The sequence below is a fragment of the Oreochromis aureus genome, linkage group 1 (assembly GCF_013358895.1).
Source record: "Oreochromis aureus strain Israel breed Guangdong linkage group 1, ZZ_aureus, whole genome shotgun sequence".
NCBI lineage: Eukaryota > Metazoa > Chordata > Actinopteri > Cichliformes > Cichlidae > Oreochromis > Oreochromis aureus.
The window spans coordinates 17,907,073-17,967,980 of record NC_052942.1 but is presented as its reverse complement, the minus strand read 5'-3'; the positions used below and the strand labels follow the sequence as shown (position 1 = coordinate 17,967,980).

The following is a 60,908-nucleotide window of genomic DNA, read 5'->3' as shown; positions in this document are numbered from 1 at the left end:
GGCTGTGCGTTAATGCCAAAAATCCAGGACACTCTCTGTAACACTGAGCACTCAAAGTTTTGTTAGCTTGACAATGTGCAGTTAACATTCTCTGCATATATTTGGGGCATTATATTTCTAGTTCATGATCTTTTATAGCATGGGATGCATACTTTGGTAGCCAGTAATGTTTGGCATAAATTACAACACTTATAAAATATCTTCATTTAAGTAACCGGCTATGCTTTAACCCTACCTCTCCAAGATAGTCAGTCTGAGCTGTCCCTCAATGCTGATGTTGTCCATTCTTGTCACTCCCAGTGAAAATAAGATTTTCAGCTCTGCCACGGTTTCCAGCGTCAGAACTAATAGTAAGCAAGTGCCCTGACGGTGGTTTCGCCATCATAACTATTAATGAGTAATTAATGAGTGAGCAAGTGCCTTTCTGAACGCCACAGGGTTAAAGGGGGAGAATGAACATTGTGTGTTTTTGAATACAGGAAGAAACAGAGCTCCTGAAGCTGGAGGAAACCCATAAAAGCAGGGAGAATATTTTCAAATTCCACAGACACGGGAACAAAGGACTCCTGCTGTGAGGGATCAATGCTAACCACTGAGCTGAGAAGCCACAAGTTGAAGATTTCATGTTCCTCACTTCAAAGTGTTGCTCATCATTTTAAGAAGACAGTAAATATTGGAGCAACCGACACACACCATGTGGTTTAATCTGTACACTCAAATCTATATTTTCATGTAAATGTTTAACCTTTACATCTTATTTCCCCCTATTAGACAGAAATGAGTTAAACAGCTAACTGAAAATGAGCCACAGCATAACCAAAATGCCAGTGGCAGGGCACCCCGCCAGCTCATGAACCATCACAACTTTGGTGAAGAGCCATTAAGTGTTTGCAAGTTTCACTAACATTTGACCAATACAAACCCTTATAAACTGTGATGAGCACAAAAAATAGACAAAAACACCACTTTAAGAACATGATATATTTGCTAACATAATTGGAAAAACACACAAAACCCCAAAAAGATAACAGAAGATTCTGAGATAAAACTCAAAGATGGAGCATTTCAGAATTCTAGAATCTTCTTCACATTACAACACTATTAAATTTCAGTCCCTCGGGTGTGTCACACCCTCTGTGGAAAGTGAAATTTGCCCGTGAAGCGTCCGTGGTTGTGCAGGTCGAAGGGGCTGAGCACCCTCCTGATGCCCAGCATGTTGCCCTGTGCGATCTTCTTAAAGGTCCAGGGATTCTGGTTGTTCTGCTCCATGTCAGCTTGTTTCTTTTGCAGGGTTGCTAGACTCTCTTTGCTCATTACCTGGAATAAAGACATGAGAATACTGTTAACACAGAGAACCAGTGGGTAAAAACTGTGGTCACTTCTAATCAAATCACATCATCTGAAAACAATTCAGACTTTATCTCCCACCAGTGCATGCCTTATCTGTGATCTCACCTTCGCAGGAAAAGGAAGCTTCTTTGCCACTTCAGTCAAGATGTGCTCGACCTCGCCCAGCTCCACCTTTCCTCCCACCTCCACGATCAAACGTCCGTAACGAACCGGTGTCACGTAGTGGTCGATGGCTCCCTTGCCCCCACCCATGCGCTGACCCAGACCTTTCCGTGTGATGGGCTTGTAAGGGGCGTTGATCCGCCACATTGCAAACGTGGTCCGGGCATCCATCTTTCGATTGATGGTAAGACGCATCATCTCTATATGACCCCAGTGGAGGTACCCGCCTCCCATGGCCTGTATATCAGATCAGAGAGAGACAGAGAAAACAGGTCACCTAGTGTTATTCTCTATTTTTTAATCATTAAAAAAAAATATGGCAGCACACAGCTAAAACCAGGCAGCAACCCGTGAGTCTGTTTAATGCCAAAAACTGCAGTCCCTTAAATCAATCCACATAACTTTGGCACAAAACATTCTGGCACAAAAAGCGGCTTTGTTTTCCATCACTCACTTTCACCATCTACCCGGGCCAAACATAAAAATATCTCACTTCATTTAAACTGTGTAAAAGTCTTAAAGTTACCATGTTGTGGCCACTGTGTGACAGACAGGTGCCGTTTCATCTCATTTAACCTGCAGATGTACTGTTAAGTTTTTCCAGCAAGTACGTTTTAAAAAAAATATCTTGAGTAAAATAAAAAAAGAACCAGGTTGAGTCACCTTTTATTTTATAACTATAAATCTTGGTCAGCACTGAACAAACGAAATGTCAGGGCACTTAGTCATATCCTGTAAAATATGCACCACTACAGCGGTTTATCTGAACAATGAACAGGTCCATAGACACCTGTCAGCGATATCTAAAGTAAAATAAATGCGCCCACCACAATAGCGTACTGTCCCGTGGTGAAGGTATTTGCAGACTTAGCTGGTCCCTGGATATCCCACAGCTTCTTTGCCTCTTTCTTGGCCTTTTTTAAGTTCGGCACCTTGTTCAAAAACTTCAGTTTGGGCTTGTCCGGCAGCACCACATCTGTAGAGGATAAAAACGGGCACGAAGGAACACGTCACATATTATCTGCTACTGAACACCAGAACCGAGGGTGCTGGATGCAAATACAAAGGTTGCTATGTGGAGAAGGGTTGGGATTGGAGCTCTAACTGCTATACTAATAGTCCACGCAACACTCATGGTGAAAACTGCACCTCAGGCACAATTTTCTCCATGAGTGTTGTGGATCAGAGGTGACCTTTTCACAACAGAAGTGAGTGAATTGACGCATGGAAAGTGTGAATTGTGTTGCCATGACACATCTAGAAGAAATCCAAACGCTAAAGATTTGTACATCCCTGCTACAGGCACATTTACGTCAGCAATATACGCCCGACTGTAGGAAAACTATATATGTCTTCCCACTGTTCATGTTTACATTGCAGTGCAGTCTGATTGGTGACCTTTCCAAATCTACAGTGAGATGAACGTGTTTTTGGTTTCACCTTTTCAATTTTGAACTTGTGCATAGCTGAGGAAAATGCACAGGACATTATTAGAGATAACAGGGCTGAGCACTGGGCAAAATGGTCTGTGTGGCACCTCTGTGCTAACCAAGAGGGAGCATCCTTACAGGTCAGCACAATCAGACCTCTTCTACAAACAGTAATTTCCTTTTTTTTTTTTTTTAAATCCAGGTCAGTTTCATTTTCACATGAATCATAACTACTGACTCACGCACATCTGCTGGTATATCCCTCTGCATTAGTCTCCATTAGAGAACACTGAACTCTTATAGTCTGAGTTGACTGTGCGTTTGCAGATGTTTTACAGCGTACCGGGAGAGTTTCTGTGAGCTCTTGTATTCGATTTGCACCAAATGCATCATGGGAAAAGTGCTGAGAACAGAGCCGCTGGGCCTTCTGTCAGCCGTTTTAATCCACAAGCATGTCACCTCCACTTTCCCCTTTTCTCATGAACAGGAAAACTGTGACTGCTAAAACCACATCCCTTGTTTTCTTTCTCAAATGCAAAAGCAGCACATAGTGGATTTCTTTTTGAAACTTTGCAGGAATAGCACCTTTGAATGGCAGCGCTGGAGCGCACTGGAACAGCGGCCTTCATACAGATCACAATCTGTATTAAACAACTGGGATTTTTGAAACAATAAATATATTTCATGTTTTCTTAATAGGAGGAGAAGTCAGCATTTAAAGGCCCGCAGGTTGAGAGTTGGGGTTACTTTTGAAAGCTTCATGCTGTGATTTAAGTCATGGTTGGGGTTGTTTAATGAGAATGAAGCATAACTCAGGACCAGCAGTGTAAAGCCATAAAAATTAGGCAGCCTGATGCAAATTAGTGAAAAGAAGATGATTAATTACCACTGTAATCTGGAGGGATTTCATATGTCTTCAGCCCTGCAGAGAGGACTTTCAAGTAGCCGTGCAAAGGACCTGTGGAGTAAACGACACGTGAGACAACTGTGCAAGGGAAATTTTGTGGCTTTCAGAAACAAAACAAGTCTTACTTGTGTGGGCTGTTATATTTACGAAAAAAATTCTTTAAGCAAGTCTGTGGTGGACTTGTCCTCATCTGAAACTGATGTTGTCATGTCCTGTGTTGAAATCTATTCATTGGGTGTCCAGCTTTGACAGGAAGTCAGCTGCTCTTTGAACATGTGCGGCTTATTTTTAACTGCAGGTTTCTCGTTTGGCATAATGTAATTATCATATCCTGTTGAATAAAATGAATATGGCATTTCTGTCATAGAATTGCTTTGCATAGCCAAATGTCTAATCACTTCAGTCAGCCTCGGCGTTTAGAACGGGACCTTTGGGGGTCCAGGTCCTGTCCAAAAAGCTCACTGTACCCCTTCAGCTGAATTCTACTGATACACTTCCACAATCACATGTGAATTTAAGTCAGTCAAACAGTTCGGTCATGTAAAACTTTAACCCCACAAGCTTAAGTTAAATAATCGGTTAACAGTAGTTTTAGTGCTCCTGCAGCAAACCAAGCTCACTGAGGAGGACTGTGACTTTGGAGCAGACCTGTGCAGGTTAGACTTGGGAAGTACCACTCATGACTCATGTGGTCAATTGTCAGCTTGAACAAAAGTATATATATTTGATTTCAGGTATTTTTGAGTCACCTAAAGAGCTCACTGACTTCGAGGATAGTATTGTAATAAGATGCCACCAGTGCAACAGTTCTGGTAATAAAATTGTAGTAACTGTGTTTGTCACGAAGTGGTTGACCAAAGCGGTGCTGCAAAATGCCATGGCGCATGCCGAGTGAAAAATTGCCAAAGCTCTGCTGATTCAATAACCTCAGAGCCCCAAACCTCATCTCCTTACCATCAGCTCAAAAACTTAGTGCAAGAGGCTTTAAGGTAGGAGTTTCCACAGCTGACCAAATTATGTAGTATGTATGTATGAGTGGCTCAATACTTTTGCCCAGTTTTAAGGCAAGACCTCACTCAAAAACTGCAAAAATAGTGGAAATGTGTTGGAAGACATTGTGCACTTACAGTCACTGTACTAGTGTGTGGTGAGCTCACTAATCCACATCGGCACCAGAGAAAACATCTCTCCTGATTTCTCTCTGTAGTGTTGTGACTTCTTCTCTATGAGCCTACTGTGTACGGTGTGGTTTAAAGTAACTTGTGTATGCTTGAATTTGTTGTATAGCTGGTAAAGGTGGCTCAGTGACCAGGTTTACTAAACCTTACAATACTGACTCTTGCGATCCTCTTTTAAATATAAATGTAACGAGTTTTTAGCATATAACAGCGGTGCATTACTGCACTGTGATATACGAATGAACTCACTCTTTATTTTTAATTGTCGTTTTTATTGGATTTAATTTCATAATGGCACAGCTTGGTGACTTGAGCCAAATACCCCCCTGGCAAAGCTGGTTGCCCGTCTACTTCATAACCCTGACCAGGACCCTGTCTTCACACACCGCCTTTCTTTATAGGCTAAACTGTGTAACGTTAGCATGGGAAAGGAGTTTAGCTGCAGTCTCGTGTCCGTAACCTAATCAATCTGCCCTGTTTCCACCTTTACCTGGAGGTTAACGTTATGATGAGGTTAACATTAGCTAGCTTGTATTACCTTGTAGGTGACTGCTGGTTTGACAGATTCCGGTCAGCCCGCCGGCAGCAGCTTTAATGAGGGAGAGCATGATGTTAGCGTTGAAATGGACCCTACAAACAGACAGTCATTCCGTGTGGTACATGTATGAGCATTTTAGGTGTCTGAATAATATAAAATTCTACAAACACCACGTTGGACACAAGGTCGCTGCCATAGCGGAGTTACTGTAACACTTCCGGCAGAAAAAGAAACACTTCCTGTGTTCCTGTCTTTCACAATAAAAGTATTACACACAACCCTCTTACTCGCTTTTATTATTTATTATTATCATTAATGTGATATATTTAATGTGATATAAACATATCACATTAAAGTACAAAATCTATTGTGGTATTTGATTTATATACACATTTAGCACATGAGTTCAGGAGCTGACATCGTAAAAATCTACGTTAACACTAAAAAGGTCAATAGATCTTAAACCTACTTCTATTATCCACCTATAGGGGATTTTAGACGTATGTGCACTGCTCTATGGAAGTTCTTTTTGTGTCACTGAACAAACAAAACTTAAAAAAGTAAATAATATATTTTTGCCACCCATAAGTTTAAACATTCTGAATAATCATCTCAAAATTTCAACTTACTAACTCATCTTGTTGAGAAACTCGAACTCAAAATTGAAAATAAATAAATAAATAAAGTAAAATTTCGAATTAAGTTGAAAATTTGAGATAAAATTTCAACTTAGCTCTGTCAATCAAAACATGTTTGTTTCAGTGGCAGAAACAAGCTTCTATACCACAGTCCACTGGTGTCATCAGAAGGTCAAATCTAATTGCCTCACCTAACACCAGTGACCCTAAGAAACATGTTCTAAACCGGTAGAAAATGCAAACTCCACACAGACACCTGTCCAATAGGAGGGCTGAACCTTTGTGCTGTCAAGTAGCAGCGCTAACAGCTGTAGAGCAGACAGAACCCAGAGAAAAACTGCGGGGAAAGAAAACTGATGGTTGAAATTTTATTATAACAGCAGAGCATGTACACTGGATAAATGTGGCATACACTGGTTTACCACAGGAAACGCTAACACAGTTCAAGACATTTTTACGAGAAAAGTGATAAAAATCAGAAAAAACTGTTGCAAAACACACACCTATCAAACATGTGAGGATAGCATGAAAAAAAACAACAACACTTAAATGATATTTTTCACTGATAAAAAAAAAAAAATTCTGGTGTTAACATATTAAACTATGAAACATTTGACAAATCCCACTACAAGTGTGCACCTGCCATTATTTAACACAGGTAAAATTTGAAATTGTTTCAGTTTTTCCAGCCTCCCACATAGTACTGTTAAACACTGGCAAAGACTACCCTGCAGTCAACATCTTTACATCCCTAATGTTTGCATTTCCTATATCATCAAATATTTGCAAAACACTTCCGTTGACATCCATTTTTACTAACCTGCAATCTTCCTTACTGTCACACTCCCTGTCTAAGTGAATTAGTGCTCCATAGCATTAGCAAAAATGGTCAAAAGCACAACGAAGAACCTTTAAAGTGTCAGGAATAGAAACAGTAAAGGCAAAAACACTGTTGGTAATCTGATCTCTGCAACAACAACAACAACAGAAAAGAATAAATATGCAACAGTCTTTAAATCTAAGGCACTTTAGTATTCCTCAAACAGTTACTTTGTGGTTCAAAGTCTGAATGTCTCTTGTTACTCATTCAGCAGCCGTCAGTGCTACTCTGCAGAGCATCTTGCCCATCACACAATGAATAAAGTCACAGATTCTAAATCCCGTGGTAGAGGAGATCATATTTGGGAATATTTTGAGGATCTATGGGACTCTGGACGATCATTTTCCCCCGCATGGCTCCTCTGTAGATCACTTCAATCAGGTCCATGAAATCTTGCTTGGTCTTGAAGCTGCCAACGAACTTGGTGTGATCTGGAGAGCTGAAAGACAAACAATTATTAACAACTGTTGGAATTATTCTAAGTTTGCGCATCAGCAGTAGCTTATACTTTTGGTATGTGTTGATATGTATCCATAAAATTGACATTGATTATTCTTAAGTTGAAAGTCATGCCATCAAAACTGAATTTGAAAAAAGTCTGAAATCCCTTGTTTCTTTAAACTTAGGAAAGGAAATACAATGCTTTAATGAAACGTGTCAGAATAAATCGAAATAGAGCATCAGAGTTTGTAAAATTCGATGAGTTTGAAAGTCAATATTTGGTATGACCACCTTTATTCTGCAACACAACCTGAACTCTCTTAGGCAAGCTTTTACATAACTTCTATAAACAGCCTTCAGGAATGAATGTTCTGTTGTCGGTCAAGATCAACACAATGGGCAGAGCCATGAGTACTCAGACTGTGCTTATTGAACGCAATATGGATAAGAGCTTGGAGAAGCTCACAGCTCTGCAAAGAGAACTGGATAGACCCGGGGACCAGTGATGGATATTAGATCACCTGCGAAATCAAATGCAGCCTGGTCGCTCTAACCTTAAACCAAACAATCATCTCATTCAGCTACCCAGTCTTCGGCTTAGAAGGCTTCAAGGCTGAAAGCTGGCTCGAACAACAACTCGCCCTGATAACAGGACTGTGATTTGACTCTCTGGCCACATCCTTCAAGGCCAACTGCGTCAGCTGGAGAACTGTTGACTTTTGCTTAGAACTGGGTGAAAGGACGCTCTCTCTTCAGTTGATACAGGATACACACACGCACGCGCACTGACACACATAATCAGACACAGATATACAATCACCCTCCTCCCTCCTTCAACCTCCTCCGATGCACGTCCTTTGTGTTATATGGTGGTGTAAAGATTCATGTGCTCTCTGTGCTGAGGTGTTTTTTTTCTGTTCTCAAACTGTCCTCCTGTAGGAGCTCAGTCTGGATGGAGTTCTTTTTCCTCCTCATCTTCCCTCATTTATTGCATATTCACTGTTTCCATCCTACCTCTCTCCACCTGTCTTCCCAATGTGAAGTATGTGAAATGTATGTACGGTCGGAAGGGGTCCAATCTCACTGCATATGCACGTGACAAATAAAGGGCTATCTATCTATATATCTAAGATGACCCCACAGTGCGTAAATAATGCTATGGTCTGGGCGGTGGGGCGGCCAATTCATCACTGATAGTTTTCTATGGTGTGGTTTTTTTTCCCTATCCAGGTATACTCTTACTGCACTTGCAGTGTGCTTGGGTTTAGGGGTGAGTTTAAAAAAAAAAAAAACGGATTTCCCGATTCAAATCGATTTTTATTTGAATCATGCGATACTGATTCATTAAATACTGAAATCAATTTTTAAATATAAATGTATTTAATCAGAAATGCCAGAATCTCAGCTTAAATCTTGCGAAGCTATTTCAACAAACAATAAACAACTAAAACAAAATTCACTGAACCAGCAGCAAAGAAGACAAAAGAAGATAAAAACTACACTTCATGTTTGATAAACATTGTCATGCAGTCCCTCTTACTTTGGCAGTTTTGCTTCCACAATGATAAAAATCACACTTCCTGCACAGCTCTCTTTCTGTACTTCAAGACCAGTTTACCATCAAAAAATCTCTAGTTTCTGCCTTATTTGGTGGCTTATTACGCACCATTCTGTGTAACTTGACTTCCTACAGTTTTTTCATATGTATTTTAAGGGAACACTGCACACCATAATCACATATGCTAGGTTTTCAGCTAGTGCTATTTGTGAATAACCTTGTAGGTGAAAAGTGTTAATTAATGTCTGTTATCTTTTGCACGTATCATAGATTCAACTAAATAAGCGGGGACACATAAGGTGTTTTTGCTGCCTAAAGACCCGTGTTCATGTGTGTGTGTGTGTGTGTGTGTGTGTGTGTGTGTGTGTGTTGGGGGGGGTTAGATTGCTTCTTTGGTAAGTTGTCTTTTAAGCGTTTGTTTAACAAAACAAAACAAAAACAAAAACAAGAAAGTCTGGCAAGCAAAATGTAAAGAAATGAGGGGTAGCTCAGTGACCCTCGATAATCACTCGGGTCACTTCCCTGGTTCAAGCTATTCAACTGCTTCAAACTAATGTTTTCCTATAGTGATTTTAGGTTAATGTCATTCTGACCCCTAGCTCCACTCACCCATAATCGACCTTCATGTGCTGTCCATTGAAGAAGAAGACAGTGGAGGGGATGTAGCTTATGTCGAAGTATCTCGTGTAAATAGGAGCTTTATCAACATCGACGATATAAATGGACGCCATGTTACTCAAGTCGTGGGAAGTTTTAGAGAGCTACAACAGAAAGAGAGGAGACACATGGGCTAAAGCAGAAAGTGAGCAGTCATGATTTACATTCATGTCACCGTTTCAGCTTACAATCTCGTCGAGCTGCAGACACACCGAGTCATCGTCCCTGCCGAACCGTAAAACCACGACTTTTTCTGCCACCCCTTTAATGACTTCATCGATATCTTTTTTGCACGTTAATTTGGGCAAAAACAAACTCATTTTGAGGCTAACGAACTAGTTTACCCCTATATGTTTGTTTTACTTCCGGGAGGGAAGTGCGTCATCATTGCGTCGTGTGCGACACCATCAAATATCCGCCTTAACTTTAATTAGGGACACTGTGGAAATAATTTAAATAGGCTGTGGTTTATAATTTATTATATCATATTACAATTTTTATACATTATATAGATTTAGATGACTGAAAACTGCTCATGTTCTCTTCTCAACAAAGACAATCGATGCTGTGCCACCTTGTTGTTTCCTCTACGACATATTATAGTGTGACACCGTGACCTTCTTCCCTAATGTTTGAGAAGCCTGGCCGTCAACACATGTGAGCATACCTCTGAGAGCGTTCTGGACTCTGAGTGAGATGTTGCCGTTACTTGTAACACTTGAATAACACCGGGAGTCTGGGAGAAGCGCTTCTGTAAAAACAGTCTGGCTCTCCTGGTTTTCTAAGCAGTTCTTGTTTCGTTTCATTTGTGGCGATGTTGCTGCGGCTCTTCACTCCCAGAGGCTGTGCTGTTTTCTGGAAATGCGCTCATTCTGTGCCATTCTGCACTTCCGGGAGGCAAGTGTGCAGTTTTAATACCAGCAACAGCAGAGCCAGCAGGCACAGAGCGTCCATCGCGGTGTCCATCCGCCTCCTCAGTGCTATCAGCCCAGCGGGGGAAGATGCTGCACAGACTAAAGCAGGTAAACCCCAAGAAACAGAGGCTCTAGATCTGGACAGGTGGAAGTCTGTGATGAGATCCCAGGCTGCATTTGATGAGAAGCAGGTTCAAGATGAAGCAGAGGAAAGTGATGATGATGAGAACCTGAAAGAGCCAGGAGATGATTCAAAGGACGGGTCTTCTCTGGAGGCAATGCGGGATTTGGTTGCGATGTGGCAGCAAGCTGGAAAGCTTGTACCTGAAGAGATGACTGATGAGGAGGTGGAGACACTGGCGAAGCTCACCACCAAGTCATCCAGGAAGAAGTACCTGAAGTACCTGGCTATCAGGGAGCGCCACAAAAAGGCCCGTAAGGAGAAGCAGCAGCAGAAGGCGGCCAAGAGAGAAGCATCTTTGATGGAGAAAAGAGAACTGGAGAGCGGTGGAGAGGAAGGGGAGGGGGAGGGCGAGGGGGGACCCAGGTTGAAAAATACACTCTTCCTCCAATTCTGGGACCGTTCTCTGGACAAGCTGCTGGCGTGGAAGTCCGCTCAGTCCATGGTGTTCGGTCAGCCGCTGGTGTTTGACATGAGCTATGAGTCGCACATGTCCAGGCGGGAGATCGAGAACACGGTGTCCCAGCTGATGGAGGTGGAAGGGCTAAACCGGCGTGCCACTGAGCCCTACCATCTCCACTTCTGCAACCTGCAGCCAGATGGACTCTACAAGAAGGAGCTGCTCCAACGGTACGGTTCAGAGACGTGGGAGCGCCTACTCATCACCACCTCTGAGCGGCAGCACATAGACCTGTTCCCCCGCGAACAGCTCGTGTACCTCACTGCAGACTCGCCTAACGTCCTCCGCACCTTTGACCACTCAAAGGTTTATATCATCGGAGCTCTAGTGGACCGCTCGATCCAGACAGGCTTATCACTGGCCAATGCAAAGCGTCTGAAGCTGGCCACAGCTCGTTTACCCCTTGATGAGTTCCTCCACTGGGAGATGGGAGCCAAAAATCTCACTCTGGATCAGATGATCCGCATTATGCTCTCTTTCAAGGATACAGGTAGATGGGATGAGGCGTTACAATTTGTGCCTAAAAGGAAGCACGACGGCTTCCACCAACAACAGACACAGACTGCCAGACACAGAGCCAGAGATGATGGCGACAGGCCACCGAGGTCGGGAGAGAAAAGAAGTATAAACACATTTAAAAACAAAGAGCACAGAGAGTCCGGGTTCACTGGAAGAGACAGAGACAACACACCAGCTGGAACCAAAGTACGGACATCGTTAAAGAGTGACATAGAAGCCAGAAAAAGTGCAGGCAAGAACAGGATGTGGTGGCATGAGGAGTGAGAAAAATAACTTTTGCTATTTTGTAAATGGAAATTGAAAGTGAATAAATGCTGCTTTAATGACAACAATGCATTTTAGAAAAGTAGAAACTACTTTGGTCTTTATTTTAGAAAAACAAAGGATGTTGTGCATTCACTGCAGATGAAACCATCACTATTACTGCAAAGAGCAGCCGTTTCCAAAAGAGATGAAAGAAACAGCTCAGTTTTAATTACATATTTTCAATCGATTACCAGTTGTTTTATCGTAATGTGTTTTGAAGCAAAAATACAGCCCTTATACATTTCTTTTTAAATATTAATAGACACAAAACAAAAACGACATGATTAAATGAAGAGAGAAAAAAGAGTCAAAGTCATTTTTGCTCTGTAGTACCATCTGTCCACTTCCAAAACACTAAATGTATATTAATGCATTTACATCATGAAATACACAAAATATATCAACAAAATATATTAATACAGTGTTTTCCTCAATATGGTAGCACCATTATACAAAGGAAGTGTGGCTCCTGCAGTATAGGAGGGACCCTGACTCACTTTATATATAATCACAGTGGAAGCAGCTCACTGGAGGGTATTTACACAACATACTGTCAAGTCTCAGGATCAAGCTTACAGCTGGAATATGTAAAATAAAACTCAGCACACCCTCAAACACACTAAAGACTGGAGGCTGCGAAGGAGTAATAGTGCCACATTAAGAAAAAAAAGGTTTTTGATCATTTTGGGAGTGAAGTCAAAATGTGGCAATTAAAACCTTCTAAAAATGCCTTGTGTAGATGAGTTACTTCAGAATTGCATTCAGTAATAAGGCAATGATTTCTGTTACTACATAAACGCAGTGTGGTGATAAATATGAGGATGGTGCAGAACATTGCATCTGATCAGAAGGAAGAAAAGCACAAACTTGGAAGAGTTGGCTGAATTTCTGCAAACCAAAGTGGCTGGCAATGGCCAGATGCAAGCATATCCAATGGTTATAACCAGGTGCAATAATGTAGTTAAGTGTTGTGTCACAACATACATTAAGACAGCGACAGCTGATCAAGTTGTTTCACTAACTCATCTACACAAGGACTTCTGTAGAAGGTATCGCAGCCGTGCCAGCTGTTTGGCTTGAAACAACTATAATCTCCACATTTCTACTTTCTTTTTTTTAATGAATATATTCTCTGCTCCAGTTGCCTAGGTAACCTCCAAATGCCTGTACTTTCAAATAATAAGTCAATCACTCTTACTGGTAGTCACTTTAGTCGCTGGCCTGGAAGTCGGGGAAAAACTGATCTTAGGTTCTGCCCATGTCCATTGCCAGTGACTATAGTCACCGATCATCACGCTGCTGTGAATTGCTTCCAGCGTGCATGTGTGCATCTCTGTTCAACACATAACACTGACTCACCTTGATGTCACATCCCAGTGACAGTCCAATCATTGCGTTACGATTCCTGAATTCAGTTAAAGAGCAAATAAAAGTAACAAAATAAACAGTAGAGCCATATATATTCCGACCATCATCTGAAATGTAAAAATAACAGTCAGGGTAAAACCACAACCAGGAGAGCAGCAACTGTCTGCTGCTGTTCCAACTAAACACAAAGCTCCAGTAACCCTCAAACTACACTCAGTCCTTTGAAATAAGCTGCATCGATGTTTGTGGTAGTCTCTGTGACCTCTACAGCACCAGGATGTCTCCTGTACAGCGCTCACAACAGTTAAAAGTAATGTTCTCGTAGCGGGTGTAAGGGTGAAACCTGCCGATGCTCTTCTTACTATTGAGGAAGTTTGAGGGGGCGGAGTCACTGAGAGGAGACTCAGCCTTGTTTTTGGAGCAGGAAATGGGATCTAAACTCTTCAGCACCTGAGACAGAAAGCAAGTGACATCTGTGAGTGTCTGGATTTTCTTACAAATGTGAGAAATTAAATATGATATTTATCATAAACAAACACGTAAAACCTTCACCTTCTCGGCCATCTTCTCAGCCGGTGTGCTGCAGAGCTGCTCAGCTGCTGCGCTGCTGCTTTTTGCGGCATTGGTGCTGTTGCCGCCGCTGTTACCCAGCAGGTGGGCGTTGATGGCGTCTGCTAGCTTGTGATTGGACACCGCCAGCTCTCCTGTGCTTAGGGGTTGTGAGCTGGGATAGTACGTCTGTTGTCTGCCCCACTGCAGAGACACCAGGAGCTGCTCCAGAGATCTGAAAACACAAAAACAAGCAACGTCAAAACATACTGCCATCATTTACGCCAGCATCAGTGGCTCTGAGTTCCAGTATCCTTTAAGTTTAGAGTTCTTATAATAGACACTCCAGTTCATTTAATCACTACACGTGAGTCACAATCTTACCTGTGGGTGAGCATCATATCCCTGGAGAACTCCTCTCTCTCCAACAGCAGGTCCTGAATTGCTCCTTGTGCCTCTCTGGTCTGTCTCTGCAGAGCTGCTCTGGCATTTGTCAGTTCCTCTGCCATGACTCTGAGGAGACAACACAAATTCAAGCGTTTATTCAGCAAAATACCGATAATACACACATACATATACATTTTTTAATTTATATTCCACTGAATTATAGTGTCCATTACCTGCTGGCCAGGAACTTGCTCCTCCAAACGTCACACTGGATACTCATTCGCTCTAGTTGCTCTGCAGTGTGTGCCAGACTCCTCCCCAGAGCCTCGTTCTCCAAAATCAGCTGGTTTTTCTCCCGTGACAGGCGCTCAAAGTGGTACTGAAGGTCGTCGCCCACTGACGCCACCAGCAGCTTCTTTAGCTCACGGTTCACCTAGTGCACAGATTTGATAAAAGCTCCTTTTACAACTGAAAACACGAATGAGAAATTGAACTGTGTTCTCACTTTGTACTGTAAAGAACTTCGTCATTAAAAAGAAAAAAAAGCTTTAAGAATTACAAACCATATTAGTTACATTTTTGTTGTGCTCACAATAATTTAAAAAAAAAAAAAAAAGGTCCTCGGTGTGTGATATTTAGATAATGCGTGTCAGTTTCATTGCAGCCTCACCTCTGTTTGCACACGGAGCTGATTGGACAGGCCTTCTTTGTCCTGCAGCAGCCTGCGCTCAGAGTTCTGCAGCTTCACCAGCTGTCCTCTCCAGTCCTCCACCAAAGGCAGCGAAGGAGACCCCTGCTCCTCAGCCTGTTGCCCGGTCTCCCCTTTTGCTTCAGTGGCTCCTGTGCGGCTGCTCCGGCTAATAGCGGCACGTGGGACCATGATCCTCACAGCCTCCACCTCTGTGCAGGCCTCTCGACTTACTTTCCCAAGGTGGAGCACGCCGAGCGGCTGGGGGGCGGCAGGAGGTGCTGGATGGGTAGATTTGGGGCTGTGCTTTGGGCTAGCTACTTTCAAGAGGGGAACTTCAGATGGACCTGGTGGAAGTGTATCTGTGTTAACCTCCAGGATGGCTGGCGGTTTTTCAGTTTCCATGCCATCGCCAGGACCTCGGACAGGCACACTAGCAGAATCTGGAAGATAAAAAGGAACAAGAATTGTGATCACACTTTGCACTGAGTCCGATTCCTCTAACATGCGGACAGTGCAGTGGAATACATATGCCTAACAATGTTGTAAAGCTTTAATCCTTATGTGTGTCAGCTTTGTTTATGTTTCACAAAAACAGAAGCTCCGCAAACACCAAACAGCACAAGAAACGCATGAAGACAATAAAAAGAGAGACTTCCATCAACTCTTGCTCAAGTTTACTTCCGCTGACTTTACAAATAGCAAATGTAAAAACCCGTGTGTAAAATGTGAACACTAGAGCACAAAGAAACCACACGTACCTCTAACAGCAGCAGTCATGGTGGAGGCGGTGCTGGTGAGAAGGAAGTCTGTTTGGGTGAAACCGACGTCTTGATAACGTCTCAGGTGGCCCTTCGCCCTGTAATAACAACAATGGGGAAAGTGAATTATTTTTAACACCTGTAGTGTTCAATGATTAAAGAAGACCGCCAGTCAAAGGTCAGGGTTAACAGCTGAGGCTGTGATAACGGTAACTTGGTAGGAAGCTAACTGTGCTAACGTTAGCCGATTGCAGAGCAGCGTCAATGATAAACAACTTGCGTTATATTAACATTAGCTGTGTCATAATGAGTATACAAGACGCTTTCCTGTGTATTTTGTATCGTTTCTAGTGGATCACAGATATAATTAGATAACATACCGGGTATGATCCTCCTCGCTTAACTAGCCTTAAGCCCCAGGCTGTTTGTTTTGCCACCGGACACAGTTGGCCTCTCGCGAGTTTCATGCGAGGTTTTTACCCTGATTTGTACCTCTCAGGCAAAACTTCCTGTTAAACCAGCAATACACCTTTCCAACCCCCCTCGCTAGATGGAAATAACTGCGTATATATTAAGCCACAATTTTTTTTTCTAATCCTAAACTTGAATAGCTGTTACATTATCTACAAAATAATCGTTTTATCGAAAAAGTAGCGCAGGTCGTACGCAGCCTGTCAGACGTAATCCAGGAACTATTCCACCTATTGCTCCCCTCAACGTCACAACACACTGATCTCAGATCGGTTTATCTATCATTCTACTAACATTTCTATACCAACAACTTAAGCCTCAGCTGATTTAAGGTCCGAAATAGATGCTGCGATAAACCGCTGGTGTAACAGAGTATTCAGACCCAACCCGCCCCAAGCCCGGAACCTTCATGCGAAGGGAATAATTGCTTTCCGGATGAAAATACGGTTGCAACAAATGTTAAAAAGGGATCCCCTTTTTCTGCTCCAGGGGTTTCAGGACAAATACTCAGTGCTTATAACGCACTGTGGCATTGTGGCGGTATGTTTCAGTTTTTAACACATTAATTGGACTGCTAACCATGGGAGTGCACGGACTGTGGAGGCTGCTGGAGAGCACAGGGAAACCCATCAATCCCGAGACACTGGAGGGAAAGATCCTTGCTGTTGGTATCCTCAGTTAGAAATGCTGTATTTATCTTTGATCTGTCCACCACTGTTTGCTTCTTCAGTCTCAGTAGTGTGTAGGTTTTACTAACTTCAGTCATAGCAGAAACCTTAACCAGAGCCCCCCTCAGACATCAGTATATGGCTGAACCAGGCGGTGAAAGGGGTGAGGGACCGTGAAGGCAACAGCGTCCACAACGCCCACCTGCTCACTCTCTTCCACCGCATCTGTAAGCTGCTCTTCTTCCGCATCAGGCCAGTCTTTGTGTTTGATGGGGATGCACCGCTGCTGAAGAAGCAGACCCTTGTAAGTCTGTGTGCCCGCGTGCGTGCGTCTGTGTGTTTAGGAGGCATGCGATTCGTTTTAACCTTGTTTTCTCCTGGGGCTCTCCTGCAGGCTCTGAGGAGGCAGAGGAAGGAGGAGCTGACTCGCGAGTCCAGAAACACCAACGAGAAACTGCTCAAAACATTCCTGAAGAGACAGGCTATCAAAGCTGCACTTGGAGACCACAGGTGAGGGACAGGAGGAGCATCCCTAAACCAGCAGTAAAGGCTTCCTCCCATGTTTACCCACCTATTCTTCAATGACATCAACAAAATAAAAATACCTCTGCTCTCCTTCTGGAGTCATTATAGTGTCAGGGCTTTGGCCTGAACGTAACACACATTTCTTTCCTGCTTCCCAGTAAGGAGCCTCTCCCCAGCCTCTCCAGCGTGAGGAGAAATGAGGTGGATGACATGTATGTTCTTCCGGCACTGCCACCCGCAGAGGAGAAAGCCAAAAGCAGGTTACTGTTCACTTGCTTGCATACATAAGTTAGAATCAATCCATGGTCTTTTCTGGGTAAACAGAATGCTGGAAAGCTCTTTTCCTCCACATGTGTGGACATGCCAGGTGGGTCAGGAGCAAATGGCTTCATATCCAAGACTAGAAACTTTTTGTTTTCATGGCCTCTTCTCTCAGATAACCAAACAGTTCATATGAACCAAGGAGCAATTAGTAAAATGCATGGTTGTCTTTATTTAATGCCATATCTAACATATTGTGCAATAACAAACGTCTGAATGTTTTCCTGTTGCATTTACAGCTCAGAGGAGGAGGAAGAAAGAGAGGAGGAGGAGGAGGAAATGGTTGATAGTTATTACATGTATCAGGTAAAATGGTGTCATTGCACACTGAAGTGCACCAAATTGGTATCATCTCCCCACAATGTTAACATATTTTTGCAATTTTTCCTTTACAAACTCTTCTTTATATTGTATCCAGTAATATTCATCGCCTTGTGCCTCTGTTCACATATGGGTAGCTGTCTTTACCTTTATTATATAACTGTCCTCACTGACTAAAGTGAGTTTGTTCTTCATGTCTCAGGGAGAAGTGTGTGAAGACCCCAACTCAATGGACATCAACTCAGAGGAGTTTGCCAGCCTGCCTCCTGAAATGAAACATGAGATCCTCAAAGACATGAAAGAGTTTTCCAAAAGACGGCGCACCATGTTTCACAAACCTCCAGAGGTACACCTCACTCTCAGGCTACAGTCATTGCTAATGTGTTTTTATTTTTAAATGTTTTAAAATGAGAATGGTTTGGTCTGGATAACTCCTCACTCATGCTTCAGTGTCTCCTGATGCTTATTCACTCTCTCAGCGGTCCGGAGACTTTTCACAGTACCAGCTGGCTGGCCTGCTGCAGAGGAACCGGCTGAACCAGCGTCTGGAGGGTGTGGAGAAGGAGATGAACCACCGGAGTGTGGGCAGTGCTCCAGATGTCTGCCAGCAGGACGGAGCTCAGCATAGCGTGGAGGCACAGCGGCTGGTTTCAGAAGACCATTCTCACTATATCCTTATCAAAGGTGAGGCAGTCAGTGGATTGTTGCAGCACTGTCTGCAAAATAAATAACCAGTGCTACAGATTTCTTTTCAGAATCACATTTAAATCTCTGAACATTCATTTAGAAAATGGAAAAGGTTGATTGGAATACAAGTAATGGATCTATAAGTTCATATTTTAAACAGGTTTTTGTACAAAAACATCATGATTTAGTTCTTTTTATCAGACATTTCACAAGGCTGAAATGAAAAAGTACAAGCTTGATTCTGTGTTACTTTATAAAACTGCACTCCACTTTATCTTCATAGGTTCCAAAAAGAGTGAGACAGCCCCTGAGAGCCAACCTGCAGCTGCACCCTGGGCTGGGAGCTCCCTGTCAGGCTGTCAAAGACGGGCCAAAGACAAACCCGAGCCTCTTTGGCGTCCCGTCTGTGAGGAAGAAGATAAAGCGCAAGCTACCTCCTCAGGCGACTCCAAACCCTCAGCATCAAAACCGTCTGATGGAGACGCCTCACCGCCCTCGCCTCGGACACTCAGAGCTATCCAGGCTGTGATTAACGACAGCTCTGACGAGGAGAAGTCCGACCGGGTTAAGACGGATGGCGGCAGCATGTCTCCACGCACACTGCTGGCAATCCAACAGGTTCTGGCTGAGGATGAAGGTGGAGCTGCTGGATTTAAGAGTAGCTCGCCCACCAATCAAACAAATATTCATCACCGTGCCCCACGAGCCGTCACCAGCAGCTCAGAGGAAGAGGCCGAACCTTCACTCAAAGAAAAAGACCTTAATACGAAGCTCACGGGGCAAAATTTACATGACAAAGACAGGTTGTTAGACAGCAGCTCTGAAGACGAGATGGAAGAATTGATTGGACAGAGAAATAAAGCACTTCGATTAGCAGCAAAGGAGATCAGCTCAGAAGATAGGATGAGGAAAGCAGAACTGTCTGAGGATATAAAGACAAGCTGTCCGACACAAGTAGAGAAACAAGAACAGGTTAATAGACGAGAACCAGAGCGCACACCACAGGATGCTGCTGCTGCTGCAAACAGTCAAAACCCAGTATCCACAAACCTCTCTCCTCAGCTCTCTGGAAGACCCGCCGCACTCTTAGAGCAGTTCACCGAAGCTCCAGAGAAAAATGGATCTGAAGTGAAGTCAGAAAGCAGCGAGGAAAACGAGTCAGAAGGTACAGAAATGGTGTCTTTCACATCGCAGTCATTCAAAATGAGTTAAATCTGTAGTGTGTTGGTGACATGTGCTTCCACATGTCAGATTTACAGGTTTAAATAAGCAGATTTTAAAGTATAATTATGCCAGTTACCCCATGATCGGTCTAAAAGCGTTAGTGTTAGTTCAGGTCCTGCAGTCCTGATACATCAGCAAAAGCCAGATAGTGGCTCAGCTGATCTAGTTGGTAAATCTGCCATAAGGCACATTATTAAACCGCTTTTGCTTGCCGACACTTTATTAAGTGTCTGCTGCAAGCCGCTTTGCGACCCAGCCTGATCCTCTATTGTTGTTGATGCTTTCCACATATACGCTTTCCCTGTTTTCTCAGAGAGCTTCATTGAGGTCTCAGAAGACGACTCAAAAGAGGAGACTGCAGATGATTCCCTCGTGATAACTGGAGAGAAAGCACATCCAGAGGAAGTCCATAAAGATGACGCAAAGGCGGAAGGAAACTCGGAGGAAAGTTTAACAGAAATTTCCTCAACTGTTGCTCTGAACTCAGAGGAAGAAGCAAAGGCGCAGAATGAGATGAAAGAGGAGACGGAGACGGAATCCAGATCAGCTCCAGCCATCAATGAATGGGAACACTTTGATGTTGTAAGTTTCTGTAATTCTGCAGTTTACTGATCTCTGATAGACAGAAAATTAGTCATCTTGATGATCCATTGGTCGTCAAGCGGTACTACAAATATAGTCACACATGGCCTACTTTCTTCTAAGATGTAAAAAAATTATTCTTTTTTCTTCTTATGTGAAACTAACTCATTTTTGGGCTCTTCAGTGCTGAGATTTGCAGAAGACTGGCATTTTCTGATATTTTAACAGAGAACAACTCAGATCATTCTGATCACTTCAGATCGAACTGTCAGATCATTAAAAAAAAAGGGAATTATTATGATGGGCATATTCCCAAACCCAGTCCATTAACTTGAGCTGGTCGTGTAAGTAAGTTTTACTGAACTGGTGTTGGTTTGTCTCCTGAGGAAAGACCAGATGTTCGGAGGATACTCAAATAACACCCTTTCATATTAATATTATTAAGCAAACACTCATTCGATGAGTCATGACCAAGGTTTTGCAACTGAAAAATAACACGTACGTCATGTCTGTACTTTGGTTTCTTATCAGTTATATGTCTGTGAAGCTTCTCAGTCATCCAGATCATCGTAGTCTAAGGAGCTTGGAAAGAAAAGTGTCTGGACTTCTTTAAGTTGCTTGAAGACGTTTCACCTCTCATCCGAGAAGCTTCCTCAGTTCTAAGGTCAAAAGGTGCAGAGTCCCAGATTTAAGTCCTATGGGAGTGTCCCCCAAGGGGGTCAGGAACCCCCTGTCGATCCTCTACCTAATCACACGAGCCAAGGTATGAAAACGGGTGTAGGTCACAATCAGCCAGGGTTTCGGGTGAACCTGCTGTGAAGCCTAGCTCCACCCTATCATGTGATTTCCTGAGGTCAGATGGCCCAGGATGTGAGTGGGCGTCTGGGAAGGGATCTCAAAACTGGATTATAGATGGCAGACAGTTGGTGTTGTAAGCCACCACCTCTGTTCAAAGATGGTCGCTCACAGTGGACATAGATGGCTTCTTTCACTCCTCTTTCAAACCATCTGTCTTCTCTGTCCAAAATGTGAACATAAGCATCCTCAAAAGAGTGACCTTTGTCCTTTAGATGCAGATGGACCGCCGAGTCTTGTCCTGTCGAGGTGGCTCTTCTATGTTGTGCCATGCGTTTATGAAGTGGCTGTTTGATCTCTCCAATGTAGAGGTCTGAGCATTCCCCGCTACACTGTACACTATATAATACGTTGTTAAGTTTGTGTTTAGGAGTTTTGTCTTTGCGATGAACCAGATTTTTCTAAGATGTAAAAAAAATTCTTCTTTTTTTCGTCTTATGTGAAACTAACTCATTTTTGGGCTCTTCAGTGCTGAGATTTGCAGAAGACTGGCATTTTGTGATATTTTAACAGAGAACAACTCAGATCATTCTGATCACTTCAGATCGAACTGTCAGATCATTAAAAGAAGGAATTATTATGATGGGCTTATTCCCAAACCCAGTCCATTAACTTGAGCTGGTCGTGTAAGTAAGTTTTACCGAACTGGTGTTGGTTTGTCTCCTGAGGAAAGACCAGATGTTGGGAGGATACTCAACTAACACCCTTTTGTATTAATATTATTAAGCAAACACTCATTCGATGAGTCATGACCAAGGTTTTGCAACTGAAAAATAACACACATGTCATTTCTCTGTCTGCACTTTAATTTCTTATCAGCTATATCCATTAATGCTTGTGAAGAAATGACAGTTTCTCACTTTCTGGTTTATCTCTAATAATTTGTCGAGCATTATTCAGCATAAACAGAAACAAGACTAAAATGAGCAGGTTGACATGCAAAAGTGTGTGTTTGTGCTGCAGGATGAGTTGCAGGCCCTGGAGAGCTCCCTGCAGGTGGAGCAGAGCAATCTGAGGGAGCAAAAACAGCAGCAGGAGAGAATGGCCAACACAGTCACCGGGCAGATGTACCTGGAGAGCCAGGTGAGAGAGAAATCACATCAGCACATACAGCCACACGCAAACCATAAACAAGTATATATACAGGGGTGCACATAAGTGGTCCGCAGGTGCGCATTCGCTGTCAAAATAAAAGATGCGCACCAGATAAGAAGTTGCAACGCGTGTTTGCGTACATATGATTTTCTGGAGGAGGACAGGCATTTGTTTAGAACTCTTCAAGATGTCGAAGAAGCAAGCTCCTTTAAGCAATTACTTTGGTGTTCCTCCACCTCCAAAGAAATGTCTGAAGGAGTCTGAACCGCAAAAGAAGCGCGTATTCTCGGAAAAGTGGTTGCAGGAGGTGAGCTGGCTTCAAACAAATGATGAAGGCACAGAGATGTGGTGCAGAATATGCCGTGAAAATTCAATGTTCACTCTAGTGGACAAAAACAGTGCCTTTTATATGTACGCAAACGCGCGTTGCAACTTCTTATCTGGTGCGCGTCTTTTATTTTGACAGCGAATGCGCACCTGCGGACCACTTATGTGCACCCCTGTATATATATTTTTTAAAAAGTTGATGTGTACACTTTAATTAGAAAAAATAAAAACCAGCATGTAAATAGATTAACTCGCTGACAGCGGATCTGACAGATCAGAGCAGGTGTTAACTCCCAGCAGGGATACATTTCCCAGCGTCGCCTCTGCCAGACATTCCCAGAGTCATTGCTACCTCACAGTCTTTGCTGTGCGTCTGCTGGCTCGCTCACACCCCTGAAAGCCACATGCTGTCAGCATTTTCTCCATCATAAAATTCACACTAAGGTAAAAGCTCAATGTGTGCGATGTGTTTTTAATCCTGTCAGCTGCTCCTGTAATCAGCTGCTAAGAGCAGAAGTATCTCTCAGATGACCAAAGAAACATCCACAGCCTGTTGAGCTGAAAGGGTTGTAATTTTAAGATCAGAGTCTTTTAACAAATCTCAGGACATAATGAGACCTAAACCCCTAAACACCAGCTCTGATACTGAGAACGCTCTACGTCGTCTTGTTGTGCTTTGTGAGTAATGACCGCTTGAAACCAGGAGCTGCTGCGGCTGTTCGGCGTCCCATATCTGGTGGCTCCAATGGAGGCCGAGGCTCAGTGTGCGGCGCTCGATTGGGCCGACCACACGCACGGGACCATCACTGACGACTCGGACGTGTGGCTGTTCGGAGGACGTCACGTTTACAAGAACTTCTTCAGCCAGGACAAATATGTTGAACATTACCAGTACAGCGACCTGCAGAGCCAGCTCGGTCAGTGAAGCTGCTGTCATGCGTGTGTGTGTGTTTGCAGTTATACTAAAAAAATATATATATATCAAAGGATGGAATTCAAGCCTGCTTCCAATCAAATGTATTAAATCTACATACATGACTGTTGTGGAAACACAGCAGTCCTGTTCTTTCATGGGCACATTATAGTTATTTTCTCTTAAACCAGCACACTGACCCACATGGCTCCATGCATGATTGATTTAGTTTTATTGGTGGTTGCAGCTGCAGTGGTGTCATATTTTATGGGAGTGTTGCAATAGTGCTAAGATGGCACATCACAACAGGAATTTCATAAGCTAATATTGTACATATGAGGGAGAGGCGTTTGTGTAACGGGCTGTCAGCACCGTCTTATCGCTTAGTGTTATCCTTTTCTTTATTTTTCCTGTTTACTTAACAACCTGTAATCTCGCCTCCGTCAGGTCTGGACAGGACTAAAATGATAAATCTGGCTTACCTGCTTGGAAGTGACTACACGGAGGGTGTGCCAGGGGTCGGCTACGTGACTGGCATGGAGATACTGAATGAGTTTCCAGGACCAGGGCTGGAGCCACTGATACAGTTCAGGTGGGTGAGATTGCTTCTGTGCGCAAGAGACAAAGATAAAAATCAGTACTGGATGTCTGTGATCTTTTGGCCCTGTGGCAGCACGGCATTAAAGACAAGCGTGGATTGATGCAGTGGAAATCACTGCACTTCCAGATGTTTACAGACAGAAAAGGAACAGTGGCAAACATCAGAGTCAGAATCAGAGAGACTTTATTAATCCCAGAGGGAAATTGAGTTGTCATAGAAGCAAATGTACAACAAACATCAGCCACCCATATTAAATGAGTGTACAAAAACTGAGATTTTGATAGATATATATTAGGATAAATGGATAAATACAGAGATACAGGTATAAATATAAATATATAAGCACAAGTATGTGTGCAAATACATGTCACGGTGTAAAAAAGTGAAAGGGTGCATTGAGGTGTGATTAATTCTGTTCCACATGTGTGGATCTGACCCAAGTGGATGAATTAAAGAGCCTGATAGCAGCGGGAAGGAATGACCTCCTGTAACGTTCCCCTTAGACTGCGAGGTTGAAGGAACCTGTTTCTGAAACTGCTCTTCAGATTGTCCAGTGTGTTATGGAAGGGTGGGAGTCATTGGAGTCAAACATGTCCCTGTCCCAAATTTATTTGAAGCATGCTGCCACCATCAAATTCAAATTGAGCCAATAGTTTTCTCATTTTTTTTTAAATGTTCTACTGTGAATAATGCTGTTATATAAGATTTGCAAATCATTGCATTTTTTTATTTATTTATTTTTCCTTTTTTCTAAATTTAACTGTAGTAACTGGTGGTCAGAGGCTCAGGAGAAAAAGCGCCTGGTATCTGATCCTCGGGACACAAAAGTTAAGAAGAAGCTGAGGGATGTGAAACTGCAGCCTGGTTTCCCCAACCCTGTGGTGGCTCAGGCTTACCTGCACCCCACTGTTGACCAGTCAGAGAGCTCCTTCAGCTGGGGACGCCCACAGCTGGACATGATCAAAGAATATCCTTTCTCTGTTTGTGGGAATGTGTTTGCCTGCGTTTTCCTGAATGTATGAATATTTCTTAACGAGCGCTTTACATTCTGCCTGAGTCGCTTTGGCTGGAGCAGTCGGAAAACAGAGGAGACTCTTCAGCCTGTGATCAAGCAGCTCAACACCCAGCAGGTAACCAGGCGACATGTGTGAGCATGTCAAAGCAACAATAATCTGGCACGTAGGCTGATTTTAAAAAAGGAGAGAGAGGCGCACACATTTGAAAATGCAAGACAAAATCTTTGTGTTCTAACCCTTATCAGTGGTGATCCCCAGGGCTCTGTCTTAGGGCCCTTTCTATTTATTATTTATGTTTTACCATTAGGTCACACGTACATTTTCATTCTTATGCTGATGACGCTCAGGTTTATCTGTCCACTGAGCCTAGTTCGGCCTAGTTGTGATAGCTCCTTATATTTTAAAATGCATATCAACAATTTTATCCATACTGTGATTTGTTATTTAATTGATTTTAAGGTGTCCTTGAGTGTTTTGAAACACAAATTAAATGTATTATTATTGTTAAACATAGCATAAAACGGCTAAAATGTTTAGCTAAATGTTAAGCTAAAACCTAAAGATACAATAAACAGTGCAGATAGTTGGTTATAATTTAGCATGTTATCAAAAAAGTTAGGTTAACTAAAATAAGGGGGTTAAATGTCTCCAGTTAGATTGTGTAACTTTTGAAAAATCAATAATAAAGATAATAAATTAAACTGGCTTGTAGCCTTCTATCGTTCATGTCCTGTCTGCTTTGGTTTAGACTCAGCTGCGGATAGACTCGTTCTTCCGCATGGAGCAACGTGAGAAGCAGGCGATCCGCAGTCAGCGACTCCGCCGAGCGGTCACCTGCTTGAAGCGAAAAGAGAGGGAAGGAGGAGCCGAGGAGGAAGAGGACGACAGTGAGGACGATACACATTCCCCGTCTAAGTCTAAGAAAGGGAGTCAGGATAAAGGAGGAGAGGAGAAAGATGTGAGGAGATCTGTGGCAGGAGGAGGCTTTTTAGGTTCAGAGATGACTGATGAATCTCCTCTTACAGCTCTCAGAGATAGCAGTAGCACCAGTCATGACTCCCTCTCAGTAAAGACTGTTCCTCAGTCTAATAAAACTCCACCTAAGAGAACCAGGATGAGCAGCAGCAGCTCTGGTGAGGACAGCGACGGTGGTCCTGGAGTTGCTATGGTTACAGCCCGATCTGTGTTCGAGGGGAGCCGGAGAGGACGCGGAGCGAAAAGCACGAGAGGGAGAGGAAGCATGAGAGGAAAAGGCAGGGGGAAGAAGACATGAGGACTTTGATACGTACTCCCAAATGTCTGACATCTCCATCTCTGATAAACTCAGGGTTTCCCTTTTATGAAACACGAATTTTGTTAAAAACTGCTATGAACTATGAATAGAAAATTATTTTCCTGCTTGTAGATGTTTGTGTGACAGCATTGAGATTATTGTGCATTAAATCTATGAGATGTGATACATGTTCACCTGTCATTTGTCGCCCTCGTGTGTCAACAATGAAACTGAGACAGATGCAGGTTTTCAAACTCCTTCTTTCAGGTCTTATTTCAGCCTCTTTTTATCCGTGCTATCACTTCTACCTACTCTGACTTGAATAAACAAACATGTTTAAACTTTTGCACAGATGAGAAGCTTTACTGTCTTGCAAGTTAAATTGTTGGAATAAGATCAAAGATTTTTATTCCACTTCCCTCTCCGGCTCCGGTTCAGCAGCCGGCGGTGCAGCTGTTGCTGTCAGTCACTGTTACTGCTTCATGCACTGGGAGTTTAAGCATGCCCAGAAAGAGCTTGAGATATGGGGTGCAGTGAGCCTCGGTGTAGGAGTCCTGGACAAGAAATTGGGAAACACTTTGTCTATGTGTAACTTAAAACCACAGAAGGTGATCGTTAAGAGTCCTCCTAGGGATCAGGATCCACAGTGACCCAAATTCAAAAGACTTCAGCCTTGATTGTAAACCAAGGACTGCTTTGGCTGCTATCAGATCTCCTGCTTAGGGCGTTCCTGTCCTGTTTCTTCCCTTAGTCATGGAGACACAGCAACCCAAGACCATGGAGGATCCCAAAAACAGACAAACAGGTAAGTCATTAAAAAAACGTATAGAGAATACATGATAAATGCTGGCATTGTGGCACCGAGTATGAATCTGATGTCAGACCGTGCAAGACGTGTGGCTCTACTGATACATCTGCTTACTATTTACACACACAGAGCTCTAAATTGAGCTCCTGAGCTCTCCCTGTCCTCACTCAACCTTTGCATTGTGGCTCAGTGGGCTCCCCTGACCTTTTCTCTAAAGCAGCATTGCATAACTGAAGTTGTGGGTCAGACGCTCTGAGTAGATGTGGCTCACCGGCTGGAGTTACAAACAAACAAATGCAGCAGGATCAGAGAGGCATTATGAGCTGAGACGCTAAAAGTAAAAACAACTCCAGTACTTCAGCAGTTCTGCTTATTGTTGTATTATTGTCTGTGACATGAAAGTAGGATTTCTGCCTCCACTCTGCCACAGTGGTGCACACACAGAACAGCCACCCTGTGCTGGAGCTTCTACGGTTCTGTAGCAAATAAAAGATGGAGCAGTTGGCTTATGTTTTGTGTGTGTCATTGGACAAAAGAAAAGTTTAAATATATTGTGATTCAAGTGATTTTGTTCCGTTCTGTCCCTTGGCTTTCATTTCATGGGTTAGAAAATGTGTAAGGTGTAACATGGGATTTCAGGTCACGGTGTTAAAGCGGATACATCTAAGAGTAATTTGTATCAAAGATCAAGTCACAACAAAAAACCAACGCACAGAAAATTACAAAAGATAGACCTCACAGCAGCCTTATTTCAACAGAAGAGGATATTGCAACACATGGTCAGATGAACCGGTGACCTTTAACAAAACTAGCATTTCCTGGAGGGTACTGTCCAGCACAGTGCTGCCTTAGCAGTCTTGATCCCTGCGCACAGAGATTTCTCCAGATTTTCTGACTTTTTGATAATATTATGCTGCAGGTGATGAGATATGAGATAAGTCCTCACAATTTTATGTTAGGAACATTAGTCTGAAATTTGCAGACACTTTTTTGCCAATCAGTGATCTGACCGTCTTTTCTTCTTTTCTAAGAAAGTTTCTAACATGTTGCAAATTCACCTAATTAGTCACAAAATGTCCCACCATCTATTTCTTATTAGTACCACTTGCTTTTCCAGCCTTTCGTTGCCTCCATTCACACTTTTATGAGACGTGATGCTGCTTTCAAATTCAAAATTAACTAATATTTTTCATGGAATAGTTAAATGTTACTTAAAAAAACATTTAATATTTTTTCTATGTTCTACTGTGAATACAATATGAGTTTGTGGGATTTTTACAAAGCATTCCAAGTTTTTTGGAATTGGGGTTGTAGTCATAGTGAAGAAAGACACATGAGATCAGAGAATTTACCTGCCTCACCTAAAATTTGTCCATCATGTCTGATGATCCTGCTTTTCCTTACTGTGAAGTATCTCTATATAAACACAGTTGATATAATATCTGCCTCTTCTGTAGATGCCTGCAAAGCAGGTCCTGCTGTGGATGCAGAACTAGCCAGCGCCATAATGGCGCGGCAGTTTCACCCACCTGTTATTGGTCCCGAGGTCTGGGAGGGATACGTCTTTTCTGGTCTGGAGATCCTCATCAAAGAGTCCACAGACCTCTACGGAGCTGTGCTCTGGCCCTCAGTGAGCCCAAAAATTGTCCTTGAGTTTAGATGTGATGTATGCTCATAATTTTGATCCCTGTCACTTAAAAAATATACTTGGTTTCCTCTAACAGGCCATGGTGCTCTGTCACTTCTTGGAGAACAACCGAGACAAATACAACCTGCTGGACAAAAACGTGATCGAACTGGGAGCTGGAACTGGGCTTGTCACCATCGTGTCCAGCCTGTTAGGTACTCACACATGCCAGTGATTAGTTTTAACCTTGTTAAGTTATTTTTCTCTTCCTCCATAGTTATTCCTCATTTTTACTTTTACTGTCTCTCTCCAGGTGCTAAGGTGACCTCCACTGACCTACCTGACGTGTTGGGGAACCTTCAGTACAACATAACTCGTAACACCAAAGGCCGGTGCAAGTACACCCCCCTGGTGGGTTTTATATTTTAAAGCATCACATTCAGGAGTATCATCATAAGAGTTAAAGAATGAAAGAACCAGTCCAGTCCATTTGTTGATTTACAACTGTGTAAATCAGCCTGCCCACCTCTGCTTTCAGGTCACTGAGCTGATCTGGGGTCAGGAGTTGGATCAGCGTTTCCCTCGTGCCACTCATCGCTTCGACTACATCCTGGCAGCTGACGTGGTGTACGCTCACCCTTACCTGCAGGAGCTGATGGACACCTTTGAATACCTGTGCCAGGAAAACACGCAGATCTTGTGGGCTATGCGTTTCCGCCTGGATCCGGAGAACAGCTTCGTGGATCGCTTCCGGCAGCGTTTTCACTTAGAGGAGCTGTACAACCTTCCCAGTCTGAGTATCAAGCTGTACCGAGCCTGGAGGAGGGACGGCACGACCAAGGACCTCAGAGAGGCTGCCAAACACTGAAGGAAGTGGATGGGTTTACTGTGTGTGTTTGTGTTTTTGCTCAGTCATATCCAGTCTTTTCACAGCACTGGTGGGAAATAATGTTTCTGACAACCCAGTAGAAATTTTGAATAAGAGGTCTTTTGGTATGTGACTTCATGTGTGCTGTGCGATCAGGTTTTATCACTGCTGGAAGGACTGGAGAAACACCCATCTGTGTCTCAGACTACTTAAAGGATTAATAAAATTGCACACACTAATGGTTCTTGTATAAAATATCTTCTGGGGACCATGAGGAAGGAGGATGCAACTTGTTCTCTGTCACCATCCTCGGGTCAGGCTTTATATTTTTGGGCTTAAATGATAGAAAACGGCAACCTTTACCTCCTTTTTTTTTTTTAATGTTTTCTATTTTAAACTGTTTTAGATTGAAAATTAAGTGCTATGAAAGTTATATCTTTGAAAATTTAAATAAAAATATGAACTCATCGAGACCATATGAAAGGAGCTGCACTTTGGTGTTACTGATTTTGGAACTGGGGTTGTAATCCCAGTATATATATATATATATATGTATAGCTGTTTGCTGGTCTGGAGCATTCAGGTGTGTGTGAGACTGCAAATAACCCAAGGTGGTTCTACAGGCCTCAGCTAGCATGTTAAATGTTGAAGTTCATTACAGTATGATTAGAAAAAGACTGAAGAAGTATGGTTTGTTTGGAAGAACTGCAGGAGAAAGCCTTTTCATGATAACATAGCATAGGTTTGCAAAACTGGGTATGAACAAACCACAAGATTTCATGAACAATGTCCTTTGGACAGATTTTCTCATAGTCCACTGCCCCATATTTGGTGAAAACCAAATACAGTATATCAGCACAAACACCTGGGCTTGGTTTTCAGCAGTTATGGTCGACTGGTCGATACCAAAGTATTCCAGAGTCAAAGGTGAGGCTGTCTGTCTGACAGCTGAGGCCCAAACTGGGTCAGTTGGTTCTACAAGCTACCAAATCATAAGGTGTACTTAATATTTCCACATATTGCTTCTGCATTTTGGCTTCATTTTTGTTTAATAATTAATTAACAGTGGAGTGTGTTGTGTGATGTTTTACTCCTGAGGTTGTATTTAAATCATTTTGGAGGTTGCTAAGAACAGGATGATTTTTTTTTACTATGGCCTGATATAAAAAAAACCCCTGAATTCAAGCACTGTAAACACACACAGTCATCAGCCATTTTATCATGTACTCTGTTCAACAAGCCTGTTAACATAAATATCACATCAGCCAATTACATGGTAGTGACTGAATGCATAAAGGCATGCAGACATGGACAAGCAAACCTACTGAAAAATAGAAAATAACCAGTGAGCAGCAGTTGTCTGGGTCAAAATGCTTTGTTGATGTTAGAGGTCTGATGAAAGACAAAGGTAGTCCCAATAGCCACTTGTTACAACCAACGTATGCAGAAGAGCATCTCTGAATGCACTCAAACCTTGAAGCAGTGGAAGATCACACTGAGTGCCACTCCTGTCAGCTAAGAACAGGAGACTGAGTCTACGATTTGCACACGCTCACCAAAATTGGACAAGAGAAAAAAAATGTTGCCTGGTTTGATGAGTCTCATTTCTGCTGGATGGTGAGATGAGAATTTGGCATGAACAGCATTGGTGGTCTTGTATCAGTGGCTCAGGCTGGTGGTGGTGATTCTGGGTTCTGCTCTGCACCCAAGAACATGAAACATTAAACCATATTTTTCATTTTTTTAAGTTTACAGTGAGTTGCAGGTAATTTTTCACCAGTAAACAACTTCAGGGGGTCAACTGAAAGATCACAACCATCCTGGGCACAATGTGCTGTTAGTAACACCAATTTTCCGCGCACATTTGTTTCTGTTTTGGAAACTCTCCACTGAGCCTTATTAGCTGCTTTGGAAAAGGAAGGTTCCCATCACTTTCTATTCATGTGACCTATAAAATCTGATATCTCATTTTTGAGTCCAAATCTTTCAACACATCTTGGCTCATTTCTGTCTGGTCGCTCCTCATCTTTCTGCCAGCTCAGAGCATATGTGTAGTTTGGCTGTGAAGGTAGAGGAGAGGTGAAGATCTATTTAACAAAGCGGCTATCTAAGCTGGTGTCAGTAAATGTCACAGCCACCATTAAGAAAAACAAATACTCAACAGCTGAAGATTAATGTGGACTTGTGGTGCCTGTCATCGAGCTTAAAAACTCCCATCTTTTATCCAAATAAGGCTGCTTGGCATCGGTAGCACAACCGGGCAATGACCTAACCACTGCATGCTTTCTATTAATGTGTCGAAGCACCCCAAGGTCCTGGATGGAGTTCGTGTTTTAGGATGTGAGTGGATTTAGCTGGACGATAGGTGAAACTGGAGGGTGGGGAGGTGGTACTTCATGCAACTGAGGGTGGTCTAACTGAGGTTTATATTACTGAAGCCCGCTTCTTTTCTCAGGGGCTGGATACACGGGGGCTGCATGCCGGGCTGATCCTGTTACCTCCCATCTCTGGTGAAGTAATTGAGGGCATTGCAGGAAAAGCAGGCACAACATGGACATGTTCCACGTTACGCACGTCACTTTTTTAAATAGACGAGACCTCCTTTTCATCTGCAAAAGCAGGTGATTGCAGGAGACGTGAACGATCAAGAAATAAAAGTGCTGCCCGAGCTTTGACCTCTTGAGGAAACATGATGATCATCCCTTTAATTACTAATTAAAAGGCATATACAGAATTATCAAAAGCTTTTTAATGCATGTAATGCTGATGTCCTCCATTCAGGCATGTTTCATGTTGTTATTGCTGGTCTCTCTCTTTTTTCTTCCTCCTTAAGCAGGAGTTACAGTTGTTGACTGCCTTGAAACAACAAACTTGGGAGCTCTCTGCCAAGATGCCATTAAGCCAAGCATAAATCAGGTATTGGCCTTGGTTCCCCCCCGGCCCCATGTGTCTCCACTTTTTTTAGACTACTTACTATCGCAACAAACGATACGTGGACTGATTTGAACTCACGGTGGTGTTCAAGTTAGTGTAAAGTTATCTCTTAACTTTAGAAGTTAGAAAAATACCAGCTTGTACAGGTTTAACATACATTTCAATACATCTGGGTATGGTGTTACAGACCGTGCAGGTTTCTGCCAAGTTCCAGCTTTGAGAAGTCAAAAAATAAGGTGAAAACAAACCCCCCACCCCACCCTCAGCCTGCTGATATCATTCTGTCTCTCTCTCCTTTTGGCTTCCTCTTCGGCTCGTCTTTGTTGCATGTGCGTGTGAGTCTGCTTCTACGTGTGCTCTGCTCCGGGATATTGCTTGTGTTTATTTCTCATGGGTACTGCTCTAAAAATATCACCATGCCCTTGTGATGATGATGGGTGTGTCCTGCAGGATGCTCTATAACACCTCAATCCGAGGTCTCTGTGATGCATTCGGGTTGCTCCTGAGATCTTTCCCAAATTTGAAGCTTGCAAAAGGTATGTGAGGTACTTACGATATTTGGAGGATTGTTTAACATACAGTCCTACATGGACTCATGTCTCAGTTAACTTTCTAACATTGCAGAGCATTTTATATGGATACTTTGTCCACACCCTCTGTGGAAGAAACCATGTATATGGGAAGTGAAGAGGAAGAAGAAGAAGAAGAAGATGAGGAGACAAATGGAAGTGAAGAGGAGGATAAAGGTAGGATGAACCTTTGTGGGTTATGTGTTTGATTCAGTTCAGATCCGAGTACCTGACATTTAGATCTTTCAGATGATTCGCAAACAGATCAGTCATCTGTTGGGAAGCAGCAGAGACCAGCCTGGGCTCCATGTTTCTTCTACAGAGCTGGGAAAGAGGTGTACAACTATGTCGGCCAGGAGATCATCATTCAAGAGGCTCTGGACTCGTATGCTGGCATGATATGGCCGGCAGTGAGTAGCACGGTTTCCCTGATTTGAAAGCTTGCATGCAATCATTTTCTTTAATATTACCAGCTTGGGATGCGAAGGTCTCAGTCTAGAGATGGAGCAAACTACCAATTCTGTCTTGTATCACAGACCTTCTGTACTTCTTTGACATTGTGAACAAATATTTTTGTGAAGTTTTCAACCATGTTGCATCACCATCATCACTCAGATGGACACGGAAGCTCAGCTAGCTGACTTTGCATCCATGAAATGTGTTTGTGACAACTGTGGAGAAATCTGAATAGTTGTGGTTGAAATCAAAGGGACTGACTGTCACAAGGATTATCTCCACAACAAACTTGGTGAACTCATCAGATAATGCAGTCCATTTGATTGGGTCAAAATTTCAGTTATTTTTTTTATGTAAGTGCTTCAAATATTGGCAATAAATTTGTATTTTAACCACTTACATTAACTGCTGTGAAAAGTGCTGCACTGAAATTTCCTGTAAATACAAAACGAATGTCATCAGTACTTCTACTCCTCAACGACTGCAGTAAACACTAAAACAAAAAAACAACCTCATCAGTTCTCTGGGTACCCCTGCCCACAGATTTTTGAGGTTCTTGGCAGGCTGGTTGCTGGAACAAGGGGGTCAGACACATGCCCAGCCCCCTGTTCTTCTTGTTGCTGAAAATAGTTTTTAATGACTCTGGCTGAATGTTTGAGCTTGTTGCAGAACGAATATGGGACAGAATCATTGAGAAAGAATGATCATACTCTGTAATTGAATATAAAGTGCTTAAAATGGATTCAAAAAAGGATGCTTAGAAAGGTAATGGATATAGAATATTGCAGTTCATTGTCCTGCTGCATAACCGAAATGTGTTTTAAGGCATGAACTGATTGCCGGACATTCTTCTTCAGGATTTTTCTGGTAGAGAGCCGAATTCATGGTTTCATCAGTTACAGGAAGTTGTCCTTACACTCCAAAGCACTACCACGCTATCACCAGAATGTTTGACTGTTGGCATGATGTTCCTTTTATGAAGTTCTGTGTCAGCTTTAAGGCAGATGTCACAGGATTCAAATGTTCCAAAAAGTTAAACTTAGGTTGATAGTGGATTTCTCCTTGGAGCTCTCCCATTGCCCAGTCTCTTTCTTATTGTCAAATCAAGAACTCTGACCTGAACTGGGGCAAGTGAGGCCTGCAGCTCTCTAAGTGTTATTCTGGGTTCTTTTTTGACCTCCCAAATGAGTCATTAATGCACTCTTGGGGTAATTTTGGTAGGCTGGCCACTCTTCTCCATTTGTGGATAATCGCTCTCATTGTGGCTCCCTAGAGTCCCAAAGCCTTAGAAACAGCTTTGTAACCTTTTCCAGACTGATAGATGTAAATGATCAATGATCAGTGTCAATGTGTTCATTTTTGAGAGGTTTTAGCCTATTTCCCTTTGTCAGACAGGCTGACACTGACTAAATCGAACAGGGTTTGCTAATTATAAAGAGAAGATTAAATATGTACATATGTCCTCAGGGGTTGGCTCTCTGTCATTACCTGGACACTCATCGAGAACAGATCAATCTTGTAGATAAAGCAGTCCTGGAGATCGGAGCAGGAACCGGCCTTGTGTCTGTCGTAGCAGCGCTCCTTGGTACGTAGGCAGAGATTAAGCTGTTTTCACAGAGCTGCAAGGTTCTACATGTTTTGTTATTTCTCTTTCAGGTGGCTGGGTCACAGCCACAGACCTACCAGAGGTCCTGAACAACCTGAGGGTCAATCTGTGCAGAAATACCAGGGGCCACTGCAGACACACGCCCCAGGTAGCAACTTTGTCATGGGGCTACGACCTGGAGCGCACTTACCCATCATCGGTTTACCGCTACGACTACGTGCTAGCAGCCGATGTGGTCTACCATCATGACTTCCTGGATGAGCTCCTGGTCACCATGAAGCATTTCTGCAAACCGGGAACAACTCTGATCTGGGCCAACAAGGTCAGGTTTGAGTCTGACTTGACTTTCACTGAGAACTTTAAAAAGGCCTTTAACACAAGCTTATTGGCCGAGGATGGAGAGATGAAGATCTTCATGGCAACAAGTAGAGAAGGAGAAGAATGTTTTAGTGATGTGGTGCTGGAAGATCCGCTGAGACAGAAGGAGGGGAGAGAAACGAAGGAGGTTGAAGATAAAGATAAGAAGAGGAAAGAAGCAGAAATCCTGTAATTCAAAATTCAATTAAGGTCTGGAACCAACTATTGGGCACAGTAAAGGCTCCTAAAATGTATCTGGATGCTCCAATTTGTAACAATCATGCCTTCAGACCTGGGCTGGAGGACATCACGTTTGTGACATGGCAAAGAAGAGGGATTTGTTCTCTCAAAGATATTTATATTGATGGGCATTTTCCATCTTTTCAGCAACTGAGGGTGAAATTTAATCTTCCTAATTCCCATTTTTTCAGATTTTTACAGTTGAGACATTTCATCAAAGCATCTATTCCACAATATGATTTGATTCCTCGAAACTCAGTGCTTGACAGCTTCGTGTCAGTTGAGCCCTACACTAGAGGTGCTGTGTCTTGCTTTTACAGGGCCTTACTAGATATATACAGTCCTTCATCTGATACTTTTAGGGAGCAGTGGCAGGAAGAACTGGGGGTGGATGTTACTGATGATGTTTGGCAAGAGTGCATTAAGAATATATATTGTAGTTCTATAAATGCTAGACATAATCTGATCCAATTTAAGGTTGTGTATAGGTTGCATTTTTCTCCCACTACAGCTTTTTTGGAATCATCTGTTTGATTTTCTGACCAAAGCCATTGGCAGGGAGGTCCCATGTACCCCCTTTGCAGCATTGTTCGGGGTGTCTAAACCGGGATGGGCAAGGGACAAGACAGAGACGCAGGTTGTGTCAATGACTACACTTGTGGCTAGAAAGCTGATACTTCTCTGCTGGAAGTCTGATAAACCTCCTACCTTCGAAATGTGGTTGAGGGAATTTGGAAATGTACTCCATCTGGAGAAAATCAGGTTTACCTTGTCTAACCGAAAGAGAGTGTTTTATAAGATTTGGCAACCAGTCATTAGCCTGATGGATAAACTTAAGTGAAATGTACTCTGTTTTAACATTTATATACGCTGTATTACCACCTTGTTGACTTGCTGTCCACCTTCTATTGTGTTCTCTTGAAGGTGGTTGTTGTATACTGTCCAATTATAAAATCAATAAAAAATATATTGAAAAAAAAAGAAGAGGAAAGAAAAGCTTGCAGAACAAAAATGCAATGAGGATGACTTGAATGATCATGAAAAAATAAGTTATGATGAATTACCAGAAGAAACCAACATGTTAGAGGATGAAAGAGAAAATGAAAAGGAAGGCAATGCTGAGTGTGAAGAAGAGGAGAACACGGAGGAGGTCCTCGCAGATGAGAAGGCTCAACCAGAGGACACAGATTCAAGTACTGAAGATATAACAGGTGCTCCATCTAAATGGCCTACCAGTGTATCAGCACATGCATCAGTGTTACACATCTCCTTGTGTTTAGAGGGTCAGTTCACTCAAATTTTCTTTTCCTTTCACAAGTCTTGAAGATATTAGTTTATAAAATGCTGGAAATCTTGTGGAACCAAGTTTAAGCAGTAAAGCATTCAGGAGACTTGTGTGTTACATGTAAGCAAGATCACTTTCCATCTTCCTAAAATTAGGTAAAGGTGATGCCTCTGTGCCCTGGGTCATTTGCAGCTGGTGGCCCAGGGCATCGGGTTCTCCAGAGTGTTTTGACCTCATCAAACAAGGAGCCCTGCTCTAAAAAGAGAAACACTTTACATGAAATATCTGCTGACACTCAATTACAAAGGGACCATTTCTTCACTATAAATTTGTGATGAAAAGTTAAAGGTACAGAGAAAATGATTCGTGAAAGTTGTTTTTTTCCCCTTTCTGTCTGAAATACCTCAGATTTTGCATTATAATCCATGTGTCATCCCAACAATTATATATAATGAACTGCACTGACATGATTTTCAAACATTCATGGTCTTGTCCATTTTCCTAAAATTAGACAAAGGTGATGCCTTTGTGGCCTTTGTAGCTGAAGGCCCAGGACGTCAAACTCTACCAAGTTGTGACCCTTGAGATCTTACCAAATAAAGAGCCCTGTACTAAAAATAGAAAAATAAAAAGTTAAATGTACAGATATTGATCCTACATGTTGATCAAGTCTGAAATGGCTCAAATTTTGCATTATAACCCAATACATGAGCCCCAAAACCCTTAGACATGATATTCAAACATTCATGGTCTCCAGATGATGACCACCATCAGATCTCTGTTGAGTTTGCTTCCTGCTGTACTTTTTCTTGTTTTAAATTTCTTGAAACCATAAAACATAAAGTCATAAACTTTGTTTTATAACTACAGAACCAGTGAAATTCCTTTTTAACTGAAATTCTGTTTAGTGACAGTTAACAAATTAGCATGCTAATGCCAAATTAAGATGGCACACTATAAACATGTTTATGACACAATGTTTGCAGAATCAGTGTTTAAAAGTATGCTACCATCCTAGCATTAGCATGTAGCTGAAAGTAAAACTGAATAAGCTTTACACCTGATATTGTCTGTTCAAAAAGTACAGTCAGTGTTGCTAGCCTCCAAAATATCGTGCTAGTATGCTATATAGCCACAAAGCCAACGTAGCAAAATGTTTACAGGAACTAATATTCAGCATTTTTAATATGTCTTGATGCATTCTCAATCATCCAGGAAAGTAAATCTCCAAAAGTTGAATCTGTTCATCTGGACGTAGCGTTTTGTGGGAGAAACGTTTCGTCACTCATCCAAGTGACTTCTTCAGTCTCAGCTGACTGCAGGTTTCCCCAAACCTTATAAACAGTACATTTGCATAATGACTGAAACCAGCCCACTGAAGGAACAATGGGCTGTGAGGTCAGTTCCTTAATCATAATTATGGAAATTCCCATGACCATTGATCAACAATCACTGACCAAAACCGACTGATCAAAGAACACTGATCAATGGCCATGAGTACCATTCACAGAGAGTTGGGGAATGGCTGCAATCACAGCATTGTAAGATGGCGAAAGATGTACCCTTAGGCCCCCTCCTCGATTCAGAGATGGTCTTTCCCTTTTTACGTAAATGGCCTCCTTGACTCCGCGCTCAAACCAGCGTTCCTCCCTGTCCAGGGTGTTACATCCTCATCCTTGAAAGAGTGTCCACTGGCCTGTAGGTGTAAATAAACTGCAGAGTCCTGGCCTGATGAGGTTGCTCTTCTGTGTTGTGCCATCCGCTTCGCTAGAGGTTGTTTGGTTTCCCCGATGTATAAATCCTGGCAATCCTCCTGGCACTTAACAGCGTACACTATGTTACTCTGTTTGTGTCGGGGGACCCGATCCTTGGGGTGGACCAGTTTTTGGCGCAGCGTATTTTGGGGTTTAAAAGCCACAGAGACCCGGTGTTTAGAAAAAATGGGTCTCAACTGTTCCGATACTCCTGACACATATGGGATCACTAAAGGTTTTCGCCTGGGCAGCGGTTGTCCTTCTCTCCTGGATCGGCTGGAGCTTTCTTTAGGTGCCTTCCCAGCTTTGACAAAAGTCCAGCTGGGATAACCACATTTACTCAGGGCCTTCTTGATGTGCTGTTCTTCTGCCTCCCTGGCCGCTGTGTCAGTGGGGATGGTGTTCGCTCTGTGTTGTAGCGTCCTGATGACACCCAGTTTGTGCTCCAGTGGATGATGAGAGTCAAACCTTAAATACTGATCCGTATCGCGTGGGTTTACGGTACACGTCAGCTTTTAGATGTCCCCATTACTGATGGAAATCTCACAGTCTAAGAAGGCTAACCTGCCACTTTTCATATCCTCCCTGGTGAATTTGATGTGTTGGTCCACCGAGTTAATGTGATCCGTGAAATGTAGTACGTCCTGAGATTTGATTTTCACCCAGGTGTCATCCACATATCTGAACCAATGGCTTGGTGGTGTTCCAGGGTAGGATAGCAACGCCCTCTTTTCCACTTCTTCCATGTACAAATTGGCCACGATGGGTGAAACTGGGGAGCCCATGGCACACCCATGTTTCTGCCTGTAGAACTGACCCTTGTATGTGAAGTAGGTGGAATGAAGACACAGTTCCAAAAGCAAACACACTTGGTCGATGCTGAGAGTGGTCCTGTTGCTGAGGTTGGTGTCATCCTGTAATCTCTTACGGACATTTTTAATAGTTTAAATGGATTTTAATACTGATAAATACAAAAAAAAATGTAGAGCAGCATTTGTTTTTCTTTGTGATTTTACCTTTAAGTAAAACAGCAGCTTTAAGGAGACTGGCAGGATTCTTTTCCTGTTAAACCTGAGATGTAAGACACACCGTAAGGCCACAAGGTAGACAAGCCAAAACTATAACCAACTGCCCTGAGGGAAACCACAGGGTTGATGTGGTGCCCGCTGGTTTAGAGTGACTGAACCTAAAAGGAACTGAAGCAGAGACATGTTTTCCTTTACTGTCAGGTTATCTGACCCTTAGACAATGACACCATTATTGTCATGGCTCTGGGTCCGTTGGACCCAGTATGTTGAGTTTATTATATTATGATTTGTTCTCGTATTCTCTTGTTGTGCTATTAGTGATTATGATGATGATTATTACTTCTGGTTTAGGTTTTGTTTTCTCGCCCTCATGTTTAGTTCAGGTTCCATGTGTTTTATTCTGTCTCTCTTTCAGTGTCCTGTCTGCATCCTCGTGTAGTGTTCTCTTGTTTCCTGTTTTATGGTGAAGGTCTGCGTCTCTTGTGAATGTGTTCAGTTTTACCTGTTGTCTTGTCTTGTTAATTACTCCCAGCTGTGTCCACCACCTGTGTGTAATCTCCCTGTGTTTCTCTGTGTATTTAAGTTGGGTCTTCTGCCTTTGTAGTTGCTGGTTCGTCTGCGTTACTTGGTATGTTATGGTCTGCGTCTCTCCGTCCGTCATTCTGTGTATTTCCCCGTGCCTCCCTGCATCTCTGTTTCTGTTAGTTTTTCCCAGTTTAGGTTTTCTTAGTTTTACGCTCATCCTCGCCATCTCTGTTGGACTTACTTTTGAGTAATAAACTCACTTGCACCAGAGCTGCCGCATCTTGGGTCCTTAATAATTCACACACGGCTTGCCCCGGCAATCCGTGACAGTACGAACCAGCCCCCATGGACCCAGCAGCAGTAAATCCGTCCGAGGAGCTCCGGGACGACATCTATAATGTGGAGATCCTCCTCGGGCTGTGGCTGGAGGACCCTCCGAAGGAGCTTCGCCGCGCCGTTGAAAGCCGGCTACAACGGCTCTTTTCCGGCCTGCCATGGCTAGTGGAGTCGCTTCCCCCGACCATGCAGGCCTTTCTCTACAACACGCCACACCTCCAAGCCACAACTGCCTCGCTGCCCGACCGGCCGGATGTGGTTTTGCCCGGCCCGTCGGAGCCATCGGCGGGGAGAAAACGACGATCGCGCCGTCGGCGCGCCACCCCACAGCCGGACGTTCGGATTTCTAAATTGCCGGCTGTGGTGAGTGAGGACTCTGTTTCTTTTTCGGACTGTGGAACTGTTTATTCCGGGGCTGTGTTTTGTGTGGCAGAGACTAAAGTGAACAGCTATTCCTCTGCTCAGTCAGCTGCCCACTCGCTCTCAGCTCAGTCACCAGTGTCAGCTGCCCACTCGCTCTCAGCTCAGTCACCAGTGTCAGCTGCCCACTCGCTCTCAGCTCAGTCACCAGTGTCAGCTGCCCACTCGCTCTCAGCTCAGTCACCAGTGTCAGCTGCCCACTCGCTCTCAGCTCAGTCACCAGTGTCAGCTGCCCACTCGCTCTCAGCTCAGTCACCAGTGTCAGCTGCCCACTCGCTCTCAGCTCAGTCACCAGTGTCAGCTGCCCACTCGCTCTCAGCTCAGTCACCAGTGTCAGCTGCCCACTCGCTCTCAGCTCAGTCACCAGTGTCAGCTGCCCACTCGCTCTCAGCTCAGTCACCAGTGTCAGCTGCCCACTCGCTCTCAGCTCAGTCACCAGTGTTAGCTGCCCAGCAGCAGTCTCCAGTGCTCCCAGCTTCACCCTCAGTGCAGTCTCCAGTGCTCCCAGCTTCACCCTCAGTGCAGTCTCCAGTGCTCCCAGCTTCACCCTCAGTGCAGTCTCCAGTGCTCCCAGCTTCACCCTCAGTGCAGTCTCCAGTGCTCCCAGCTTCACCCTCAGTGCAGGCCCCAGTGCTCCCAGCTTCACCCTCAGCGCAGGCCCCTGTGCCGCCTGTAGTCCAGGCCCCTGTGCCGCCTGTAGTCCAGGCCCCTGTGCCGCCTGTAGTCCAGGCCCCTGTGCCGCCTGTAGTCCAGGCCCCTGTGCCCCCAGTGTCACCTGTAGGTCAGGCCCCTGTAGGTCAGGCCCCTGTGCCTCCAGTGTCACTGTTACTTGCAGTTCAGGTTCCAGTATTACCAGATACACCCGTTCACTCCATGCAGGGAGAAGGCTTTATGTCTACGCAGTGTACTTTTCAGGGTTTAGCCGCCGTTGGCACAGTTAGCCACTCCAGGGCTTCCCCAGAGGCTAGGTCTCAGTCCCCAGCCGATTCTGGACCCCTGAAGATTAAGCAGCCCCCTGAGAACCACTTCATGTCAGCGTTGCCTGGGCAGAGCCAGTGCTCAGTGCATTGTCAGTCGCCACTGTGTCAGCTAGTGGCCTCCATGACTGCTGGCTTGGTCATGGCTTCTGCTGGAGGGTCCGTGGGACCACTCCGGCCTTCGTCTCGTGTCTCCGCTGGAGGGTCCGAGGGACCGCTCCGGCCTTCGTCTCGTGTCTCCGCTGGAGGGTCCGAGGAATCCGTCCAGCCTTCGTCTGCTGTCATCGCTGGAGGGTCCGAGGGATCCGTCCAGCCTGCGGCGCCTTCGTCTCCGGCTTCCACGCCGCCGCCAGCTGCAGCATCACCGTCCACGCCAGCTGCAGCCTCACCGTCCACGCCGCCGCCTGCAGCGCCTCCGTCTCCGGCTTCCACGCCGCCGCCTGCAGCGCCTCCGTCTCCGGCTTCCACGCCGTCGCCTGCAGCCTCATCGTCCACGCCGCCTGCAGCGCCTCCGTCTCCGGCTTCCACGCCGCCGCCTGCAGCGCCTCCGTCTCCGGCTTCCACGCCAGCTGCAGTGCCTCAGTCTCCGTTTTCTCGCCCTCATGTTTAGTTCAGGTTCCATGTGTTTTATTCTGTCTCTCTTTCAGTGTCCTGTCTGCATCCTCGTGTAGTGTTCTCTTGTTTCCTGTTTTATGGTGAAGGTCTGCATCTCTTGTGAATGTGTTCAGTTTTACCTGTTGTCTTGTCTTGTTAATTACTCCCAGCTGTGTCCACCACCTGTTTGTAATCTCCCTGTGTTTCTCTGTGTATTTAAGTCGGGTCTTCTGTCTTTGTAGTTGCTGGTTCGTCTGCGTTACTTGGTATGTTATGGTCTGCGTCTCTCCGTCCGTCATTCTGTGTATTTCCCCGTGCCTCCCTGCATCTCTGTTTCTGTTAGTTTTTCCCAGTTTAGGTTTTCTTAGTTTTACGCTCATCCTCGCCATCTCTGTTGGATTTACTTTTGAGTAATAAACTCACTTGCACCAGAGCTGCCGCATCTTGGGTCCTTAATAATTCACACACGGCTTGCCCCGGCAATCCGTGACAATTATACCCATTAAAATACTAACATTTGTCTTTTTTAGTGCTCCAAATTATGCTGTGAGGAAAATGCTGACTCATAAACTTCCCAGTATTTGTCTGACACTCATGTTAGCAATCTTAGAGAATTATGCATAATTTATTTTTGTCGTTACTGTGTCTGATTGAACTGAAGCTCATTTCTGTTTGTCCCCACAGGACAGGAGATTAAGAAACAGACAGCTCTAAAAGAGAACTGGATCCCCAGCATCGTCTGCAGCATTACTAAAGATATCTACCATTATGTAGGGGAGGATATCGTTATTTATGAATCCATAGACTCTTTTGGAGCAATGATGTGGCCAGCGGTGAGTATTTATGAAAACTGTCAAAACACTATTGAAAGTGGACCTGTTGTACGCTTTCTTGATTTCTGTCTTATATACATTGTTACGGAAGCCTGTGAGCAAAAAGCTCAGGCTTTAGATTACTGTAATTTCTTAGTTTCAGACAGTTTTTTTAGTCTTGGAACAGTATGATGTCACTTAGAAAGGATACCCTATATATGGTCATGCATGTGGCCAATCAGAAGTGGCTTGGCTTAAAGGAAGGATGGCCTTAGAGGCAGAGCAGCTAAAACAGCTTGTTTCAGACAGTGGCTGAACCAAGGCCCAGTAATTTGTAAACTATAAATCATGGAAAGCTATTATAAAAATTACATAAGTATACATAGTATGATCCTAACAGCAGGACCATACTCATTAATTTGATCTTGTCTGATCCCCCTCTGTCCTGAAGGCGTTGGCTTTGTGCTCCTTCCTGGAAAACAACAGGCACATGGTAAACCTGAAGGGAAAGGTGGAGCTGGGAGCAGGGACAGGACTGGTGACCATTGTGGCCAGTCTGCTGGGTGACGGTTCTCACACAATCTGACACAAAACACAAAGCATGTATATGCAAACACGCAGAGGCACAGAACATTTCACAAGTCTTGCAACACCACAATGCCCTTGTATCGCTGTAACGATGATGTATTTCTTCATCATCAGGAGCTTCGGTCACAGCCACAGATTTGCCAGAGATGTTAGGGAATCTCCGGGCTAATGTGATGAGGAACACCAGAAACCGCTGCAGACACACGCCCCAGGTGGTTGCTCTGCCATGGAGCTACGACCTGGAACGCACCCACCCATCATCGGTCTACCACTACGACTACATTCTGGCAGCTGATGTGGTCTACCATCACAACTATCTGGGTGAGCTTCTGGTCACCATGAAGCATTTCTGCAAACCGGGAACAACTCTGATCTGGGCCAACAAGGTCAGGTTTGAGTCTGACTTGACTTTCACTGAGAACTTTAAAAAGGCCTTTAACACAAGCTTATTGGCCGAGGATGGAGAGATGAAGATCTTCATGGCAACAAGTAGAGACTGAGAGGCCAAAAAGGTGTGGTTAGATTTCCTGAGACGCTCCCATGAGATAAGCCATTGAAGTGTACAAATTGCCAGCAATTCAAATGGCTCCATTGAAATAATCCAGTGTTTACCAATGCTGCTTTGAGCTTGAACTAAAATTTGTTACCTGCTGTTTTATACATGTTGGTGGGGGATAAAAGAAAAATCTGAGGAGATGAGTGTGAGTTTGGATCTGCTTTGGCAGTAAGGTTTGCTGAACAAATGTTCAGATACCAAATTCAAGGCTGCTGAAAATGTGATCAGTTTTGAAAATAATCGCCCAAAATATGCAAAATCATCTGCCTTCTATGGTGCAGTCCCTTTCTAGACTCATCAGACACTTTCTTGTGGGTGCATGTTACACTGGTCGACAATAACCATCATATGGGAAAATTTTCTGTATCATGCTGATAACACACATCTTGTACACTTTTGTAGAGTTATATTACATCCTCCAACACTCTACACTCATATTTTGTAATTAATACTTAACTAGAGCCGATACACACTTACCTACCACTTTATTAGGTACACCTTGCTAGTACTGGGTTGGACCTGTTTTTGTTTTTTTGTTTTCTTCAGAACTGCTTTAATTCTTCATGGGATAGATTTAAACATCTCTCAGAGATTTTGTTCCATGTTAACAACAACCGCTCTGAGATTATTTGAGCTTTGGGATATTGTGGATTATCCTGATAGAAGTTGCCATCAGGAGACGGGTACAAATATCCTCCACACCATTACACCACCACCACCACTAGCTTAAACCATTGATTCAAAGTAGGATTCATGTTTTCATGTTGTTTACATCTCATTTTGACCCTAAACATCACAGCAGAAATCCAGATGTTTTTACAATCTTCTATTGTCCAGTTTTGGTGAATCCATGTGAGTAGCCTCAGTTTCCTGTTCTAGCCAACAGGAGTGGCACCCGATGTGGTCTTCTGCTATTGCTTCAAGGTTTTGCATGCTGTGTGTTCAGAGATGCTCTTCAACATACCCTGGTTTTAATGGGTGATCGGCTTCCCAACAACCTAACATATTCACTTTCCCAAAAAAATCTGACTTTTTATCCTTGCAGGCCTATAAATAGTCAGTTTATGGCAGATGACTTTGTTGTTGCTTAGACTTGAACTGTCATATTAAGATGACTTTTAGCCATCTTTTTCCTCAGATGGTAGAATAAGAGGCAGACAAGAAGCTTGGGGAACAGAAAAGACACACAACAATAATAAATGTAGGTTGGAGAAAGGTGTATTAAAGGCACCAATTTTGTCTATTAGAATAAAATGATGTCAGCAACTGACTAGATTGTGTGATTGACAGCTTCTCAGATGTAAAGATTTTCTCTTAAATATACTATGTTTGGGATAAAACAAATCATCTGATCAGGACTCACTGGGCTGTGGGGTACGGAGGGCCATAAGTGTCACAAGGAATTAAATTAAACACACAATTAAGTAACTGTGAATAATTAAAATTGGAAGTAAACAAATGTGTCAATAATTAATCAAAATTGGAAATAACTCAAATATTTAATCAATAGAACGTCATTTAAATAGGAAAAAAAATATTAAATGGCTTAAATGAAGCAAATTGAAATTGAACTTTTTTTCCCCAATTTTAAGTATTTATTTTATTCATTTTTGGCTCTCTCTGCCCTCCATAGTAAGTATAAAAGAAGCTATGAAATGTCTTTTCTTGGCATGTCAGCTGTACCGCTTTTAAGTCTCTTTTGCTGTATGTGCAAGTGATGCTCAGTGAACACATGAATTCTTCCAAATATTTTTATTCAGTGTCATTTTTCTGATTGTGACTTATTCCATGTGACCACAAAATAGTGACAGTAGCTCGGGGTCTTTCCCACGTCATCAAGGAAGAATAGGTATAAAATAATACTAAGAGCATACAACCTTATCTCGTAACATTCGATAAAATATTGGCATTTACTAGATTTTATGACTATAAATATAAACACAACCATAAGAAGCTTTTCTGAAGTCTTTCTCGACACCAGCGGAGTGAGAGCAACGGATATGAGACGTCTGTTTGGTGCCATGAAGTGGACGGTAAAGTCCTGTGGTGAACGTTAAGGCCTTTTTAAAATTATTTTTAAAGTGAAACTGTCATTGGCAGCGTGTAATTGTTGATAGCAGAGCCCTGAATGCAACATCTGTCTGAAAAACAATCCAAAACTCCAGAAAAAGGAGAAAAGAGAAGATTTAAAAAAGAAAAATGGATTCCAGCAGAGAAACCTGAGACTGCTGCTGAGAAGCTAAAAACAGAAGCATGATTTGTGACCACCGATTCACCCCCAGAAGAGATTTTTCTGCTCCCCTTGAGGACAAGAGGCTCGAAAGCAGCTGCTTTTACATTCGTAGGCATGGACCTTCCACTTGAGAGACGTCTTAAAACAACATCAGGGAAAGATGAGACCATAAACAGTCACAAAATCCACACCGGAGGGTGGGGGTTCATCTTCACATGTGGGGCGTGACACCACCACCACCTCCTCCTCCTCCTCTCCGATATGGTTTACGCCTTCATACATGCAGCGATGATTAAACCAGCTTAACATGGAAAATCGTTCTTTGGTTAAAGTGATGAAACAGAAATCATACTTTAAGTTCTATGGATTTAAAGAAAAAAGGGGAAAAAAGAAGATCTGTCCATGTTAGATACGTTCTTAAATACAACTCTTTGAAGTTTTGCTGAATAGCTTCCAGAAGCATGTTGTGAGGTTTGTCTATTTTTAGAAGCATTTTTTCCATCTATACCGTTTTCTTATGCTTGCACAAGGCAGCGTCGACCATTTACACATCACATCGTCACTACATGAAGAAAAAGCATGCACAAAGCCTCAGAGCCGCGCCTATTCCAAGGTAAGGAGAGGAAAATAAAATGTACATTAGCTGCAAACCTCACTCAATTCTCACACACGCACTGAAGCCCTAAACTTTTCAGCAGATGAGCATCGTGTATCATAAACTCTGAGCTCTACTCAGGCACCAACCTTGCCTGGATTATTTTGAGTAGAGAAACATGTGGCACATGGCAAATGTCCAGACCTATGACGTTCAAAGAAAAAAAAAAAAAGGTCTGTGTAAATTAGATGAATTGGACAAAAGCACTGTTATAGTCCTCAAAAGCAAAAAGCAAAAAACAAAACTTATGCTCAGCTCCCCTCTAAATGGCTTTCGTTACAGTCTCGCTGGGAGAAAAGTCAATGTACACAAAAACACCCTCACAAATAAAATTCACTCACAGACACGCACACATGAAAACAACGTCAGAGGATACCGTCGGCGATTAAAAATCATTCAAATAGAAACAAACTGAAAATCCGCTTCCACAAAACTATGCTTCCTCATGCATATACTCAAAACACATCGATTAGAATAATATTTGTGTGTTATATACCTATTGCATCTTAATATTCTGTAAGTTATGAGTGTATGTACATTATTTTATGACACTGTGTACATGTGCAACGCGTGACTGCTGCACAGAAACTTGTCTTAACACTGTGTGAAAGTTTCACGATGAAATCAGATCCGAACACCCTACCGCTGCCCGCGACTGCATCGTGACGTTAGTGAGGTCTGTTTTAGGTGGTTGTGGAAGGCGGCGGTGACGGCCCGCACGCAGCGTGCACGCGGCTCGTCGCGCTGCTGATACGAGCTTCAACGCATCCGTCGACACCACTGAAGGTTGATGGGTGAAAGCGGATGAGCGCCTCCTGTGGTCAAATCCTCCCCCTACGACCTGCGTTTCATCCCATCAGAAAAGGTTAAGGTACATGAAGAAAGGCACCTCAAAACTGTTGTGTGTTCTGAGACAGACAAGAATAAATGGTAGCTTTAACCCAGGTGGGCTGGACAATCAAAAAGAAAAGAAAAAAGGGAGATTGAGCTCTGTCCGTGACTCCCTTTTAACTCATGGATCAGGCCCCGTGTGTCTGCACATGTGCAGCAGCGAGTCCTCCGTCTTCTCTCTGAAGTATAACAGCAAGCTTTGAGCACTCAGTTTGTTTTCTTAGCTAATAAACGGGGTCGTGGCCCTTTTGTTTTTTTACAGTATTTACACCAGACAATGAGGTTTTTCATGTGAAATGAAGTCCAGACAGCTGAGAATGGGGTGGATGTGAATGCCTCCAAAAATCTGTGGATGACAGCAAAATAAAGGACGACGACTGAGTTGCAGGATCAAGCCCACCCTGGAGAGAGTTCAGAGCTCTTAAAAACTAATTTATTGGTTGTTTTTCTTGCTGAACAGCCGAGGCTGCTTGACAACATGTTTAAAGGTAACTTCAGGATGAGCGTGATCCCACCGCTTACGCTCGCTGTCATCATTTATTTTGGTGTTCATCAACAATTACATTTTAAAAAAAAAATCTGAGGAGGCAGCTGGTTGGTTGGATGCATAGACCATGTGACCCTGAGGGACATGATATCGTAGTTGTCATGTGATGGGACCGTGGGTGGCCGTGCTGCCCGAGCATGCATGCAGGTGTGTGCGCGCCTGTGCCTAGAACAGCGTGTAGTCGGCGGGGTACATGACGGGGAGCCAGTTCTCGCTGAAAGCAGCGCAGTGTGTCCATCCGAGGTGACGCATGAGCTGAGGAACAAGAAACAGAAAAAAAAAAAAGAATAATTAAAAATCACTGCAGTGAAAAAGACGTCATTGTGTGCTGGCCGTCACTGCTGTTGTACCTGGATGGAGTTCTTCATGTTCTCCTTGCTGGGCTTCTCCTCCACCATCTTTGAGGCGTATTTTAAAGCCCGCCCATACATCTTGTTCACCAGAGCGTGTTTATATGAAAACATCAACACCTGAGCAGCCAAGGCAAAGAAACAGAGAAAGAAAACTTTAGCTATGACCCCAAATCTTTAAAAACAAACAAACAAACAAACCAAAAAAAACAAACACCAGTTTGACTTCTCTTACCTTGGACTCAGTTAGCTCCGCCCACTTCTGCACCTCCCAGAATGTATCCATCAGGGCTTTGGAAATGTTCTGCAAGATGTCATCAGAGCTGCTGGCCGCCTCCTCTGCAGGCTCTTCAGCCACCGTCTGCCCCGTGGCGACAGCCCCGGCGCCATCCTGCGACGCGGGGGGCAGGAGGAGCTGGTCGGCCAGAGCGCAGCCCTTCCTGCACAGGGCGTCGAGCAGGGACGACTTCTGCTTCTCCATGTCGCTGAAACAAATATTACCACAGGTCAAGAGCAGCACGGCTGCGTTAAGCCTATTTTTTTTTTTTTCTAAAACAAATTAAGGAGCCTAAATTCTAAAATGTACTTCATGTACAATTAAAAAAAAAAAAAAAAGGCTTGTGCTTTTTACTTGCTGCACCTCTCTGTAAATATTTCTCCCTCCAGAACTGTGAGCTCTCATCTGTGATTAATCGCCCCACCACAAAAGTCGCAGCTGATGATTTAAACTTTTTCTCTCTTGCCATTTTAACATCTCCCTCTATAAAGATTAGCCTGAGCGAACCTTATTTATATGTTAATAAAGATGTGGTTTGATGACCATCAGAATAGTTTTTCTAATATGTAATTTTTCCTAGTAGGTTTTCAATGGGTTGAAGAGTTGAGCTCTTGTATGAGCTACAAAGACAAACTAAACTAATAAAAGGTTTGATGTGTGGGACACCTTCACAGGGGTTCATGCTTAATCTAAACAGAAATATTTAAAACTAGTTTGTGGTGTTAACGCTGCTCCTTGGTGCGACATACCTCTTGATAGAAGCGGCGTCCGGCCGTGGGTCCGTCTTCATGGTGAGGTAAACAGCCAGGGCTGTCTGGTCGATGCGGGAGATGACGAGGTCTGCTGCTGACACCACCTCCTTGAGGCGTTTTGCACGCTCCTTAAACGCAAACAACAAAAAAAAAAAGGCTGAGTCAACACGGTCGCACAGTTTAAACTCCGTCACATGACTCCTGGCACATTCTCCGTTCCTCTTTCACCTTTTCCGAGTCCAGCTGGTGGAGTCTTTGCACATGCAGCGGCAGGTAGTCCGCGTAGTTTTCCATCAGTTCGTCATAAACAGCGCTGGAATCTAACCTGAACGGCAAAAGGTGACACACGGATGAGCGAGGAATGAAGCCAAGTTGAAGCGTTGGCGGACATAAGAGATGAGAAAGTGCACACACTTGGTCATCCACTGAATCTTCAGATCCCTCATAGCTTCTGCAAACTCGTCCTTCACGTCTTTCTCCTTCTCTCCTTCCTTGTCCTTCTCCTTCCCTCCATTCTTTGTTTTGTTGGGAGCAGGAATTAAGTGGTAGAAGACGGGAACGACATCCTGCATAAATGCACATACACGCACAAAACAAACAAACCGGCTGAGTCGAAATAGAGTCATTAAACCTTCAGCATAATCCATCATCATGATCCCAAATTCTCACCCTCTGCTTACTTAAAGCACCAAAATCCTCCCGTTTCACTGATTTTTTTTTTTAATTAAGAAAAAAAATACCCAGTTATAAAAGTTTAAATTATAACTAAAAAGATAATTGTATTGACCACCAGAAAACTAACTACTCTGTCGAAATAACAATGCATCAAAGAACAGAAATACTGACATGCTTTGAAATGATAAAGCAGAAGTAACAAGTCCTAGCTTAAGGTAAAGAGTAAGCCATTTCCAGATGGTAGGAGAGCAGTGGACGCTCTGTTGTACAGTGTTTCTAGCTCATCCAGTACCTTTTTAAACTTCCCTTGTCGTTTTGCTGAGGCCTGCCCCTGGTGGTCAGAATAACACACAGTAAGGAAGAGACAACACAAGCACACCAGAAAAAAGGATTCTCTCTTTATTTCATCTTTCATCCTCACTGGCAGACTCGGAGAGTCCGCACACCTACCTGTTGCTCATTAAACGTGTGGTCTTAGATTTAAATCTAAACACATCTGATCTACTCATTTCCTTTATTCCTTCAGCAGGGAAAACTGAATGCAATCAGTGCATTATCAGAACTATTTAAAAACATCTACAGCAAAGTGGAAAACACTGATCTGTAAATGGCTGCTAGAGTTCAAACTGAAGTCTTTTGCGCCGGAGCCACCGAGTAAAGCCACAAACACACAAAAGCTTAAAAAAAATTAAAAAGAAAGAAATTAAAAGGTGATTCATGAAGCGGGTCTTCAGAGAAGTTAAAGTGAGCGCTTGCAAACTAAGGAGAACCAAGACAACAGGCTCTGCAAATAAAATATTTGCAACTGTGGCAATTATTGCAAACATCCCTCGGGCCCAGTGGTAAGTAGCAAATCCCCCTCACATTAATTTAGTTGGGAAAAAAATCTTTTTTGTCTTTTCCAACTAAAGTTTTTCCCAATGTTCCAAACAATCGGACTCAACTGTATCCAATGTGTGAGAGAGCTGGCATTTACCACATTAGATTGATTCTGGATTGAAACAGAAGTAGAAACGAAGCCAAATGAATGAGAAAGAAAAATATCAGGCTTCAACTTAAACAGGACAGCAAAGAACAAGTCCGGTTTGTGCGTGGAGGGGAGCAATCGAGCACCGGTGTTTTCTGATCCTCAGGACTGCGAGTCCTGCCGGCTTCACATTAAACGCATCCAAGTGAATGCTTGGCAGGAAATGTGAAATCCAGCACGACTTTGGGTCCTGATGAGCAGGACCACATATTTCTTTGAAGTATCGAACTTTACAAAGAACAAAGCTACTCACAGCTTTCTTGCCATACTCGCTCTTGGGCACAACGAGAGAGCCTGAAAGGTAGCATCCTGGGCTCGTTCCCTTTGGGATCCTGTAAACAAAGTAAAGGAAGAAAGAGAATAAATTCAGAATAAATTCAGAGCTTGCAGCTTGATACCACAGAGAGTATCTGTGGTAGCTGAAGTGGATGAAATGAAATGTTGCGTGTAAAGAGCAACCAAATCTATTTAGAGACCAAAAATAGTGCTGCGGTGCAAGGCCACAGGAAATAAAGAGTTTTGGAGCATGGATATGCAGACTAAATATGGCTGGCCCCGGGTGGGTTTGACTCACTTGTCATCTGGCAGGCCTGTGACGTAGAAAGGTTGTGTGGCACCCGGGCACAAGGTGACAGAGTTCACCTTCTTCTTGGCCATGAGGGCAGCGCGATGTGTCTCATAGACATCCAGGCTGAGGGTGGTGGAGAGACGGTGAGAAACCACGAACGGCAGATCCTTAAGTCGCTCCAGCTCACTGGACTGCTCGTGCCGGACCTGCAGCCGGATAGTGTAGTCTCCCTTCTCCAGCTTTAAAGAATACTGTAAAAATAAAACAGATTTCTTTTTTTAAATCCACTTTCCCATCATCATAAAGCAGGTACGACCTGCAGGTATGAAGGAGCGGTTCAGAAATGCGTGTACAGGTATTCCTTGTGGCACCGTCTTCATGTGTACCTGGTGTGGATAGGCGTCGCCGGAGCCCAGCAGTCTCTTATTCTGGTCAAACAGCATCCAGAGCTGACTGTCAAACTCTGACTCGTACAGCAGCTCACACAGCATTGGGCAGCTGGGTGTAACTTCTCCACTTTTGGGCTAAAAACAAGCAGGAGAAGATTATACACACACGCAAAAAAAAAAAAAAAGCTACGTTTTCCTCTTCATATGCTGTGCAGGTGGTTTTACCTGGTGAAAGCTGTAGGTGAGCACGACCTCATAGAGTTGTCTGTTATCAGGCAGAACATCCCTCATCCCCAACGCTTTTATCTTCGAACTTAAGGGCCTACAAAACAGACAATGGGCTCAATAAAGGAGCTACAACTAAAGTTAGAACCAAATTGTGCACACCTACACTCACCTCAGAGGCTGAACCCACGACTTGAGGGTGATAGTTGGAGACACTTCCTCGTATCTCAGTGGTGAAGACACTTCGAAAGTCGTCACTCCCTCCGAGGCATGCTGCGCAGACACAAACGCGAGTCAGAAAAGAGACAGAAGAGAACCGATACGGTCTGATCGGCGTCGTATTTCCTGCTGTTTCTGTTCTCTTTGTTCTTACTATGTGCAGGGGTGACGGAGACGTGTTGAGTCCGTGGAAGGCGATGGTGTAGTCCACCGTGACGTCACCCAGGCTCGCCCACCAGCGTGCAATGCAGAACTCTACCACTTTACCTGACTGGAGAAGAGATTAAAAAGCACAGTGCTTATCCACACTGTTTTGTTTTTCCACATCATAATTTTCATGTTGAATCCAAGCCAATATAATATAAATATACATACCAGAACAGGGAAAGCCTCAGTTAGTGAGCCTCTCTCCAACAGCGACGAGAACTTGTAGAACTCGTTTGCTCTGTAGGCTTTCTGTTTGACCAGGTGCACCGCATGGAGAACAAACTTTGACGAGACGTCTCCCGAATGAGACGTCAGTGTGACCTCTGCAGGAGAGACAAGAACAGAGGTTAAAAAACAGAAGAAGATGATGATCATGATGAGAGAGAGGGTGAAAAACCAAGAGGTTCTGAGGTGTGCGCAATCAAGATATCCACTATATGGTCAAACATGTTGGGCCACACCTCTTAATCGTTGAGGTGTTTTCACTCCCTTTGCCACAGGTATATAAAAAAAAATATCAAACAGCCAGCCGTGCAGTCTACCTCTATAAACATTTGTGAAAGAATGAGTCATTCTAAAGAGCTCACTGAATTCGACTGTGGTGCTGTAATGGGATGAGCCCGCTGCACCAAGTCAGAAATTTCTTCCTTCCTAGATTATATTGATTTGGAGATTATGTAGTCTTTGGTCCTGTTCCATGCATTTCCATTTGAAAATAGATGTAACGATTGAGAATTGGATCTGTCTATGACTCCTCATCAGCTAACAACTTGGGAATGTGAACTAAAACTTGCAACCAAGCCCAGGAAAGTGTTCCCCGTGTGCTGTTCTGTGCATATTTTTTTATTTTAACATTTTCTCTGCAGGGAGAATGGTACTGGGGCACAAAAAAAAAAAAGCTGGTACCTGCAAGGCACCACTAAATTGCTGTGCACAAATTTGGAACCAACTATAGGAGTGATCCCGCAAGACCAAACCATGATGCTTCCCCATGGAAATTAGTCCAACTTCTGCTACTTAGGGTTTGGCTAATGTGGGCCAGTTCTCTGAAGGGAGGCAGATCAGGCCCAGCATTAGCACAGTGTCAGTGGAAAACAGTAAGACACTGACCTGCCCAGGTGGCTCCCTGAGGAACAGTAATGAAGTGGCGTCTGATCTGGCCCGGTCTAAAGTGGACGTCTGTGAAACACACCTCCTGATTACGACTATCTGTCACTCTGTAGGAAGAAAGAAGATCCATCAGACAGAGAAACACACAAACCTCTTATGCGGAGGGGGGGCAAGCATGTACTGACTTACTTGGCAGGGATAACAACTGTGATTGGAACTCTGAATAGTGGCCCACAGGTAGAAGCTGCTGTATCATACCCACACACCTGAAAGACAAATTTAAAGTGAACGTAAGGGCACACAGACACATGAGCTCGATTGTTTGACTCATTCTCCCCTTCACGTGGTGCCCACCTCTGTGTAGTGGACTCCCTCTCTCAGTCCAACAGGGTCGATGCGGACGTTAATGTGACGACACTGGTTCATGAGCTCGAGGTGGGAGGGGCACTGGACCCACGGGGCAGCGCACGTGAGCGCCAAGTGAAGCTGCAGGTTGATTCGCTCAGAGTTTCCTGTGATGGAAGAAGAAGATAGCTACATTTTTTTTTAAAAGAACAAAAAAATAAATAAATAAATAAACACATGATGTATGAAAGTACCTGTGTTCTCTGGAAAGATGGGCTCAATTCCTACTCCGTGATCAGTGGGTCCAAGAACGTGGGCTGGGTCCCTGAGGTAGATGCCTCTCTGTGTTCCCACACTTACCGAGAAGCCTAGGTGGCTTGTGGGTAAAGAGGCGTGCTGAGTGAGGTAGTCTAACGCCTTTTCCACCTGAGAGGAAGACAAAACGATACATTTGTTTAACATCCATCAGGGAAAGAAATGGCAGAATATCAGGTTGAAACTGTTACAATCACAGTACCTGGATTATTCCGTGGCCCTGTGCAAACACCTCGATGTCATCAACCTTCAGAGCAGTGTTTTCCAGCGCTCTTCTCACAGCAGGAGCTGAGGGATGGATCCCATTCTGCTTCAATCCTTTTTCACAAAACAGCAAACACCAGCATCAGCTTTGAATTCACACACATTTCTCTACATACAGCAGGCCGAATTATCACATCTCACTGGACCCACCTGAGAGGACTAGTGCGATGCCGCCACAAGCGTTCGGGGATGACATGGATGTGCCGTTCATCAGCTGGGTACCACGAAGGGTCCAGTTGGGCACGGATGCAATGGCACCGCCAGGGGCGCTGATGCTGACCCCCAGGGCCCCGTCGGTGCTGGGACCCCTCGATGACCAGGTGTACTGGTTCGGAGGCAGCTTCTCCCTCAGGGAGTATTCTGCCACCATCATGTCTGGCGTCACGTATGCGCCAACTCCTGCAGAATTAACAAAGCAAAAATGAAACCAAGCATGGCTGAACAGATGTTTTGATCCAGAGGTTATCAATCCGTGGTCCAGGACCCACTGCAGGTTAAACAGTCTGAGAAGCATTGGTTTCATCCAAGCGTGTACCTATAACACTGCTGGTGGTTCCTCCTGGGCAGCCGACTGTAGTGAGGCAGGGGCCGTTATTTCCCGCGCTTGACACAAAGATCACGTTGTGTTTCTGCACAGCTTCAGTGATCACCTCACAAATCCTCCTGTAGGACAAAAAGACAGCGACGAATGATTAACAGAAAGCAGCGAGGAGCGAGAGAGGCAGCGCCTGCTCTCCATGTACTTACCCTGAATTGGGCCAGTGTGTGGCCTCCCCATAACTGTAGTTAACCAGGTCACACTTGTAGTTGATTACCTCAATCATCTTTAAATGAGAGACAAATAAAGAATAAAACGGTGCAAACATATACAGATATTTTCTTTAAATCTATATTCTCAGGACTTTGAGGAATATACCGCGCGGATGAGCCCTGTGCCTGTTTCCATTGTGCTGAGGCGGGTGTCTCCAATCTTCAGAGCCAGGATTTGGGCACCCGGGGCCACACCATTACGTTCGGGCTCCTCTGGGAAGTAGCCTGCTGCGATGCTTGCCACATGTGTCCCGTGAGCCCCTTTAGGAGCGCACAAGCAGCATTAGATCATGTGTGAATACCGTGTGGACACATTATGCCACCCCACTCTTACACCCAACACATTTTTAAACCGACTATTAGGCATATTAGGAATCTAATACGCTGGGATGGCTCACCTCCGCTGGTGACTATGCAGAGCGTGTTGCCGTCATCATAAATATTAACAGAATAGTTAAGCATCTCGACAGTTCCTAACGTGGCGTACTCATGTGACTCTCTGTATGAGCTCAGCACAGTGCACTGGGACAGTTCTCCGCACTCTGAAGTGTCAACTACAGCCCTAAAGGGAACAAATCACAACAGGTCACAAATAGATTACTGGTAAACAAGGGAAGGCTGTGAAAAGAAGGGATAAACAAACAACAACAAAAAACTGTAAGGACACAGAAGGGGAAAGAAAATTAAAGGTGGCCGTACTTCCATGTGACGCCATCGTGCCAAAGCACACAGTCATATACAGGCCCAGGATCACTGTACTTCTTTTCTAGCGATGCCAGGAGCTCTGACTGACACTGCAACTCTTCTTTCTGCAACTTCTCAATCTGTGGAGAGACCGAAAGATGAGAGATACAGCCGAGGCATCCCATGCTAGTAAAGGGTGCCTAACTACACTCGGAAAAGGCAAGAAATGAAGCTCAATACGTTAGATCCTCTCACATTCCCTCCTTATTCCTCTTGGTGATAGCAGCTATTCTTGCTGCTCCATTTTCTTTGTCACTTCCGATTTTGATAGTTCAAAATTGTTTATCACCATTCTTGTTCAATAATCAGCCCACAATCCCACTTCTTTAAAAATATTTTAAAAGTATTATTTGTGCCATTCTCACTTTCAAGTTCTCTCCTCCAGGTCGCTCTATGAATTTATAAATGTACATATTTTCTAACATAAACGTTGCCTTTTTCTCTCAAATGACCTCAAGGGAGCAGGTCTGACCTGTGAGGGGTTTGGATGAGCGAGGTCAAACTCTTCCGTCTTGCGGCAAACCTCAGCGAGTGCTGCTCTGTGTGGCGGGTCCCACATCTTCTCCTTTCGCTCTTTCTAGTAGTCAAAAACCACAACAAAAAAAAAACAATAACTCTCCAACACAACACACAGTCTAACATACAAGCCAGGAAATAATCTCAGCTGAAGAGCTGTCAACAGGGACACTCCAATTATGTTTTTCCCTCATTCATTCACCATGTGAGTGTATTATATGAAAAAAAAGCTATAAACTCTTTCCAAAATTTTCCAAGTATGGATAATCAATTCAGAATAAAGGTCAAATCCTATCAGTTCACTGATTTCAGATAGATTTTCTATGAGAGGGAAGAGGACAATTCAGCAGGTTTTTTTTGTTTTATCGCCAAAGCTGATTGAAGTGTTGAAACATCAGGAAAAAAGGCCTGTCTGTGACTCAGGTGTCCAGAAGCTCCACTGCCATGAGTCTTTTGAGCAGTTGCTATCATGTCCAAGCTTAATTGTCCACGTGTCAGGAGTACTGGGCTTTGTGCTCATCAAAAAAAAAAAAAAAAAAAAAAAAAAATCAACACTGTGTCAGACAAAGTGAAGTAATAATGCCACCTCTTCCTACCTGTACTCTTTCTTTCAGAGCCTTGGGGAAGAACTCGTAGCCATTTTTAACTCCAATGCGATACTTCCCTGATGGATTGACCCAAGCAGGAGGGACCTGGACGACATTAAAAAATATGCAGTGTGAAACAGATGAACGAGAGCGCCTATAAAGGAATGTTTTTAATGTTTGTGTACATTGAAGTGTTTATATACTGACCTTGAGCATTCTGCCAGAGAGGCCGGTGATTGTCCCATCTTTAGGCTCCGCCACGGTGGTCATGTTCACGTCGCCACTGCCTGTCGTATCGATGATGTCAACAATCTTTGGCTTCCCCTCAGTTGTGACCTAAGAGAACAAAAAAAAAAAATATGAAAGAAATCAGCAATCCACTAGAATACAGACAGAAAAAGGTGCACATCATAACCAGTATCCTACATTGAATGGGGAGGGGGATATGGACAGCAAACTAAATGAATCGTCATCCATAAATCAGCTAAGTAACTCAGCCGGTCTTGAGTAAAATGATACCTGAAAAAGCTCAACGTGCTTTTTAACATGAGGATTTGTTTACTACCAGAGAAGCAGTCAGTTTCAGTCTCAGCCCCTCAAGCATGACCGAAGCAAGAGAACAGAAAATAAGCTCATGTATTGTGAAAGCTATCCAGCTAGACTTACACATGTGCACTGAAATAGGCAGGTTTAGAGTAACATGTAGTGTTTAACACTGTATTGGTCGGCTTATTTTCTTACGTTGTGACTTGGCAGTTAGGATAAAGTTTCACAGTTTACGGGCCACTTATCAAAACGCCAAATACGCTTAGTTTACTCTGCCTTACTACTATTAAGCTAGCTACAACATCCAGTCAGCATGTAAGTCTAATAATGTAAACACTGGAATAAAGGGGGTAAAAAAAAAAAAAAAAAAACACGAAAAGAATTCAGCAGCTAGCTTCCAGGCTGTCATGCTAGCACACATTTTAACTTACTGGCTAACTGTACGCCAGACTAGCACGGAAATACACTCTGACAGCAGGGGTAAACACACACTAATAGCTCCTTTGCCTTAATTTGGTTGTCATTGTGGCGTTAAAGTTAACTACTGGTGTATCCACAGATGCTAAGTATCTAGCTAGATGACTAGCCGCTGCCGTTGTATACCAATGAAGTGAATGAGTCGGCCCTTTAGCTTCGCTAGCTTCCGCCAACTAGGTCGTGGCTTAACACGAGGCAGCCGGTCAGATCTACCTGCATGCCGGGGGCCCCGGGATCCACGCCGGTGTCGAGGATGGCGATGAGCACCCCTCGGCCATCATACTCGGGGAATCGGGTGAGGTAAGAGGCAGCGCCGGTTTCTTTTTTGGGGAGCAGCCCGTGGAAGGGGAACGGCTCTTCGGTAGAATGAGCAGCCATGATCGGAAGAGCGACAATGAAAACAAAGCAGCGAAATGGGGAAGAGAGCAACAGTACGCGTGTGGGACTGACGGGGAGGAGAGCTGGTTAAAGGGGCAGTGCTTCCAGTAACCCCCAGGCCAACAAGCAGGCCTTTATCAGCCTGTTAACTTATCTGCTTTAGTCTGGACTGGGTTTTTACTGTCATGTGAACTGTCTGCTGGCTGGAAACCAAGATGTGTAATTGAGCAGTGTATGACTGCATGAAAGCCAAGAGGTTTCACATTCTTGATAACATCCTTGCACACACACACACAGAGGTGGCTGACTGATCAAACTCAGAGGTGTATCAGCATCTGCAGTGTGTGCAGAAAAGTTGATTTTGTCTTCCTCACGCTGTTATCATTTTTGTGTTTGTGAAACGTCATCTCTATGTCACCCTGAGCAAAGGTCTCATCGGCCACCTGTAGAGGTGAGCAGGACTTGTACGCTGTCACATGCATCTTGTAAATCCTGGGTCATTAGTGAACAGTGGCACTGGGTGGTGCTGTATTACCGCTGAATGTTTGCTGCAGTTACATATTTGTGCTCTGTAGGAACTCTGAAGGCATTCACTGTACAGTTTATCCTCTCAAACAGGTTTATTAAATCAAGTCTTAATGCATCAACATGCACCCTTAGGAGAGTAGCTGCTTGGACTAACCACAATCCGAGCGATTTTAATAATGCTT

The 60,908-nt window shown here is 43.7% G+C and overlaps 9 protein-coding genes across 11 annotated transcripts; 5 read left to right on the top strand and 4 right to left on the bottom strand.

Annotated features, from left to right (window-relative positions):
* Positions 1–966: 966 nt before the first annotated feature.
* Positions 967–5,795, bottom strand: mrpl16 (mitochondrial ribosomal protein L16). The gene is made up of 5 exons (XM_031729604.2): positions 5,566–5,795; positions 3,829–3,900; positions 2,340–2,488; positions 1,456–1,749; positions 967–1,317 (listed from the first exon to the last, which is right to left on the bottom strand). The coding sequence occupies exons 1-5, from the start codon at positions 5,633–5,635 to the stop codon at positions 1,126–1,128; spliced, it is 777 nt and encodes a 258-aa protein (XP_031585464.1). The 5' UTR covers positions 5,636–5,795; the 3' UTR covers positions 967–1,125.
* A 762-nt stretch (positions 5,796–6,557) lies between these two features.
* On the bottom strand, positions 6,558–10,128 carry txnl4b (thioredoxin-like 4B). The gene is made up of 3 exons (XM_031729605.2): positions 9,928–10,128; positions 9,692–9,843; positions 6,558–7,522 (listed from the first exon to the last, which is right to left on the bottom strand). Exons 1-3 carry the CDS (start codon positions 10,057–10,059, stop codon positions 7,357–7,359), a joined length of 450 nt encoding a protein of 149 aa, XP_031585465.1. The 5' UTR covers positions 10,060–10,128; the 3' UTR covers positions 6,558–7,356.
* A 120-nt stretch (positions 10,129–10,248) lies between these two features.
* trmt10c (tRNA methyltransferase 10C, mitochondrial RNase P subunit) lies at positions 10,249–12,147 on the top strand. Its single transcript, XM_031729602.2, has one exon. The coding sequence runs from the start codon at positions 10,554–10,556 to the stop codon at positions 12,075–12,077; it is 1,524 nt and encodes a 507-aa protein (XP_031585462.1). The 5' UTR covers positions 10,249–10,553; the 3' UTR covers positions 12,078–12,147.
* Positions 12,148–16,399, bottom strand: blzf1 (basic leucine zipper nuclear factor 1). The gene is made up of 7 exons (XM_031729603.2): positions 16,253–16,399; positions 15,873–15,970; positions 15,094–15,554; positions 14,657–14,856; positions 14,421–14,549; positions 14,040–14,271; positions 12,148–13,937 (listed from the first exon to the last, which is right to left on the bottom strand). The coding sequence occupies exons 2-7, from the start codon at positions 15,889–15,891 to the stop codon at positions 13,752–13,754; spliced, it is 1,227 nt and encodes a 408-aa protein (XP_031585463.1). The 5' UTR covers positions 15,892–15,970; positions 16,253–16,399; the 3' UTR covers positions 12,148–13,751.
* A 391-nt stretch (positions 16,400–16,790) lies between these two features.
* Positions 16,791–26,935, top strand: ercc5 (excision repair cross-complementation group 5). 2 transcript variants are annotated; one of them, XM_031729599.2, is made up of 16 exons: positions 16,791–17,011; positions 17,140–17,315; positions 17,406–17,521; positions 17,695–17,796; positions 18,097–18,163; positions 18,381–18,524; positions 18,658–18,862; positions 19,149–19,837; positions 19,928–20,030; positions 20,403–20,671; positions 22,490–22,609; positions 23,652–23,865; positions 24,309–24,453; positions 25,229–25,429; positions 25,508–25,592; positions 26,227–26,935. In XM_031729599.2, exons 1-16 carry the CDS (start codon positions 16,924–16,926, stop codon positions 26,749–26,751), a joined length of 3,249 nt encoding a protein of 1,082 aa, XP_031585459.1. In that variant the 5' UTR covers positions 16,791–16,923; the 3' UTR covers positions 26,752–26,935. The 2 variants fall into 2 exon arrangements, with proteins under 2 accessions (XP_031585459.1, XP_031585458.1); XM_031729598.2 differs by having other exon boundaries at positions 19,149–20,030.
* Positions 26,936–27,274: 339 nt separating this feature from the next.
* Positions 27,275–30,506, top strand: mettl21e (methyltransferase like 21e). Its single transcript, XM_031729601.2, has 5 exons — positions 27,275–27,556; positions 29,017–29,189; positions 29,284–29,401; positions 29,500–29,597; positions 29,725–30,506. Exons 1-5 carry the CDS (start codon positions 27,505–27,507, stop codon positions 30,052–30,054), a joined length of 771 nt encoding a protein of 256 aa, XP_031585461.1. The 5' UTR covers positions 27,275–27,504; the 3' UTR covers positions 30,055–30,506.
* A 2,855-nt stretch (positions 30,507–33,361) lies between these two features.
* LOC116312230 (protein-lysine methyltransferase METTL21C-like) lies at positions 33,362–37,163 on the top strand. The gene is made up of 5 exons (XM_031729600.2): positions 33,362–33,524; positions 33,613–33,734; positions 33,807–33,967; positions 35,481–35,598; positions 35,670–37,163. Exons 2-5 carry the CDS (start codon positions 33,623–33,625, stop codon positions 36,167–36,169), a joined length of 891 nt encoding a protein of 296 aa, XP_031585460.1. The 5' UTR covers positions 33,362–33,524; positions 33,613–33,622; the 3' UTR covers positions 36,170–37,163.
* A 106-nt stretch (positions 37,164–37,269) lies between these two features.
* On the top strand, positions 37,270–46,335 carry LOC116312260 (protein-lysine methyltransferase METTL21C-like). The gene is made up of 4 exons (XM_039609494.1): positions 37,270–37,427; positions 43,820–43,968; positions 44,399–44,510; positions 44,650–46,335. Exons 1-4 carry the CDS (start codon positions 37,295–37,297, stop codon positions 45,033–45,035), a joined length of 780 nt encoding a protein of 259 aa, XP_039465428.1. The 5' UTR covers positions 37,270–37,294; the 3' UTR covers positions 45,036–46,335.
* Positions 46,336–46,828: 493 nt separating this feature from the next.
* Positions 46,829–60,310, bottom strand: tpp2 (tripeptidyl peptidase 2). 2 transcript variants are annotated; one of them, XM_031729596.2, is made up of 29 exons: positions 60,034–60,310; positions 59,005–59,133; positions 58,807–58,902; positions 58,167–58,271; positions 57,650–57,774; positions 57,349–57,512; positions 57,057–57,211; positions 56,888–56,964; positions 56,676–56,803; positions 56,291–56,539; positions 56,079–56,194; positions 55,816–55,987; positions 55,571–55,728; positions 55,406–55,482; positions 55,217–55,323; positions 54,275–54,429; positions 54,054–54,170; positions 53,853–53,953; positions 53,681–53,777; positions 53,453–53,590; positions 53,073–53,317; positions 52,752–52,830; positions 51,764–51,802; positions 51,211–51,362; positions 51,025–51,121; positions 50,794–50,924; positions 50,003–50,252; positions 49,768–49,887; positions 46,829–49,672 (listed from the first exon to the last, which is right to left on the bottom strand). In XM_031729596.2, the coding sequence occupies exons 1-29, from the start codon at positions 60,196–60,198 to the stop codon at positions 49,583–49,585; spliced, it is 3,834 nt and encodes a 1,277-aa protein (XP_031585456.1). In that variant the 5' UTR covers positions 60,199–60,310; the 3' UTR covers positions 46,829–49,582. The 2 variants fall into 2 exon arrangements, with proteins under 2 accessions (XP_031585456.1, XP_031585457.1); XM_031729597.2 differs by lacking the exon at positions 51,764–51,802 and having other exon boundaries at positions 49,533–49,672.
* Positions 60,311–60,908: the final 598 nt, after the last annotated feature.

Bases quoted from the DNA above. Each gene is read 5' to 3' on its own strand.
- LOC116312260 (XM_039609494.1), top strand. From the start codon at position 37,295: ATGTTAGAGGATGAAAGAGAAAATGAAAAGGAAGGCAATGCTGAGTGT. The intron at 37,428-43,819 runs GTGCTCCATCTA...TTGTCCCCACAG, and splicing joins AAGTACTGAAGATATAACAG to GACAGGAGATTAAGAAACAG. The intron at 44,511-44,649 runs GTGACGGTTCTC...CTTCATCATCAG, and splicing joins CATTGTGGCCAGTCTGCTGG to GAGCTTCGGTCACAGCCACA.
- ercc5 (XM_031729598.2), top strand. From the start codon at position 16,924: ATGGGAGTGCACGGACTGTGGAGGCTGCTGGAGAGCACAGGGAAACCC. The intron at 17,797-18,096 runs GTTACTGTTCAC...TTGCATTTACAG, and splicing joins GAGGAGAAAGCCAAAAGCAG to CTCAGAGGAGGAGGAAGAAA. The intron at 23,866-24,308 runs GTCAGTGAAGCT...CGCCTCCGTCAG, and splicing joins CGACCTGCAGAGCCAGCTCG to GTCTGGACAGGACTAAAATG.
- LOC116312230 (XM_031729600.2), top strand. From the start codon at position 33,623: ATGGATACTTTGTCCACACCCTCTGTGGAAGAAACCATGTATATGGGA. The intron at 33,968-35,480 runs GTGAGTAGCACG...ATATGTCCTCAG, and splicing joins CTGGCATGATATGGCCGGCA to GGGTTGGCTCTCTGTCATTA. The intron at 35,599-35,669 runs GTACGTAGGCAG...TTTCTCTTTCAG, and splicing joins TGTCGTAGCAGCGCTCCTTG to GTGGCTGGGTCACAGCCACA.
- mettl21e (XM_031729601.2), top strand. From the start codon at position 27,505: ATGGAGACACAGCAACCCAAGACCATGGAGGATCCCAAAAACAGACAA. The intron at 29,402-29,499 runs GTACTCACACAT...GTCTCTCTCCAG, and splicing joins CATCGTGTCCAGCCTGTTAG to GTGCTAAGGTGACCTCCACT. The intron at 29,598-29,724 runs GTGGGTTTTATA...CTCTGCTTTCAG, and splicing joins GGTGCAAGTACACCCCCCTG to GTCACTGAGCTGATCTGGGG.
- txnl4b (XM_031729605.2), bottom strand. From the start codon at position 10,059: ATGAGTTTGTTTTTGCCCAAATTAACGTGCAAAAAAGATATCGATGAA. The intron at 9,844-9,927 runs GTAAGCTGAAAC...TTTCTGTTGTAG, and splicing joins GTCTGCAGCTCGACGAGATT to CTCTCTAAAACTTCCCACGA. The intron at 7,523-9,691 runs GTGAGTGGAGCT...TTTGTCTTTCAG, and splicing joins CACATGAAGGTCGATTATGG to CTCTCCAGATCACACCAAGT.
- blzf1 (XM_031729603.2), bottom strand. The intron at 14,857-15,093 runs GTGAGGCTGCAA...TCTGTGCACTAG, and splicing joins AGCTCCGTGTGCAAACAGAG to GTGAACCGTGAGCTAAAGAA. The intron at 14,550-14,656 runs GTAATGGACACT...TTGTCTCCTCAG, and splicing joins AGCAAGTTCCTGGCCAGCAG to AGTCATGGCAGAGGAACTGA.
- trmt10c (XM_031729602.2), top strand. From the start codon at position 10,554: ATGTTGCTGCGGCTCTTCACTCCCAGAGGCTGTGCTGTTTTCTGGAAA.
- tpp2 (XM_031729596.2), bottom strand. From the start codon at position 60,198: ATGGCTGCTCATTCTACCGAAGAGCCGTTCCCCTTCCACGGGCTGCTC. The intron at 55,988-56,078 runs GTACTGTGATTG...TCTTCCTCTCAG, and splicing joins AGGGCCACGGAATAATCCAG to GTGGAAAAGGCGTTAGACTA. The intron at 53,778-53,852 runs GTGAGTGTAGGT...TCTGTTTTGTAG, and splicing joins TCGTGGGTTCAGCCTCTGAG to GCCCTTAAGTTCGAAGATAA.
- mrpl16 (XM_031729604.2), bottom strand. From the start codon at position 5,635: ATGCTCTCCCTCATTAAAGCTGCTGCCGGCGGGCTGACCGGAATCTGT. The intron at 3,901-5,565 runs GTAATACAAGCT...TTTACTCCACAG, and splicing joins AACCAGCAGTCACCTACAAG to GTCCTTTGCACGGCTACTTG. The intron at 1,750-2,339 runs GTGGGCGCATTT...TCTGATATACAG, and splicing joins CGGGACAGTACGCTATTGTG to GCCATGGGAGGCGGGTACCT.